At 35.3% G+C, this 64,098-nt stretch overlaps 1 long non-coding RNA gene and 1 other non-coding gene across 2 annotated transcripts; one reads left to right on the top strand and one right to left on the bottom strand.

The window, feature by feature from the left end:
• The first annotated feature begins 27,393 nt into the window (after positions 1 to 27,393).
• LOC145795419 (uncharacterized) lies at positions 27,394 to 44,026 on the top strand. The gene is made up of 3 exons (XR_014336353.1): positions 27,394 to 27,905; positions 42,769 to 42,827; positions 43,699 to 44,026. It is a non-coding gene; the product is annotated as an uncharacterized LOC145795419 (long non-coding RNA).
• LOC114315569 (small nucleolar RNA Z247) lies at positions 41,397 to 41,535 on the bottom strand. The gene has a single exon (XR_003647843.2). It is a non-coding gene; the product is annotated as a small nucleolar RNA Z247 (small nucleolar RNA).
• Positions 44,027 to 64,098: the final 20,072 nt, after the last annotated feature.

Below are 64,098 nucleotides of genomic sequence, written 5' to 3'. Positions count from 1 at the left end.
TACGAGAAATGACTCCTGCCACAAAGAATCCAACCGAGGGCAAACTAGCAGCCAAATGGGAGGGGCCCTACGTTGTGAAAGCCCGACCACGACCAGGCACTTACCGATTTCAAGACATAGAAGGCCGAGACCTGCCTCATCCTTGGAACGCGGAACATTTGAAGCGTTACTATCAATAAATTCGTACTTCTGTATTGTCCATATTGTATTCCCCTTTTATACATAATGCAAACCCCGACTGGTGACTTAGACTTTCATAATTCAACTGTCTCTATGTTGCTCCCATAACTTTTTCACTTACAGCATTCCAAAGCCTCGGCCAGACCGAGCACTTCAAAGCCTCGGCCAGACCGAGCACTTCAAAGCCTCGGCCAGACCGAGCACTTCAAAAGCCTCAGCCAGACTGAGCACTTCAAAGCCTCGGCCAGACCGAGCACTTCAAAAGCCTCAGCCAGACTGAGCACTTCGAAAGCCTCGGCCAGACCGAGCACTTCAAAAGCCGCGGCCAGACTGAGCACTTCAAAAGCCTCGGCCAGACCGAGCACTTCGAAAGCCTCGGCCAGACCGAGCACTTCAAAAGCCTCAGCCAGACAGAGCACTTCGGCCAGACTGAGCACTTCGAAAGCCTCGGCCAGACCGAGCACTTCGAAAGCCTCGGCCAGACCGAGCACTTCAAAAGCCTCCGCCAGACAGAGCACTTCGAAAGCCTCGGCCAGACCGAGCACTTCGAAAGCCTCGGCCAGACAGAGCACTTCAAAAGCCTCGGCCAGACCGAGCATTTCAAAGTCTCGGCCAGACCGAGCACTTCAGAAGCCTCGGCCAGACCGAGCACTTCAAAGCCTAGCAGAACCACATTTTCAACACTTAGTCACATTATGAAGTTTCTTCACAGCTCCAGGACCACGTTTTTTCCTAGTTAAATTCCTCACGTACTCTCACGTATTTCATTCACTAATCAGATTATTCGCCAACTATTTAGTTACAATTTGCAACCTGCCTCTTACTCCAATTTTTGAATTATCCTTTCAATTTTCATACAACTCCAATTGCACTCCGCAGGGAGGAACTTTTAACTTTCATTTTACACGATATTTTTATTGACCCAATCTTTACGACCAGTTTTTATCATAACACTTTGTAGACACCCCATTTTTGACCGACCTTAAGACTCAGATGTCACTGATTGAGCGCTTGGTGATGTTGCATAATGTGCTTGTTCAGAAGTTTCAGAGTCACGGCCGTGAGCCCTGCCTCCGGACTTCCGAACCTTCTTTTGTTCGCCTCGGTTTGCGAACCAGGCTCGGTTTTCTTTGTTTCTTTTCCTGAGGGAAGAGAGAGGTCCGGTAGACCATCTCTCAGTGGCCGTGGGCTGCATTTTGTGGCCGTAGGCCATTTTGCCCATTTCGGAGTCCGATTTCCGATTTTTCGGGACCGTTGGCCGTGTGCCTCGGTTCGGGACCGCCTAACCACCTCCGTTTGTTCTGATTTTTGGCATACATCTTATTTAATCCCTTTTGAGGGACACTGCGGTCTGAGAAACCCACTTCGTGGCCGAACGCCACTTTCGGTGCTTAACAGCCCATTTTCGGGACCTCGAACTGCGCGTTTTGGTCCCCGAGCATTCGTTTTGCAACGGTTTTCGTTCATTTTTGGCAGGTACCTCTGTTTTATCACTAGAGAGGTCACTGAAGGGTGGGAGGCCAGCAATTATTGCAGCAACCAGTTATACATCCTCCGACGCCCTCCGGCGCCCGTTTTTCGCACTTCCGGGCTAATGTTGAACCCCTTGGGCCCATTTTCTTGAACTTTGAATCACATACTTGTGATGTACACACATGAGAGGACCCTAAAAGTTCATGGCCGGCCATTAATTCAACTTGACCCTTTTGACCCCCTCCTTCCGGGCTAATGTTGAACCCCTTGGGCCCATTTTCTTGAACTTTGAACCACATATTTGTGATGTACACACATGGGAGGACTCTAAAAGTTGGTGGCCGGCCAGTAATTCCACCTGACCCTTTTGAACCCCTCTTTCCGAGCTAATGTTGAACCCCTTGGACCCACTTTCTTGGACTTTTAACCACAGGGTTGTGTTGTACACACATAGGAGGACACCATCAGTTGGTGGCCGGCCACTAAATTTGATTGACCCTTTTGACCCCTAGCCGGCCGGCCACCTGCAGCAAAAGTAATAGGCCGGCCGAGCTCCTTACACTGTGCACTTTACAGCTGTGGAGCTTTATCCCCCAGAAAAGATCTTTATCCGGGGGATATTTTGTGGGGGAAAGTTGCTCTCCTTTTCCCCCACCTTTACACCCCCTCTTTGGCCCTTATAACAAGCAAGCTATATCACATTCAAGGGTTAGAAAATTTGGTCTTCAAGCTTCCATACACAAAGCTATCTCTATACCTCTCATTTCCTTGAAAATTCCTAAGTCCCTAAGCACCATTTCTTCTACACCACCAAGCTCTACCATCACCACCTCATTTCCAGCAACAAGGAAGGTTTCTCAAAGGCTAAAGGAGCTGCAAATTGATCCAAGAAGCAACAAAAGTTTTGATCTTCAAGGGTGAGTAACATTTCTCCTCTTTGACCCTTTTTCTTGATCTATTTGTAAGCCCCACATGCTTTTTGTTTCAAGCTCCGGCCCTAACTGAAAGGGGCCCTCTTTTGAGCTCATCTTCACTTTTCATTAAGGGCTCAACCCTGTTTGAGCCCTCCATGATGCACTTGCTTCATTGATCCTCTTATGTGTCATAATCTTGCATGCTATTTTCGACCCATGAGTAATCTGTTTTTGAGCATGTTGTAAACTGATATTAGGCTTATTTTGAGCCCCTCTTCAACATTGAAGAAGGGCTCAACACCATTTGAGACTTCCATGTTATACTTACCTTTATACTCCTCTTTTCTTCCCCATTCTTGCATGCAATGGCAGCCTACCATGCTTTTGTTTTTGGCCATTTTACAGTTCTGAAAAAGTGCTTATTTTGGTCCATTATTAATATTTCATTTAGGTCCTTTCATGGTTTGGGACCTCCATATGCCACTTCATGTTATATCTCTCTTTTATTTCCCATTCTTGCATGTTTAGTTAGCCTACCATGCTTTTGTTTTTGGCCATTTTACAGTTCTTAAAAAGTGCTTATTTTGGCCCATTCTACATGTTTTATTAAGGGTCTTTGGCTGTTTGGTGAATATTTTGCATACCTCATGTTATAGCCACTTTTGAGCCTCATTTTGCATCACATTTCTATCATGTTTGTATACTGATTTTGGGGCTTCCATATACTGTAAATATTCATATTTTTGGTCCCTCTTCAATGTTGTAGAAGGGAATTTTTCAGTTTGGGTTTTGCTTATAGCACTTGCTTCATTACCCCTCTTTTGGCCCCTATTCTTGCATGCCATTTTTGCCATACCTATGCTTGCTGTTTGGCCATATTTATAACTGTGAAAGTGCCTTTTTTGGGACTGCCTAGCTTCTGTCTCTGCATTGCATGTCCATATTGTGCATGTTTGGCATAGCTATAGGCCATTTCGGGTGCCTAAATTCGCATTTCGGGACAATTCCATGCATTTGGTATCATTTCGCCTCATTTCGGGACTGCTTTCCCCCATATTTTAGTGCTGAAATTCCATTAGAATGATTGCATATCATTTCATGTCATTTCATCGCATTCCGTCATTGCCTCGGTTTGCGTGCCCGTGTGCACGCATTTCGAGGCACTTCATTTTTATCCGTCGGCATCCTATGTGAGTGTGGCTGAGGCTCACTCATGTTGGTATAAGCCCATATCATGTTTTCATGCCATTACATCGCATTCCGTCATTGCCTTGGTTTGCGTGCCCGTGTGTACGCATTTCGAGGCACTTCATTTTTATCCGTCGACATCCTATGTGAGTGTAGCTGAGGCTCACTCATGTTGGTATAAGCCCATATCATGTTTTCATGTCATTACATCGCATTCCGTCATTACCTCGGTTTGCGTGTCCGTGTGCACGCATTTCGAGGCACTTCATTTTCATCTATCGGCATCCTATGTGAGTGTGGCTGAGGCTCTCACATGTTGGTGTAACCCCATCTCATATTTCCATGTCATTTACATTGCGTATGTCATCGCCTCAGTTTGCGTGCCCGTGTGCACGCATTTCGAGGCATCTCATTTTCATAGCATAGTGCATACTAGGTTGTATCTTAGATTGCATTCTGTCATTTTCTCGGTTTGCGTGCCCGTGTGCACGCATTTCGAGGCATCTCACTTTCATAGCATGGTGTATGTTAGGATTGCATCTTAGTTGCATGTCATGCATATTGCATCGTGTTCGGGATAGGAGTTAGTCCGGGCACGGGAAACGAGGTGCATTTCGTACTCTGAGTGACGGAATGTGTCTCAATTTCCCAGTCACCGACACTCCGGATCATTCATGATGGAGTTAGGTTTTGTTGTGTTTTCATGTGCATTCATCCTACATTAAATTGTGCAATTCGACTCCTCGGCCATCATGCTTCAGTATGCGTGATTGGTGGCACGAGGATCGAGACATGCATATATTTGTGAAAATACATTGCTATGCCCCTTTCCTGCTCTCTGTTGCAGCAAAATCAAGAATCAGCAACTTTCCGGGACTTGGCACGCTTTCCAAGGTTAACTGCTAAACAGAGGCTAATTGGGGCATTCCGGTGGATTTCCGCGCAAGACAACCCGGACATGCATCATCCATCAGAAGCAAGGCAATCCCTGGCTTGCATGCCAGTTTTACCGCTTTCTTAGTTAATTTGTTAATTAATTAGGATTTTGTATATTATTCGGACTGTAATATTTTGGACTGTAATATTCGGACTGTATTATTTATTCGGACCCTCCGAGTGAGGGCATAACTGTAATAAGTGTGCGTGAGTGTGATGTATGTCTTCCAACCCCACGTCTTTCTCCCTTTTATTTATCCGCTTATGATGGTTAGATTAGGGCATATTTAAATTAGCATACAGTATGACAGCATGTTTGCATTCATTCATCTGTATTGCATGCACCGGGCTCGGCGCATCATACTAACTGCATTGTACTTTCAATTTCAAAGTTGAATACATGATAGTTGTAACATTTCATATGCCATCTTAGAATAGCCGAGCCTGCTATAATTGCATTTTGCATGTGTTGCATTAGGCATTTCTGTATAGTTAGGATCATGCATGATTTCTAATGAATTCCTATTTTGGCTTGGAGTACTCGGTAAGCTTTATGCTTTAGCATCCTTGCATGCGTGTGAGTGACTGCCATGAATAGCATGCTTACCATGAGGTTATGCGCTTATCTGATATAACTGCCTGAATGTCTGTGGGTGAAGGTTGGGTTACTTAAATTGGAATAAATCATTAAATGTTTTAAAGCCTACCTGCGGGTAGCAAACCACTTAGCATGAAATGTTTCGTTCCAATTCAGGCGACTCGGTCTATATTTGTATGCTGTGCGCATCACATAGTAACCTAGGCTAATAAACCGGAATAAGAACTCACAATGTTTTTCAAAAATTGATATCATGGTTAGTAGAGGCCGGTCTATGACCGGGCGAGCGGGGGTGCTCACGAAGTGACTTTCCCCAATCGTACCCAAGTTCCCGAGCCGAGGCAACTTTGGTGATGACGGACACGTGGCCTTTTGGCACCGAGTCAGGGTTTCCTAAATTTCCCAAAATAAAATATTTAGGTGGCGACTCTGTATCTGGCAAAGCAGTCCATGTTTGGCACTTCTTTCAAAAATCTGTTTTTCTTAAAACGATTTGCCGGATTTGGACTCTTTGGTTCAGACTTAGAACCGTGACTAACGAAAGTCGAGTCCGAGCTGTAGCGAGGTCCCCCGCGGGCTTGTTACACACTTCATTCATTCTGGCAACATAAGCAAAATAAATAAAAATTCAACTGGCAACATAAGCCAAATAATCTTTGTACACAAATTCATTACAAGTAAATTCTTCATACGTTCATTCATTCATTCACTCCTTTACAATGTGTTCACAAGTTCAAAAAAAAAAAAAAAAAAAAAAAAAACATAGAGCACGTCCAGCTTTCCTTCCCCTTGGCTATTCCTCCTCGCTAGATGCCAGATCCCCTTCTTCAATACCTTCGTCCAGGGGGGTCTGGGCCACATCATCTTCCCATATCGTCACACTACTAAGGTCCAAGTGTGGGAACAGCTCTTCAGCTCTGCGCTTGAACATTTTCCAACCACTGTCCCAGAACTCGGCCATTTCGTGCTTGTAGAAATCTGACTGCTGGAAGCTTTCAATCACCTCTGTCTCTGTCCTACCTCCAGCAGTCTTCCTTGATGGGCCCACCCCCCCGACTCTTGACCAGCTAGACTCCTGGCGACAACGGCGTCCACCACCATTTGAAATTCAGAGGACCCCTTATATTGCTCCACTGCTGCGACGCACAGATTAGGGTAGGCCGCCTTTTCAGACGCCGCCTTCACCCTCTCCTCGTCCAGCTCTCTTTGCAGGGCCCCCCTTTCAGCTGCCGCCGTCGCCTTCTCCTTCTCCACCCCCTTCTTCAGACTCTCCAGCTCCGCCATTGCCTTCGCCTTCTCTATCTCCCACGCCCTCAGAAGCCTCCCCTTCTCCTCCTCTGCTCTGGCGCGCTCCTCCCCCAACTCCTTCAACAAATCTCCAATTCTGGAATCCGCTTCGTCCTTTTGCCTGACCAGCTCTTCATTGCTGGTCATGGCCTCTTCATGCCGCTCGACTGCCACGGCGCAGGCCCTCTCAGACTCTTCCAACTTTTTCTGTTCACCAGCCAGTTGGAACTCAAGCGACACGACCTTACGGCGTGTGTCCTCGAGCTCCAACTTGACTGCTGGCAGATCGACATGGGCAGTCTTCCAGTCGGCACTGTCCTTCCTCAATTTGGCCAACTGGACCCTGGCCTCCTCAGCCTTCAACTTGGCAGCCCCCGCCTTCCTAAGGAGGGCCCCTGCCAAGGTAGTTACCTCCATTTGGGCGGAGCATAACCCCCTCAGCAGGTCGGCCTCGTTATACCCTGATGCCGCACGCAGAGCCGTCTCCTCCACAATCTTCACCAGGCGGTCTGCCCCCGCCCTGGCTGGGCCTTCTTCTCCCTCCAACCTTCCAACTACCGCCTGCGCATGATAGATCGCCGTAGCCAGACGAACCCCTCATTCCTGGGGGTCAGGTCTCTTCTGGACCTGTTCCATTCCGCTCGGCACTGCCTCAGTCGACCCAGCCTCTACTTGCACTGATGGAGCAATCTCCACAACCTCCACCGTTATACCTCTGGGGCGTCCTTGGCCACGGGGACCTCCACCTCAGTTGGGGCCACCTTAGCCCTCTTGGCCCCAGACGCATCTGCTGCTTCCTCTAGGGCACTCCTCTTCTTCTTCTTCTTTTTTAGAGCCTCTACCGCCTTTCTAGCCTTTTCCTTTACAGGGTCTACAGGCGGCGGCCGCGGCTCAAAACTGCTTAAGTCTTTTTCACCCAACGGCCTTGGGCGCGGTCGGATTCTCTCCCGCGCGATCGGTTGAGGCGGACGGTCCCTCTGCGCCTCCGTGAACTTCGCGGCCTTTGCCAGAATGGCCCGATCCTCTATCTCCTGAGCTTTTCTCCTCGCCTCCAATTCCGCCCGGCCGAGGTCTCCTCCTTTCGACTGCGGTCCCAGCCCCGCCTCAAACAGTGCAGACGGTTGGACAAGCTCGTCCCATCTGGCCTTCTCTCTCTCTTTTCACTCCTTCACCCTCTCTTCCGCCATCGCCCCCAGTCTCGACTCCATCGACCTGGTTGGCACCTTCCAGATGGTGCGCACCCCCATCCCCCCATTAACAGTCACGTAGAACCATCGTGGTCGCCACCCCTTGATCGACGTGGGCAGCCCCGCCACCAATCCCCTCCCCATCACCGCCTGTAAGGTGACCCAAGTTTCTTGCTGCCCCGACGCCTTGTAACACGAAAAGAACTCGTCTACCGTCATGGCCTCCCCCCCATTCGCCTTAGGCCACGCACTCGCACAGGCCAGCAGAATCTTCCAGGCATTGGGCATCAATTGCCCCCGCGCTACCTCCAGGCGATTCAGCACGTCAACCACCACTTGAGGCAGTGGCAACCTCAGCCCCCCTTTTAGCGCTTCCTTGTACAGGGAAAACTCCCCTGGCCTCGCAGTAGACGGCCTTTTCCCCTGATGTTGGCAGCAGTAACTCTACCTCCGCTGGAATCTGGTACCGCTCCCTAATCACCTCCAAATCCGCCACCGTGAGTGTGGATTTGTCCGCCTTAGTGTGCCATTGCTCTGGCTCCACCTGGCTTAGTGGCTTTGGGGCCAATATTAGGGCCGATGCCTGCGATTCTCCCACCGTCTCACCCACCCCCACCCCCACCATCTGTGCCTCCGTCCTGTATTGCGCTGCTAACTCCTCCCCATCATCATCCCCCAACGGGTCCACCCTCACATTAACTCCTTCTTCTTGTGCCATTTCTAGGGTTTGCTTGCAACTCACTTCTGACGCAGGAACGAGGACGTTCAGAAAATGCTACACAGGTATGTCGTATGCAGTGAAGGAATTAACACTTGGATATTTTGGGTTTTTGTACACAGGTAGTTGAAACGCATTATACCAACAACCCACGGTTTACCCGTATTCCATGCATCCGCATTAATTTTCGCCCGTTTCAAAACCTTTCAAATCAACCGCCAAAGCCGCCTTTTCAAAACCCCACTCGTGACCTATCGTTTCATTTATGCTCCAACGCTTCACTTCCCCCACGATATTACCACGTGTATGGCCACGATGCACTGTCCCCTCCCTTTCCCCTGTCCTTTCCATTTCAAATCATCACATGGCCCCACCCTACCCCCTCTCTTCTCGAGCCCCGCGCCGTCCTGGTCGGCAAGCCCCACGGCCGACCCCTCTCACTCGGCCACCCTCGCGGTCGACACGCCTCTCGGTCGACCCCTCTCACTCGGCCACCCTCGCGGTCGGCACGCCTCTCGGTCGACCCCTCTCACTCGGCCACCCTCGCGGTCGGCACGCCTCTCGGCCGATGCCTCCCGCTCGGCCACCCTCACGGTCAGCTTCTCCCGATTCAATCACCCTGGCGATCGGCACGGCTTCCCGTAGACCTCTCCACTCGGTTCGAACTTCTCTTCCTTATTACTATTCCCTTCGTTGGACTAAAGCTGCACTCGGAAATGGGAGACTACTGACATGGACAGGCCCACGAGGCATACAGCCCACGGCAAACCACCCCGAACCCATCGCTTTGGACCCATAGCATAACTTGGTTGGCAAAGCCCAGGACAGCTGGAGGCCACCTGGACGTGGAGGGCCAAGGGCATTCGGACACATGACAGATGAGACACAGGCCACATCAGCAGACAAAGATTTGCAGAGTTATTGCCACAACACATTACCATTAATGCAGCCCATCACAGCATTTATTACGACAACACCTCCCCGTCAGAACAGAGCCCCCTCACCCTGAACAAGGTAAGCTACGGCACAGGCTTTCGGCGGAAAGGGGGCACGTCACAAGGGACAGTGAAATGATTACCAAAGGATATAAGCAACAAGAGAAGCACAAGAAAAAGGTTAAGCTTTTTATCTCTCCATCTTCTTCCCTATATTTTCCTGTTTTTCTCTACTAATTCTCTCGCCGGAGGGTTCACTGGGGGACTGCCCGTTCCCCTTTGGACTTGCTTGCAGGTCATTTGACGGAATCACCACCCGAAGCCGGAACTTGAAGAACCTGGGCCAGTCTGACCCATCCACCCGGGACGGACTGTATCATTAGACTTCTCTCATAATTACTTCAGTACCTTTTCCAAAACAAATAATTTGTATATTAAAAAAAATTTAAAACAAATATAAATATCTATATCTATATCTATCTATTTATTTAGATCTATCTCTAACCCACAAGTTTTGTGAGAGTTCCAATATCTGAATCTTAATTTCTTAATTTTTTTGATTGTTTTTTTTTTAAAAAAAACTTAGCACTTATTAAGGCTTCGTTTGGGAAGTGGCTATTTTAGTAGGCTATTTGGCTTTTTGGCTATTTTAATAGGCTATTTTAGTTTTGTGTTTGGGAAGATGAGATGAATTTTTAGTTGAGTTGTTGTATTGGAAAGTGTGTTGAAATGATGTTTAAATTTAAAATGACAGATTTATCCCTAACTTTTTATTTTTAAAATTGATATAAAGGGACAAAATGGTAAATTTGCCCTTGATGTAACACTGCCCGGCTGTGACAGTGTAGGCTGTGCCTACACTGTCCGGGCAGCAGCCTAATTTTTTTTTTTTTTTTTTTTTTTTTTTGAAAATCAGAAAAAAGTTGCTACAGTAATGGCTTTTGGGATAATTTTTCAAAAGAGGCTATATTATCCTCAACCTCTGATTGCCAAACATCCCCTAAATTTTTCCAAATCTTTTTAACTTCTCCAATACACACACTCTTTTTAACTTTTTACATATCTATTGCAAATAGTGAGTATTCTTTTTGTTTTCTCATTCTTGATTTCTCACTTCTACACTTTCAACTTCAGTGACCACGTATGCAAACAGTAAGTCTTTTTTTTTTGTTTTCTCCTTCTTGACTTTTCCTTTTGTTTATTATTTTAATATTATAGTTGGATAGAGCATAAAAATATTTGTGATTTGTCTAGCGAATAAAAAATTATAACTTGATTTTTTAGTATGATTCAAGTTAGATAAATATAAACCCTCACAAAGAGAAAATGTGATTGTAATTAGTTGAATGATTTTTTTTTTATTGTGATTATAGTTAGTTTAATAGTTCTTTGTTTTCATTTATTTATTTTATTGTGGAAAAAATGTGATTTGATTGTAATTTGTTCAATGGATCTTTTTTTTAATATGATTGTTGTAGTTAGTTCAATGGTTTTTTTTTAATGTTATTTAATCTTTTTATTTACTATTTTAATTTTATTTTTAACATGATTGAAATTAAATAAACATAAACACTCACAAAGAAAAAAATGTGATTGTAATGTGATGTGATTGTAGTTTGTTCAATGACTCTTTTTTTTAATATGATTGTTGTAGTTAGTTCAATGATTTTTTTTAATGTTATTTAATCTTTTTATTTACTATTTTAATTTTATTTTTAATATGATTGAAGTTAGATAAACATAAACACTCACAAAGAAAAAAATGTGATTGTAGTTAGTTCAATGGTTCTTTTTTTTTTAATGTGATTGTAGTTAGTCAATGGTTCTTTTTTTCATTTATTTATTTTTTTTATTATGGGAAAAATGTGATGTGATGTGATTGTAGTTTGTTCAGTGGTCCTTTTTTTTAATGTGATTTAATCTTTTATTTACTGTTTTAATGATTTTTCTTTACAATTATTTATGAAAAAAATATGATTGTAGTTAGATAGTATAAAAATATTTGTGATTTCATTTGATTTTTTTCTGGTTTGATTTTTAAAGTACCAATTATTGATAATGATTAGATTGTATTTTGAAAAAAAATTATAATTGATTTTTTTAACTCACTGTGTTTTTTGAAAAAAAAAATATTATGTTTTTTTAACTATCAATTCACTTTATTTGTGATTTGATTTTTAACTCACTGTATTTTTTGAAAAAACAAAATGGATTGTACTCATTAGGGTCACATAATGTACCAATTATTGATGATGATTAGATTGTATTTTGACCAAAAAAAATTGTAATTGATCTTTTTAACTCACTATGTTTTTTAGAAAATAAATTATTGTGTTTTTTAATTATCAATTGACTTAATTTATGATTAATTTTTTTAATTATTGATGATAATTAGATAGCATTAAAAAAATTGTGATTTATATGATTGAAGTTATCTCCTTTTGTTTATAATTTTATTTTTTAATATGATTGAGGTTAGATAAACATAAACACTCACAAAAAGAAAAATGTGATTGTAGTTTGTTCAATGGTTCTAAATAATCTTTTTTATTTACTATTTTAATGGTTATTTTTTAAAATTATTATTTTATTATGAGAAAAATGTCATTGTAGTTAGATAGCATTAAAAAAATTGTGATTTGAATGATTGAAGTTATCTCATTTTGTTTATAATTTGATTTTTTTAATATGATTGAAATTAGATAAACATAAACACTCACAAAAATAAAAATGTGATTGTCGTTTGTTCAATGCTTCTAAATAATCTTTTTATTTACTATTTTAATGGTCATTTTTTTTAATTATTTTTTTTATTATGAAAAAAAAATGTGATTGTCGTTAGATAGCATTAAAAAAATGTGATTTGTATGATTGAAGTTATCTCCTTTTTGTTTATAATTTTATTTTTTTAATATGATTGAAGTTAGATAAATATAAACACTCAATGGCGTTTTTAAGGAAAATAGGGTTTTTAACCCCAAGGCCTGTGGGAGCTTCAATATCCCAATCTGAATTTTCTAAATTTTTTATTAAAAAAAAAGCAGCATTTATTGATTTGATCAAAACCCCCTAATCAGCATTTATTAATTTTTTTCAATCCACATGCCTGCATTTATTGATTTGGTCAAAATCTCCTGATCAATATTTAAAATTCCCTCATACAAATAATTATAAATACAATTTGTGTATAGTTACTGTAGTACATTTTTTAACTTTTTTCATACACTATATGGTTAGTGATAAGATTGTTAAATTATTTTTATAAAAAATCTTTAAAAACATAATTTATATATTAAAAAAAATCTATAACAAATATAAATATCTATAATTATCTCGTGCATAGCACGAGTGATAGGCTAGTTATTTATATATGTGAATTGTGATTTTTAAATGTCTTTTTTAAATGTCTTATTTTTTTCTTTTTTTATATTATATTGAAGTTTAATATTTTGATAATAATCATATGTGTTGGATTTTTCAATGAATTAAATGTGTTTTTTTTATTATATTATATTAAAGTTTAAAAAATTTAATATTTTGATAATAATCATAATTCACAGCTCCCAACTCCCAAAATATAATCATAATCATATTTTGATAATATGTTTCTTCCTTCCACATACATTGTCCAAACAGGCCTAGGATGAAAAAACGGCTTGTGCAAGTGTTCTTTATATGTTAGTATATTAACTTATGATCCTTCCATAAGTAAAACTCTCGAATGGAAAAGGGGTTTGTAAGAACAAATAGAATAGAACTAGCAGTTATATTTTGTAATGGTTTGTGGACGCTAGCATGGTTGTCTCTAGTATGAAGAACCACAAGATCGTCTTCAGCGAACTGGTCCAAATTTGCAGGCTGAAAGATTGACAGCATGACGACTGCCGAATAAGCGGCAGTGACAAATATACAGATGATTTGAGTGTGATTGCTAATGAGAGAGCTGGAATGAAATTCATTGTGTTGTTATGGAGTCCTTCCTTTTACATGTGCCAGTCCTATTTTATGTTGGGGAATATTCTATCAGTGGTCCATATAATTTGTCTCATGTGTCATTTTAATCTTGTAGCTCAAATTGTATTAATTTTGCCTTTTAATTTTTCTCATTGTATCAATTTAGTCCAACTGATGACATCTGTTAATAAATTGAGAAATCAATGGCAAAAGGGTATATTCAAAAGGAAATGGTCCTTTTCAAATTGGACATCAACCCTTCAATTATTTTGAGAAGAGTAAATGAATGATGTTGTCCCTTGATTTCAGTCAAATTTTTAAAAGGGCATTATCATTTGGGTTATATTGACACAATGTGAAAAATTAATAGGTAAAATTGATGCAATTAATACTACAATGATCAAATTGACACGAAACAAACTATAAGGATTACGAGTGTAATTTGGCCTTAATGTTATTGTAACACACGTGGTGGAGATTGTGTACTTTGTGTTTGGTAAGGCTTTCAAAACTCAATTACACTCTTTGGTTTGAGTGTTGTGTTTGGTTAGAGTTTCAAAAATTGATTCGACAATGACTTTTGAAAACACGTCTATCTGGTCATCCTCCCGAACATTCCTCTGGACGTCTGGTCGGTTGACCGGAACTTGTTCGTGTTTTTTTTTTTTTTTTTTTTGCACCTGTTATATTATATTTTAAATAAAAAATATTTTTGGAATCTTTTAACAAAAATTTATGAGATTTGAATAGAATTTTGGGTTGTGTGTTTGGTTATGAGTTATAAGTTTTTGAATCAAATATTATATGTCACATCAAAAATTTCAAACTCAATTCAAAACTCATAACCAAACAAATTTTTCACACTCTGTAAGAGGGGCTAATTTGAGCCCACTAAATTATTTAGGCCCAATAGCCCAAGATTAGTGAGCCCGAATTTATCGCAAGTCCAAGAATCGGTGGGCCCAGATTTATCGCCATCAAACGGGTTGAATCGCTCTAAGCCTCGAAAGGGTTCGGATCCACGAACCTAGAGACTTACTTGGACCCGGACTCGAAAGGGTATTGAGCAAGCCTAGAGATCCGAGGCACTCAGACTCGAAAGGGTTCGGATCCACGAACCTAGAGGTCCGAAATACTTGGCTTCGAACGGATTCAGACGCAATCTAGAAGTCGCTCCGTTAATGAGTCCCAGAACACTTGCGGGCTCGGAGCTTTCCGGGATCTACGCACCAGAACCATGGGCGTAATGGAGTTCGAACAAAGGACCCGATCCCGAGGACGGTGAGTGGAGATAAATTCACTCTTCGGTTAAACTAGCCTATACCCGGGTCGAGGTGGCACGACCCCGGGGGGTCCATGAGACTCGGCAATATTTTGCGGCAGGACGTCCTCTGGGACTACCCCTGACCCTTTGGGATGATTGGGGATCATTGGTTAGGTGTGGCTAAGAAGAAGGGTTCGCCGAGGGATTGATCTCCTCTTCGGGGTTTTCTCATCCTCGGAGAAGTCACCTCCTCGGAGAAGTCACCTCCTCGGAGAGGTCACCTCCTCGGACAAGGTGGTTAGAGAGAATATCCCCCATGTGCCTTGCACATGGGCTCCATCCTACATCATGAGGTGCCTATAAATAGCACCCACCCATAGCTTTACAAGGGATGGATTTTGGAGATTTTTAACTCTCGGGAAAGAACTAATTTCCCTTCTCCATTATCAACCTTGAGAGCGAAAGTGGGAGATCCCTGGGAGAGCTTTGCCATTATTCTATTCTCTAGCCATTTTGCCTTCTTCTTCACCCAATCTCTTATCTCCATCATCTCCTTTCTTTTGTGTTTCTTGAGTTGAGACCATTGAAGAATCTAAGCCTCTCATCATCTTCTAGAGAATTCGAAGTTGTTCTTCAAGGATCCTCGAAGATCTTCGAATTTTTCAACTCTTTTCTTGAACCCTCTCCTACACACTCAAATCATAATTTTAAAACTCACAAACTCAAAATATAACTCTATTATCAAATCATAATTCTAAAACTTTACCGAACGTTACCAAAGCTCTTTTATTTTATTTTATTTTTTATTTTTTTATCTTAGTTTGAAATGACAATATTGAGAATAGAAGTATTCGAACTTTAAAATCTCAATACCTAACAGGTGAGACAATAACTACTTACTGATATTTAAAATGTCAGTACAATAGAGCTTATGAATGCAATTTGAAGTGGCTTGAGATTTAATGTGCTGTTTAGACTGTTATTTTTACAGGTTTGTTTGACTAATGATTGATCCATGTTAGTCTTCTGTCTCTCTATTGTACTGCATCTCTTTCTTTTTTCTAATAAATTTATGTTTTTGTGCAAATCAAAAGAGAAAAAAAAGAAAAAAGAAAAAGAGAGAGGGTAAATTTTATTGACTATCCCTTGAATTATTTATTTATTTATTGTAATTTTAAGGATTTGCCTTGAGATCTTTGAAATAACACTGCTCATCCAACCAAATGCCGTTAACGGAGATTGTTATTTTACAAATTTACCCTTATAATTAAATAATTCATTTTTTATCAAGGAAATTCATTGTTTTTGTTTTGATTTCTAAAAGTTTCAATTTTGGCTTGATATAGGATTGATCAACCCAAAATCTTCAGTTTGTTGCTTTGCATGTGGGCCACATGATACTGGGTTTCAATTATTTCCATTTTTTTGGATTTTTAAATTTTTGTATGAAATTATTTGATTGTGGTTGTCTATATAAATTGTGTTTATCATACTTTTGCAATTAAGTTGTGCTCTTTTTTATTTCCTTTGTGACATGTAATCACTTGAAACGAAAGCAAATATATGGTGGATTAGGTGGTGATGGTGTGAAAGGGGATGTTGGACTTGCCTTTTGTTGATGTTGGTTTTAGTGTTTGCTCACTATATTAAATTTTTATTGATAAAGATCTCTTTTTACTGATCAAAAAAGAGAGTGAAGTTTGATATATACTTCAAATAACTTGAACCCTAAAAAAAAAAAATTTGAAAGTATTATGTTCATGATCCATTTAATCATCTAATGCACTAGCATAAAAAAATTAAAATAAAATGGCAATAATATTCACACTTTCCTTTTGAGAGATTATAAAATAAAGAAAAGTGATTTAAAATGAAGTCTAAATATCATTGTTTAAAAAAAATAAGACAAACATATTTTAAGCTAAAAGGATTTTTTGTGCATAATACGGTTATACTCTTAGTTAAAAAAATAAACTAGAAGGGATGTAAGTAGCATTTAAGAGATTTTAAATTTCATTTTTGCCAAGATTGTTTCAATTTGAACCATTTGTTCTCTACACTTGAGTCTAATTTTAATTTGATTATTCTTTCTAAATAACCATCAATTTCTTCTGTGTATGTTTTAGGAGAGTGACGTGTATACCAAAATCACTTTAACTTTTAAGTTAAGTGGAATAACTAAATTAAAACTAAACTAAAAGTATATTGATCAAATTGAAACTAGACAGAAAGTACGTTGATTAGATCCGTTGATGACCCGTATTCCCATTCTTCTTCTATTAGGCTCTGTTAAACGGATGATAGAAAATGAATATGATAGAAAGTGAAGTGAAAAAGGAAAAAGAAATGAAAATTTATTCTCTTACATGCATTTGAATAGATGAAAAATATTATAACAAAATGATAGGGAAAAAATATAATCATTGCAAAACAGGGAGTTGTGGAGAGAAATATAGGTAAAAAGGAAAAAAAAAATTTAATTTTGTCAAGATTTATGAATTTTTTTTTTTTTTGTAAGCAATTGTTAGCCTAACTAACAAGTTAGAATAAGTTATACAAAAAATTTTAATTTCTATTATTTTCTAGAACTCTCTATCTAAGTAAACACATACATTTTTTTTCTTTTTCTTTTATTTTTCTATATTATCTATCCAACCAAATTAAATTTTAGACTAAATTTTTTCTCTATCTCTGTGTTTTGTAGAATTGGAGCTACATTAGGCCTAGAAGGGCAATTGCTTCCACTGCAAATTTTTTTTCTCTCTTCCCTCACTTTTTTTTTTTTTTTTTTTAATTTTTGTCTATCTTCCTTAAGTATTGATTTAAATTTTATATTATATATAGTAAATTTTTAATTTAATTTTTTTTTCTTACTCAAATTTTATTAGCAAGATCTTCCACTGGCAATTTTTTCTCTTTCTTCCCTCACTTATTTTTTATTTTTTATTTTTGCCTATCTTCTGTAAGTATTGATTTAAATTTTATATTTTATATAGTAAATTCTTAATTTAATTTTTTTTTCTTACTCAAATTTTATTAGCAAGATCCTTTCTTTTAAGCACAGCAATATTCCTATTCCTCAAAAGGTTCAATTGCTCCTTTTTGGGGATTACTAAAATTAGGAAATAAATGAGAATTCAATCACACAAGTCAATCAAAAGCTTAAAATTAGTTTATATTTTCATATTATTAATCTATTTATAAACATTTTCAAGGATGCAAGGTTACTGCTGTGTGACTTCCATTGCTATTCGCTAGTGTAGCCCATACGGTACCATTTTATTTTTCTTTTATTTTTCCAAATCCTTCTCTTATGGTGCTGTTTGTTGGAGCAAGATATTTGAAATAATATAATATTTTTATTTATTAATCTATTAAAATAAACACAAAAGAATGTTTATATATATATGTGTACACATAAATAAATTAATTTAAATCAAAACTTATTACTTTAAGTTATATTTTTATAGTATGATATAACTAAAATTATTATTTTACATTATAAATGTCACAATCTATATTAAAATAATTTTAGGAACCATTTGTTATATGATTAAAAATTACAAATACAAAAGGGACCATTTGTTATATGATTAAAAATCGCAAAGCAAGAGATCTAATTTTTTTTCTTCACTCAAATAGAGTCACCCGCAAGAAAATGAACGGCTCTGATTTATTTCTTTAAACAAAACAAAAAAAAAAATACACACCCAATGACTAAGGCCATACTCATTGTTATGCTTGACATGAGTCACCGTTTGTGCACTTGGCATTTGATGCAAAATGCATGAAGGCATATTAATTCTCTCTTTCAAGATAAGTGGGTGAAAGGTGTATTAAATAGATTCATGTTGGATATTGAGGATGAAAATGAATGGAAAATGAAGAGGTGGGAAATGCTTGATACATATGATGCTCATGATAATGTTGACTTTTGGGGTGAAAGAAAAATAGGGCTAGCCATATGTTAGATCAACATGGGCTGCGGGAATGAGTACAACACAACTTAGTGAATCTTTTAATACGTTTTTGAAGGATTACATTCGTTCTGATTTTAATTTAAATGAATTCTTCATGCATTTTGAAAGGGTACTTTGTGAGAAGCGGTACAAGAAGTTAGAAGCTTGATATGCTTTATGCCAAAGGTTGCCAAGGGTGAGAGCACCATTCATAATGTTAAGTCAAATGGGTAATGTGTACACTAAAAATATTTTTGAGGAGTTTCAAGATGAGTATTTTCTTTCTGTTGAATCAAACGTACAAGTAATTGAATACGTTGATGGTTGTACCCTATACACAATTGTTGATGCTATTGGGAAAAATGCAAGGAAAATGAAAATGGAGATGGATGGCTCTTTGGCTTGTAGTTGTACAAAGTTTGAAAGGAAAAGGGATTTTGTGCAGTCATTGCTTGAAGGTTGTAAGAGAAATATTGAAGCCGAAAGAGATTCCTTTACAATACATTATAAAGAGATGGACCAAACAAGCAAGAGCAGAAGCTATGAAGGACAAATTGGGAAATGTGATTCAAGTAGATGTCAAATTCCAACAATTCTCACGATATAAGACATTGATGACCGCATTTAGAGCAATATAATGTAGAGCTGCTGAAACTGAGGAAACTTTTGATTTATCTTGTTCACAAGTCGTTGCATTAGGTGCAAATGTTGAAAGCAAGTTAAGTGACCATTTTTGTACCGAAAAAGAAGTAAGTATTGATGATTAACCTCAAAGCTTGGAAATCGCTTTTGAAGACAATAATCATGTTGTGCGAATTCCAACAGGATTGAAGAAAAAGTATCCAACTAGTAAGGGCAAAAAGAGGATAAAATGTTAATGTGAGCTGGCATTGGAAGCAAGCTTTGAAAAGAAATCATGTGCTAAATTTGTGAGTTCTTCAAAGCCTGTTGCTGCTCCAACAATAAGACCTTCTCTATTATTTGTTGGAGGAGATGTCTACATTCATGAAAATGTTACTCCTTTTCATCCTCCTCCTCCTCCTCCTCATCATCATCATTCCTTTGCCATGGGTGGTACTTCAATTCCTCCTCCATTCATATATCCCACATATAATGTCAGTGAGAATTTGTCAATTAGTTTTTCTTTTAGTGTTTTTTATTTTTATTTTATTTGGTGGGTATAATATGGTCATTTGCATCTTGTTATGAAGCCTAATATATTATGAATTCATTGTAGGCAAAGAATTTGGTGTATTGTACTCAACCAACATTTATGATGGTACTTCAAGGTAGGTATGACATTGGGTTTCAAGATTCTTAAGCTTCAAATACAGATTCTCGACCAACAAATAATTTGCTGCTGTGTAGTGAGGTATTTTTACTGCTGTTTTGGTATTGTTTTTGCTAAATTTGCTACTATTTGGGTGCTATATTGCTGTTGAAATTGTTGGTGTTTTGCTGCTGAAAGTGCTGTTGTGTTGGTGCTGTTTTTTGGTCATTTTTTGTGCTGAAATTAAGGCTATTTGTTGTTGCTGAAAATGCTGCTATTTTGGTGCTGTTTTACTGTTATTTTGTGCTGCAATTGCTGTTGTTTGTTGCCTCTGATGCTGCTGTTTTATTTAATTTAATTTTTTCAAGGTTTGGATGGCCACGAGGAGGTGGAATGCACTTCAAATTTCAAGCATAGGAGATGAATTATTTTTGAACTTTGCTGCTGCTGTTTGTGCCTCACAATTTGTTGAATGTTTTGTTTTTAGCTCATGTTCTAGTCCATTTGTAGTAAAACTTGAGGCTTTTGAAGTCAACATGTGAAGATGAGTGCATTTGGGTTGTTGTACAATTTGAGTAGCATTTGGAGATGAATGCACTTGGATTCTTGTAAAATTTAATGTGTTTGTTAAACAAATGAGGACAAATGAATAATATGTACTTCATTTTCTGTGTGCAATGCATGCCTATTAAGAGGCAATTCTTCTTATTTGAGGCAAAGTCAAATTTCTTCCATTTGAGTAATAACAAAGAATGCAGGTCACTATGCAGGTCAAATTTGTTCCATTTGAGGCAATTCTTCTTTTTTTAAACAAGGAATGCAGGTCACTATTTACAAAAGGGGATATTCCCTGACACAACCCACTATGGTTTGGTATAACACTCATATCAACTCCTTGTAACCTACACATTAGCAAACAATTAGAAACACCCATATATAATGATGTTGTTAGAGTTAGAAAAGCAACCCACAATATATGACAAGCCATTACATTCAACCTTTAAACAAATAAATCATTACCACTTCATTAAACAAAAAATGCCATTACATTCATTACCGCTTCAACAAAATGGTAGTGGTTCACCATACATTACATACACATTCAACTTACAATACAAGTCATACTCATTCTACCCTACATTACATAAACTATTTCAAATACACTAGAATGACAACTACCACCAACAACAGAATAATAAAAGCAAAGACGTAATTCAATTTATCACCAACTCTTTCAATCACTATTGCCAAGTCTTTATATTGTTTCCTACTTTTCATAGTCATGTGTTTGAGCTCCCTATTCAATATAATTACCTCTCTAAGAGTAGACAAGACATCCATGCGTTCTTTAAGAATATCAGTCTCGACCACCTTCAAATTATGCTACATATGTGGAGGGATCCATCACTCAAAGAACTTATAATCATTCGGTGAATGGGGGCATACAAAAATATAAGTAATTTGGGTTATCTGTTGACTGAGAAATCTTAACCATAGCTTTGCTGCTACATTGACAATCGCAGTTGTCAAATCTAACTTCATGAATGCTGCCCATACTTGCATTTGACGTTGACGTTGACACTGACCTTCAAAAAAATATCAAATAGCAAAACTCGTTTATCATATCAACCAACCTCCAAGATTCAACAAAGAGCATTAGCAAATTAACGGATTGACATTTCTACATAGTCATCAACTTTCTCCTAAATTGGATGAAGGAAAAACTACAAACTAGAATTTTAACAATAGTGAGCATTTTTTTCTTTTACTTTGAACAAGAAAAAGTACTAGACAGTCACTCATTTTAAAATCATCAATATTGACAATGTTTGGATGTTACGAGTCACAACTACTAAATGAACCAAATTAGAAAAAGCAACATAGACACAAGTTATTTTAGCAAGCAAATACGAAGAGATTGCTATTGCCCAAAAAACAGAAAGACCAGTAATCAGAATTAACTTATACTATCAGAATTAACCCACTACTAGTATATATATATTTCATGTTAATTTCACTTTTATTTCTCCTATTGACATTTTTTTATTTTATCAACAAAACTTACCAATTCATCTATCTAGTTTGCTTTGAAGTTATTTATTTATTTATTTATTTATTTATTATTAATGTATATGATTGTTAACTATATATAATTTAATGAATAAAAAAACCATTTCAGTCTACAAAGGGAGCAGATGAGGGAGGGAGATAAGTAGATGAATGTTTAAAGTGGTGTAGGACAAAGGAAACACAAAAAGGAAAGGAAGAAGTTGGAAGGAAGCTCTTGAAAATTTCATGGTTTTTGGTTTGCCTGATTTCAGTCTCTTCTCTGCATTTATTTTATTTATTTATTTGGGCCTATTAAACAATGAAAATGATAGATTATCAATCATCCTTTCCACTGCATAGGAAACACACATCATTGTTCAAGTTTTGAAAATGGCAGATTATTTGGGAGAAACAATTGAAAAAAACATATTGCCTTAATTTTGGTTCGTGGCTGAAATCTTCGGAGTAAGACAGAGGAAAAGACTGTCGATGTCCGCCGCCGACTTGGATTTGCCGCCGTCGGTGTCACGAGATAGAGTCGTCATTCACCAGAGCTCAAGAGGGAGGGAAAAAGTGAATGGGAAGATATGGGAGGAAAATTTTGCTGTGTTGAATGAAATGAAATTCAAAATTTTTTTTATTTGTTTTTTAGCTAATTTGCTTTGAACCGTAGATTTTGAGTCCAGATTCTCTCTAGCCTCTCTTTCCGGCTGTTCTTACGGGAGATGACTCATATAGAGCCACGTCACCCGCAAGGAAATGAATGGCTCAGATTTATTTCTTTAAACCAAAAAAAAAAAAAAATACACACTCACTGACACACACACTCACAGCACACACACTCTCTCTGTCCGTTTCTCACCGACACACACACTTACAGCGCACACACTCTCTCTATCAAATTTCTAATAAAAAATTAAAATCACACACTCACAACAAACACAAACACACACACACACATACTATCACATTTCTAATAAAACATTAAAAAAACTATATATATGATTTTTCGTTCCATTGTCATAATATATATATGATTTTTAATATAAAATTTTAATTTTTATAAAATTAATATCATTGAAAATATACTTTTAAAATAAGACTAATATTAAATATATTTAATAAAAATTTAAAACAAATAAAAAATAATTACTATGGTTTGTTATGCTTTCAAATTATTATTTTTAAAATATAAAAAATATTTTGATGGAAATAAACACACAAAAATCATATATTTTTGAAATTCTCAAAAGCAATTTTCATTCCAAAAAAAAAAAAAACTATGAATATAATGACTTTAAATTTAATTTTATTAACCAAACGAGTTTATAATTTTTTTTGAAACAAATTTAAAAAAACACATAAATCCAATCTGTGCATAGATGTAAATTTTTTATTTTCTTTAAAACACAAATTCAACTGTGCATATGTGTAAATTTTTTATTTTCTTTAAAATACAAATTCAACTGTGCATATGTGTAAATCAAATACATTTGGTTAATAAAATAAAATTAAAAGTCATTATTTTCATATGTTTTTTTTTTTTTTTAAATGAAGATTGTTTTTGAGTATTTCAAAAATATATGATTTTTTGTGTGTTTATTTTATCAAATTAATTTTTATATTTAAAAATAATAATTTGAAAATATAATCAAATATCGAATTACTTTTTATTTATTTTAAATTTTTATTAAATATATTTAATATTAGTCTCATTTTAAAAGTATATTTTCAATGATATTAATTTTATAAAATAAAATTTTATATTAAAAATTATATATATAAATCATGAAAATAAAATGACATTTTTATATATATATATATATTTCATGTTAATTTCACTTTTATTTCTCCTATTGACATTTTTTTATTTTATCAACAAAACTTACCCATTCATCTATCTAGTTTGCTTTGAAGTTATTTATTTATTTATCATTAATGTATATGATTGTTAACTATATATAATTTAATAAATAAAAAAAACCATTTCAGTCTACAAAGGGAGCAGATGAGGGAGGGGGATAAGTAGATGAATGTTTAAAGTGGTGTAGGACAAAGAAACACAAAAAGGAAAAGAAGAAGTTGGAAGGAAGCTCTTGAAAATTTCATAATTTTTAGTTTGCCTGGTTTCAGTCTCTTCTCTGCATTTATTTATTTATTTATTTGGGCCTATTAAACAATGAAAATGACAGATTATCAATCATTCTTTCCACTGTATAGGAAACACACATCATTGTTCAAGTTTTGAAAATGGCAGATTATTTGGGAGAAACAATTGAAAAAAACATATTACCTTAATTCTGGTTCGCGGCTGAAATCTTCGGAGTAAGACAGACGAAAAGACCATCGATGTTCGCCGCCGACTTGGATTTGCCGCCGTCGGTGTCACGAGATAGAGTTGTCGTTCACCAGAGCTCAAGAGGGAGGGAAAAAGTGAATGAGAAGAAATGGGAAGAAAACTCTATTTTGCTGTGTTGAATGAAATGAAATTCAAAATTTTTTTTATTTGTTTTTTAGCTAATTTCATTTGAACCGTAGATTTTGAGTCCAGATTCTCTCCAGCCTCTCTTTTCGGCTGTTCTTACGAGAGACGACTCAGATAGAGCCACGTCACCCGTAAGGAAATGAATGGCTCAGATTTATTTCTTTAAACCAAAAAAAAAAAAAAAAATACACACCCACTGACACACACACTCACAACGCACACTTTCTTTCTCCGTCCGTTTCTCACTGACACACACACTCACAACGCACACACTCTCTCTATCACATTTCTAATAAAAAATTAAAATCACACGCTCACAACAAACATACACACTCTATCACATTTCTAATAACACATTAAAAAAACTATATATATAATTTTTCATTCCATTTTCATAACATATATAATTTTTAATATAAAATTTTAATTTTTATAAAATTAATATCATTGAAAATATACTTTTAAAATAAGACTAATATTAAATATATTTAATAAAAATTTAAAACAAATAAAAAGTAATTACTATGGTTAGTTATGCTTTCAAATTATTATTTTTAAAATACAAAAAATATTTTGATGGAAATAAACACACAAAAATCATATATTTTTGAAATTCTCAGAAACAATTTTCATTCAAAAAAAAAAATATTATGAAAATAATGACTATTAATTTAATTTTATTAACTAAACAAGTTTATAATTTTTTTTGAAAGAAATAAAAAAAAAAACACATAAATCCAATCTGTGCATAGGTGTAAATTTTTTATTTTCTTTAAAACACAAATTCAACTGTGCATATGTGTAAATCAAATACATTTAGTTAATAAAATAAAATTAAAAGTCATTATTTTCATATGCTTTTATTTTTATTTTTAAATGAAGATTGTTTTTGAGTATTTCAAAAATATATGATTTTTGTGTGTTTATTTCATCAAATTAATTTTTATATTTAAAAAATAATAATTTGAAAATATAATCAAGTATTGAATTACTTTTTATTTATTTTAAATTTTTATTAAATATATTTAATATTAGTTTCATTTTAAAGGTATATTTTCAACGATATTAATTTTATAAAATAAAATTTTATATTAAAAATTATATATATAAATCATGAAAATAAAATGAAAAAGATTAAAATAATTTTTTAAATTTTTTATTAAAAGAGAGAGAGAGACCTCGTTTGCCAAGTGATTTTTTTAGTTAAAAGGGTCAAAAAGTTGCTAAAAAAATTAAAAAGTCAACAACTTATATAAAAAAGTTAAATATTTTTTTTTTCTCTTTATTTTTTATACATCTTTTTGTAAAAAATTAAAAATTTATCTTAAATATATTAATTTTTTCACATCATATTTTAATTAAAAAATCAAAAAATTATTAAAAAAATTGTTCCCAAACGAGATCTATGGGATACGAGACGTGTGCGTGTGTCAGTTGAATCAGGATCCTCTCCTTGAGGTTCCTACTTGACTTCCTATTTGCTGGGCCATTGGGCCTACTTTTAGGCCCAATTTTGATAATCCGAACCGTTCACATTTAAAGATTTGTTGAGTATAACATACCTGTAAAAAATCAAGTTGATCGAATATCAAAAAGTATGTGTTCGGAAAACTATTTATTAAATTTTTTAAAAAAACTAGTTTTTAGTTAGGTTGCATTTGGTAGAGTTTTGTAAATATAATTTGAGAGTATGAGTTGTATTTTGAATTTGTGAGTTGTAGAATTATGATTTGAGTGTAGAAAATTAGTTTGGTTATGATTTTTGAATAGAGTGTTGAATTGAGTGTGGAATTGAGTTTTGAATTGATTTGACATGTGAAGTAATAAAATTTGTTTGGTTATGAGTTTGGAAAGAGTTTTCAAAAATTAATTTAAATTGTTATAACTCATAACAAAATACACTATTTTCACGCTATTGAAAATTCTAATAAACACTCATAACCAAACTCTTTTTAAAATTCAATTAAAAAAAATTATTATTAACAGAAAATAACATTAATCAATTTTTTAATTGAAAATACTACAAAGGAAATAATTTTTTTTTCAAAACAAATATTCAAAAAATTTAAGTCATAAATATTTAAATAATTTAAATAATCTAAAAAAATTTAATAAGTAAAAAATTAAAATAAGTATTCAAAAAATTTAAATAATTTAAATATTCAAAAAAATTAAATAATTTAAAATGTTAATATTTTAAATTTAAAAACAACTCTACACTCAAATCGTAACCAAACACATAAAACAAAACTCAATTAAGAAATTATTTTTAAAATTCATAACCAAACACGTAACTCGAAACTTTATACTATTTTCACAACTCTACACTCAAATCGTAATCAAATACATAACAAAAAAATTAAAATATTTAAAAATATTTTTATAAAATAGAGTTTCAATTTATTTTTATAAAATATTTTAAAATTTAAAAAATTAAAATAGTAATATTTTGAAATTAAAATATTTAAAAATATTCAAAAAATTAAAAAATTTAAAAAATCGTAACATATTTAAATATTAAAATATTTAAAATCTTACCAAAATTAAAATATTTTTAAAATATTTAAATATTTAAAAAATTAAAATATTGATTTGAATTGACTTTTGAATTATGTGTTTGATTATGAGTTTTGAAAAGTAATGATTATGTTTTGAATTGAATTTTGAGAAATAGGTATAGAATTATGATTTGAAAGCTCAAAATAAACAACACACTCAAATCAATGGGTGAGATTATAATTTGAGAAGCTTATCAAACGGAGTCTTAGTTTTTCAAACACACACTTGTTAATATCTGATCAATTTAATTTTTTACAAATATAATATACTCAACAAATCTTAAAATATAAATAATTTAAATTATCAAAATTAAACTTAAAAATAGATCCAATAACTCAACAAATAGGAAGTCAAGTAGAATCCTTGATACTGATTCCTGTTAGTGAGACAGAGATTCTGAACGCGTACATTTTGCCCAAATGACGTGGCCGTTGGCTGGACTTTTGGACTCAAGCAGCATTAAGTACCTGAAATAGAAGATTCTGAAAGAGGAGTGATGGACCAATCACCATCTCACCGCTCCAGATACAGCTGGCAGGGGGTGATCGGAGGATAAGAGAAAAAAAAAAAAAAAAAATCGAACTAATGAGAAAGAAAGAGAGAGAGGGGAGTAAAGGGGTGGAAAAAAAAAAGAGGTCTTATACATTTTTGATTCTGAAAATTCTGAAATTAATTATAGTTCTGTTCTGTGAAGTTAGGGAAGCCCTTGCAAGATGTCCCTAGAAATGGTTGAGGTTGCTATGGCCGTGATTGGTTCGATCGCTATCATCTTGCTACAACATTCCTCCCCACGTGTGGCGCCCTATGTTGAGTACGCCTTTTTCCTATCTCTGGCGATCGGCTTCTTCGCAATCACAAGTATGTTTCTACCTTTCTCCTGGATGATCTGTCCTGCCGTTGCTGCTGTTCTCCTTTCGCACGCGTTTGTCCGGGCGTTCTTGAAACTCCGGTAATCCTCACAAACTTTCGTTAGGGTTTTCTTTTCAAATGCCAAAATTCAAATATTACACACTCATTATTTTTATGAAAAAAGTACATATAGAACCCATACCTACAAGGAACAATTTGTATTTTAAGCAAATGTATTCGCCGGAAATCGCCTGGTTTGTTCGCCGGAAATCGCCTCTCTGTCTCTGAGTGAGAGAGAGAGAGAGAGAGAGAGAGAAGAGATAGTGGTTCGTGAGAGAGAGCTCTGGTTTGTTCACCGGCAATTGCCTTAACACGCCAGAAATCGCCTCTCTCTCTTTCTCCAGTGTGCAAACGATCAGTGTTTTGAGAAAGGGAGTATATATACTTGGTTTTTTCGTAATAGTTGAAATTGATGAGGGGCATTTAAGTAATTTTGTTCCTCAATTTTCAGCTTTCCGTTTAAGCTAAATGGAAAAGCAGCCCCCCCATACTCAAAGAAAAAGCTGAAAATCAACTTATAAAAAGCTATAATCTATACTATTGGCCCCGTTTGATAGAGCTGTGGGAAAGTGATTATGGATTATAGCTTAACAGCTTATAGCTGTGAACATAAACTGATTTTTGACTTATAAATTAAGTTTCTCGTCTCTCACTCAAAGAATAAGTTGATTTTTGACTTACAAAAAACTATAATCTGTATTGTTAAGCTAAATCAAACACATTAAAATAGCTTAAATTAAGCTAAAAGCTGAAATAAGTTAGAAATAAGCTCTACCAAACATGGCCACTAAACCACACTAAACAGACAAAAATAACTTATTTTAAGCTATAAGTTGACTTAAGTTGAAAATAAACTGTGCCAAACGGGGCCTTAGTAACTAATAAGCTACAAGAGCTTACATAGTATTCACAACAAACCATTCTTAGACATCACTGAAAACTTTGATAGTTAACAAAACCAGTGAAACAAAAACTGTTGTAATAGAAATACCAAATTAGTTACAACTGGAGTTGGTTAAGATAAATAGTTAAGAGTTAGATTAATCCTAGTTAGTGAGTTCTATAACTTACTTTGGTGTTTATACAAGATAGTCTCATCCCTATAATCTGTATTAATATTGAATCAATTGAAATGAATCCTTTTTAGAACATTGATTGTAGATGCTTTCTGTTAAAGGTTATAGGTGTTTAGACCTTGCCACTAGCAAGGTTTATATGTCTAACGATTATTTTGGGTATGGCTTATAAATTCATTTTTATATTTATTATGAAAAATCGTGTAGAGAAGTAGAGAGATGATGTAACCCAAATAAACTAATAAAGGTATTGCCAAAAGAGCCCTAAGCATGTAATTTTTTATGAACTTCATTTTCCCTTTGCCAGTTCTTGCTCTTCTTTTCCTTTTGTGAAGTAGCGGCAGACCTTTTGGTCTTCCTCTCCCACGTTCCCCTCTCTACCCTTATCATCTTCTTATTTTTTTCTACAATTCTTTCTTCCATTTTTTTTTTCAATTTCATATTGCTTAGGCTTCATCTCCTCTAGTTTCCAGGTCCAGTTTTCTTCCAGGCAGAAGTGTTTCTAAGCAACCTACTATCCGATTCTTTTTGTTTGGCTCTTTACTTTCAGTGGAAAATTAAGCAACTGAACATCTCCAATGCCTCTTCATGGTATTTTGGAAGAGGACGTCTACATGTCTCAGTCAGGGCTTGGTTGATTAAGCTCATCCTCATCTTATTTACAAGCAAACCAAAGCCATTTATGGACTTAAACAGGCCCCTAGAGATTGGTTTTCAATCCTTTCTTCTCTCCTTCTTTCAATGGTTTAAAAAGCAGCAACCATGATTCTTCTTTTTTTATGCGAAAAGACTTCCACTACAATTATTATCATGCTCATTTACGTTGATGATATACTCATCATTGACAATGATTCAGTCTATATTGCTTCTTTCACTCACATGCACTCTTTGTTTCCTATAAAAGAGTTGGAAAATATCAATGACTTCTTGCCAAGATTGGCATGGTTGAGTGCAAGCCTTATTCCTCACTCATATCTGTCGTGCCCTTTTCTCATATTGGTGCTTCAATGCTATATTCTCAACTATCCTTCATGGAAGGTGAGAGGTCTAAGGAAATTAATTAGGAAGCTTGTGATGTCTAGGAAATTAGTTGTAGTGTTCTCCCAAAAGATTGTTCTGGGAAAAGGTGATTTTTTATGGAAATTTAGTAAAAGGTTGATCTATTTGGTAGTCTACATTCAATTTAGGCCGAAGGCTCTTTTATTTTGCAAAGGAATTTATTTCTTAGAAACTTCATCTTGCACGAAGGTTCCTTTGTGTTTTGGTGAACTTCGATGGGTCAATTGGTGAAACTTAGTGCTTTCAATTGGTCTCAACTTAGTGCTCTTTATCAAATGTTCTTTGCCCCTTGGACTTTGGAAGGGATTTATTTGAAGTCTTCACAGTTGGCGATAGGAATGGTTGTTTAAGATGTAGCAAAGGCATAATTGGTTTTAAGATAATTCATTGATGAAATGGTCATTTTTGTTCTACCCAAGATTGGAAGAATATTCACAAGCAATATGTGGAGTAATGGAGTAGGCTCCACCGGTTGTTATATTCAATTTCTGCCTTGATAGTATTATGTTCATCGTTTGGAGCCTTCCTAGATGTCTTTCTTATCAGTGCCCGGTTCTCCTTGTTGATGAATCTGCTGATAGTGGTTTTGCTTCAATTCAATTTTATGATGTTGAGATTTTGTGAGCGAAGAGGTTTTTTTTTTGGATGAGTGTCATGCCTTTATTAATTAGAAAGCAATAGAGTTAGGCATGGAAGCTTCAAACTTAAGAGATTATTTTGGAAGGACTTGTCCATATTAGAAGACTTTGCTGGACAACTGCTCTGTCGCTATTGCCTCTTTTTTCAGTGGATTGCTCCATTAAGGCCTTTTGGTGCTCATCTTGAGTTTAGTCTGTTGGTGTTCTATTACTTTGGTTAGCTGCAAAAGTCTTGAGTTTAGGGGTGTAGTTGTGTTTTTGGGTGTATTCATTTTAATGTTTTGGTAGTGTTGTCTTGCCAACTTCGTTTAGCTTGGTTTGGGATTCTTACTTGATTTGCTTGGGGCATATTCTAACTTAGAATGTGCTTATTAAGCAATTATATTTTTTCTTGAATTTCTCGATGTAATTTGTTGTACTTCTTGTACTACATAATTCATCAGTAAACTTTTATTTTGCCGATAAAAAAAAAAGAAGGAAGTGTGCTTAGTGCTTTGTAGTACTTAACAATTACAAGGTCAAATTTGGCTTTTGCAGTTAATCATACTTGTCAATTTATGCAGAATCCAACAAATGGACATTTTGGTACTTATATGCTTTCCATTTGGACCTGTTTTAATTCTTGGATGCCTTTGTGGTATTCCCAATGAAGAGATCGAGAAAGATCACCTTTTTGATGGCTAAAAAAAGATGATTTCAATTGAAAAAGGCTTGAACACCCTTTCCCAACCCTTTTTTTTTATTTTTTATCTCTCAAAGACTTAAAATTTCATTTTTGACCCTTAGAAGCTCAAAATACATAACAAAACCCTAAAGTCACAAGTTTTTCTCAGAATGATGCCCGTATACTGAGTTTTGACCAACATGGTGCAAACTAGACTAAGCATGGCACATAACCCCCCCCCCCCAAAAAAAAAAAAAAAAAAAAAAAAGAAAAAAGTGTTTAGGTTAAGGAGATATCATTAATGAGTTCTTTGGTCAATAGTCTAGTAAGATTCCAGGAAAGATCAGAGTAGTCAATATAGCCTCCCTTCGATGTTCAATCTCCTTAGATAATAAACCTATCTTTTTCATAAATCTCACAAGGTCTCAACCAGTAGATGGAAAGGTTGAAGTTTAGAAGTACAAATATATATGAATATATATAAGTAGGTGAATAATTACGAAGTCATACTTAGCCATAGACCAGAAGTTCCATTATATTTCCAAAAGAATAATACAATTTGGAATGGACTTTAAACAAAAGGACACTCTGCTAATGTCTACAATAGCCAATAATCTTCGAAAGTTTCTGGCTCTCCTTCATCTTGGTAGGTCTTCGTGATATCTGGCATGAAACGCCATGAGTTTGGAATGCTCAGTAAACACATACACACCCCATCCCATTTTATAATCCAATACACAATAATAATATGATCATAATATATAGTGGAAGTAATAATCAAGCAAAGCTTAAATTAAATTTCAGTTCTCAAGAATCACAGTCAATCAAGTTAATTTTAGGCAATTCCCTGCGAAATGTTGTTCCTACCCAACCACTCACATTGGCCACTGGCAATTCTGACTCTCCATTGATTAAACAAATACCAATGCGCCGCATATCGCACAATTACCAATGTGTCGCATATCGCACTATTACCAATGATGCCCATGCACCTAGGTTACATATCCGAGTAGTGACATTATGGTCTACCACAAGGGAACGGGCTTCCAGGGATACTCTCCCTGTGTGAGACTTTCACTGCCACTCTTATACCTCCCAATTCCGTTAAGCAGCTAGAATACCTCTCGTGCCACGTTAGGGTTTGAACATACACTTGTGTAATACTTAACTCCCGAATAGGGAACACATCCCACCAATCAATAATTGAAATCAACAAGTTATTATCTTATAAGATTTATCTTAGTGATCGAAAATCTGATACCATCCTTATTAATTCCCATTGAATTAGATAAATTTGGTTAAGGCTAGCGCATGCCATGAGACAATAATTCATGAACAATATCATAGCATCATTATTATGAAAAATAATTGCAACACATGTAGATAATCATACTAATGCATGAACAAATGGCTACAAGCATATTCATGAAACTAGAACTATGAGCTCACTAATAAAGTAAATTTCCAAATTTGGTACTTTCTGAAGAGACATATGCATATTTTTCCTGAACTTGGCCTCCTTATGGTGTGTAGAGAATTTTGTCTAGTTTTCGGAACATATTTTAGAATTTGAATACCTTTCCTAGATTTTTATTTATTTGAGAAATACACCAGAGCTGTCTTGGTTTTTCCGCTGTTACGAAAAACGGATTTTCTCTCAAATCACTCACTCTTTTTCAATAAAACCTTTTTTCCATGGAAACTAACACTCAAAGGAAGATTTGGACATAAAAATGAGGTCAAGGAGATTTTTCTGTATTTTTCTAGAATTTTTGAAAGTAGGCTGTAAAAATCTATCTTCTTGCACAATATTAAATATAAGAAGGTTTGAGTGAAAAGAAGGCGACTTAGGGAAATTTCTCACTTCCTATGAGATTAAAACATGTTAAATAATGTACTTAGATTTTTAGAGTGATGGTTTGCCTTTGAACTAGTGTGAGATATGGAGAGAACAACATAGCTTTCATCCCTTGAGTGAGAATACCAGTAGGAGAAGACTCAAGGCTCAACCCATCCATTTCACACACAGGAACAACAGAATATCAGAACTGGAATGATAGTAACGGTCCTCTAGAACTATGTATTTGAATAAGAAAATAGAAGAGGAGATTGTGTTGTGGCTTACATGAATTTTTATGAAATGGTGGCACAAGATTTTCCTTCTATCTTCCCTTCCTTCACCACCAAAGCTTTTTCCATTACTCTCTTTTCCTTTCAGCTGTGGGTGAATGTGGTGTATGAGTGTTTTCTTTTTTTCCAAAATGTGGAGGGAGAGTGACGTATTTATAGGTTTCACAAGCTTACTCTACGATTTTCCCAAGCTTCCTTCAAAATCTATGTTTAAAGCTTCCTCAAAAATCTATGTTCAAAGCTTCTCTGAGAATCCATGTCGAAGGCATCCCTAAGAATCCATGTTCAAAGCTTTCCTAAGAATCCATGACCAAAGTTTACAAGTTTAAACATATATATATATATATATATATATTATGGTACTACTTGGGGTCCAAGTATAATTTCACTAAATTATGAGGGCTAGGGCTTAATTTTATTATTTGAAACATTTACTTAAGTGTAGTATTTAATTGGATTAGGATTTGAAAGTGTAATTCGGTTAAAGTTTCTCTGTTTCGAATTAAACGACGAATGTAATGAGAACCAGAAATCTAGGATTTCAGTTGACCAATCCTTAATCAAAAAGTTAATTAATTATCATTAAGGTATTAGAAATGATCCCTAAGTTATCGGAATTGATTAGGGTTTGCACGTTTTTGATCGGTGGTCACTTCCAATTTTAGGGTTAAAATTGCAAGAGAACAAGAATTCGAGAGCTTTCATTGAAATAATTCTAAAATAAGGGTTTAGAAGAAATTACAAAAGTCAAGGGCCTCACACATACCGCACTAAGTTCTGTATGCTACACTGAGTTTTGGGCATGCTTTATGACATGGCGCGTGTCGTATTGTCGCGATATGGCATGTGCCATAATGTGATATGGCATGCTCCATATCGTGTCGACACAAAATGGCGGGTGTCATATCATGATATGATAGGCACCATATCGTGACTAGTGTGTGCCATTCTGCAACTGCACTTGCATGTCCTTGCACATCGGTCCAAGATTTATCTAGTTGACTTTCCCCACCATCTCTGACCTTTGACTCTATAAATAGAGGCCTCTTTTTAGTTGGGAGGAGAGAGGAATCATAGAGAGAGCTTTGAGAAACACTGGAGCTAAGAATTGGTAAGGGAAGGAGATCTCAATTCTTTTCATCTTGCTAAAGTCTTGTGTAAATATCTGCTCAAACCTCTGAAATCATCTATATCTCAGCCCCTAAATCAGTATTTAAACACTCTACAACTCCCAAACATTGAAAATCTTGTTCAAATCTTCAAATCAAGCTAGTCATCTTCAAGTAAAAATTCATAACCGAAGGAATATTGAAAGGGACAAGGCTGGTGGCTTTGTTGCTATTTCAATCACGCTTCTATAGGTATAACTTACTGTTTTCCTAGTTTTTATTAACTTTGGTGTTCATTTCTTTAACCAAATGCATAGATAGTTGCTTGAAAATGCATGTTTTGACTCTTAATTATGTAGTGATAGATTTTAATACAAATGTACTGGTTTTTCATGCTTAGCTAGCCATAATATAGTCATTGCATAATTATGAATGCTTAGAATAATCATTTCTCACATGTTATTCAAGAAAATCACATTTATCGCCTTTTAGGTGTATTATTAGAAGAGTTTTATTTGTGTATGTAAGATTTGTATCTTTGAGGAGTACGCATTTTCCATGTTAAAGTTCATTAGATTGTCATAAAATTACGTATTTTGCTTTTCCTTTCAGCATTTCTTTAGTTTGTAAGTAGTGAAGTTTTGAATTGCATGCCACAACATTTTCTTTGATTTTTAGCATTGGAATACCTACTGTTCGAGCATGAAATAGTTGCGGGAAATTATAGTTTTAAACTCCTAATTGTATCATATGCCCATGAAACATGCCATGCGTTTCTTTAGATAGGTCCATCCATATTTTCCTATAATTCGTGTTTTATAGCCATGATTTGCTCGCTGTTTTGATCCTTATGTTGTTATTTTTTATTTAATTTCCAGCATATTAGTGTAGTTTGAACACTTAGAAACATGATAGGAGCTTCCTTTAAAATTAAGATTTCATGCTACCTTTATTCTGCACATGTATTGTGTTATTTAGGAAGTTTACTTCATTATCTTTCTTTTTATTACATTATTGAACTAAAAGATTTGTCATGATTTTTTTTCCCTCTTCCTTTCTTGTTATCAAATAATAATTATTTTTATTGCTTTGATTATTTATCTTTTTGCTCATATCTGTAAATATGCATGTAAGTTTATTTTTAGTTTATAAAGAAAAATTCAAGCTAACTAGAGACTAACCATATGGTTAAGTTAAATGGGTACTTAATACCTTCATAATTAGTAACTTGGCTTCCGAACTCATTTTCACTTGGTAATGATGGAACTAATGCTTATCCTTGGATTCATATATAAAGTTTCATGAGACATGTAACCGGGTGGCAACTCTTTAAATCAATTAAACCCTTTTTTGGACCTCCAGCTTCCTCTAGGACATCATTTACTAGACCGTTCTACAAGTGCTGGTCCCAAAAGCCCCGCAAGTTTTATTAGGAGGGAAGACCGAATGTGGTCCACCACACACGCACCCTGCCGTTAGGGGTGGGCAGCAGCTCGTTGGCCCATCCAACCTACTTGGCCTAACCCTATTTTTTAAGGATTTGAGAAGGTTGTTTTAATCCATGAGGCCGGGTTGGGCCAACATTTTCAGCCCATATATTAATGGGCTGCATTTGGGATTTATATTTTCAACCCAGCCCGACCTGCTATTAAATTAATTAATTAATTATAATATATTAAAAGATATATTTTTTATTGAGATGTATACTTTATCTTTATTGATTTTATTAAAATTTACATTTGTAGTGATGTGTGTTTGAATTTATTTAAGAAATATCATGTGTGATTGAATTTAATTATGGAATGTTTTAATTTTTTTTTGACATATAACCCCGATGGGTGGGTTTAGGATTTATAATTATTTTTTGGGTTGAGTTTGGACAGATGTAGAGGCCCGATGTTAGGGCTGGGACAGGCTTGGATAGACAAAAAATCCCTTATTATGTAGATGAATGTCCGCCCTTACCTACCGCTACCCCAAGTTGAACTGGGCCAGGATGTGGGTCAATCATTTATAGTATATTAATCAGGATGTGGGTCAATCATTTATAGTATATTAATTTTTGACAAAGTTTATTTAAATTAAAATAAATTTATTATTTAAATAAATCCGTGATTGTTTATTTATTTGGTCAAAACCGAATTGGGTGTGATGCATAATTCGAACGCACTACTCTAAGAACAGACATGATTGTTCTATTGCACCTCTTCCATTGAACAGGCCTTTTCAATCTCAATAGTCATTGTGGCCTTTCGAAAAAGCATGAGTTTGCCTATATAACAACACTGTTGCATTCATTCTGCTTCAAAATCAACTCGTCTTCTCTCCATTCTACTCTCTACTTTCTGTCAAAGAGAGTACACCACTTTGTTCGTTCACCAAACTCGACGATTGAAGTGTTACTTCTACTAGGTTCTTGATCGTTGTATCTTAAAATATGGACGTCTATTCAACTCATGAGCACAGGAGCGAGGGGCGAATTAAGTCTTTAGAACACTGTGGCAAACACAAGCCTCGATCATTTACTATTCTTTGCGGATTTTCAGAATTTTTACATTTCGTAAGTTATTATTTTCAGTATAATTTTTGAATTATTTTTGGTGTATCATTGGTTTCACACACAAGTACACAAGATTGTCCAACAATTTGTTTGTTAGCTTTTCTATATTTCATATTTAGCATAACACATACTACCTGAGAGCAAGGATGGATCCAGAAGGCAGTGACCTCACTCCCAAAAATTTAGAAGAAAAAAAACCCCTCATATTATACCAGTAATTAATAAGAAAATTTTAAAATCCTAACATTTCACATTACCAAAATTATAGGGGTTCGCACCCCAAAACGTTAGGGCTTGCATCCCCCAAATTAAATATAATGACTAAATTTTAAACTAATTTTTTAAACAAGTTTTATCAAATATTAGTCTCCCCGTCCTTATTTATGTTTACTTTGGGGTATACTCTAAAGAACCTGTGAGATTCATTCCATTCAATACCAGTTACAGAGGGTTCTAGTACATTATATACATGTGATACAATTGCTTAACCATAACTACTAACTACCTAACCTAACCATAACTACATGCATCTAACTATAGTTCTAACAAACTAACTAGTTCTGAGGAGAGTCGACTAAGGCTTCATACTGCAGGTCATACTGCAGCCTTGTCATGTGTGGCTTGAGCTGCAGCTGCTGTGTCTTTGGCTATGGCTGAGGTTGCAGCCTTGGCTACTACAGGCTGCGGCCGCAGCCTTGACTGCTGCTGAAGCTGCCCTGTGTCTATGCTCAGCTCAGATATCTTATCATTCCCCCTCAAACTTTGGGGACATGGAAAGACCTGAAATTTTCCTTGAAGATACTGAAACCTAGAGATTGAAAGAGGTTTAGTGAGAATATCTGCAATTTGATCAGTAGAAGCAATATGAAAAATGACAATCTTTTTGGCGGCCATTCTTTCTTTGACATAATGATAGTCAACCTCAATGGGCTTGGTCCTAGCATGAAAAACTGGATTGTGAGCCAAAGCTATGACAGACAAATTAACACACTAGAGAGTGGGAACAGATGTATGGAGTTCAGCAAGAAGCATGCCAAGCTTCACTTAGCAGAAACTTGAGCTAAACTCTATATTCTGCTTCTGAGGATGATCTTGAAATTGTGGGCTGCTTTTTAGCACACCAAGAAACAAGATTGGGAGCAAGAAATACACAATGCCCTGTAGTAGATCTTCTATCAATAACAATTTTAGCCCAATCCGAATCTGAGAAAGCATTAAGAGAAAGAGGACCATTGGTAAAATGAAGGCCACGACTCAACGTTACATTGAGATATCTGAGAAGTCTCTTAACTGTTGTAAAATGACTTTGCAAAGGATTTTACAAAAATTGACAAAGATGATTAACAGTAAAACTAAGATCTGGCATAGTGATGGTTAGATATTGACGAGCTCCCACTAAACTTCTGTAAAGACTAGGCTGAGAGAAAGGAGGATCGTCAACAACAGAGTTAGCAACCTTAGTAGCCATGGGAGAAGCATAGGACTTACAATTACTCATACCAGCCTTAGCTAAGATTTCTAAGGCATACTTTTGCTGAGACAAAACATAGCCTGAAGAAGAAGAAGAGTGGAGATATAATTGAGAAATCCGAACTCTTTCATAGAGAAAGAAAAATGCATTTGTTGAATAAGAGTGGAGATATAAAGAGGATCACTACCGGTGAGAAGAATATCATCAACATAGGCCAGAAGAATGGTAATGGAAGTAGGAGTTTTCTTGACTAATAAAGAAGAATCACAATGACTAGGAATAGAGTCATGAGATAGAAAAAAAGAGGAGAATGTAGAGAACCAAGCTCTTGGAGCTTGCTTCAAGCCATAGAGAGTTTTGTGAAGTTTACAAACAAGAGATGGATTAGAAGTATCAATGAAACCTTGGGGTTGCTGCATATAGACTTCTTATTCAAGCATTCCATGAAGAAAGGCATTTGAAATGTCAAGTTGCTTAATAGACCAATGATGATGTAGAGCAAGACATAGAAGCACCCTAATTGTAGGTTGTTTAGCTACAGGACTAAAGGTTTCATGATAGTCCACCCTTTTAGTTTGAAGAAAACCCTGAGCAACTAATCTTGCTTTATGCCTAGCTACAGAACCATCTGAGTTTCTCTTAAGTCTAAACACCCATTTGCAGCCAATGTCTTGCTTGGTGGGTGGAGGTGGAACTAAAGACCAAGTACCTTGTCTTTGCAAGGCTTGATATTCATCAACCATAGCAGCTTGCCAAGCAGGAGAAGTAGATACTTCCTGATAAGACTGAGGTTCAACATGATCAGTAGAAGCCAACAAACAAGTAGAGGAAGACACAAGAGGAAGTTTGGCCTTGTATATGGTTACCATGGAACGAGAATTTGAAGAGGAAATATGAGGAAGATCTATAAAAAGAGAAGAAATTGGAATTTGAGGTGAAGAAGAAGAAATAGGGGCATGTGAAGGAACAGGAGGTAAGCCAGGAGAGATAGCAGATGCAGGTGCTGCAAGTGCAGAAGCTGCAGACGCAAGTGGAGCAGGTGTAGGGGAGATGGGTGTTACTGGAGCAGAAAAAGGAGAAGGCACAGGAGATGTAGACCAGAAAAAATTGTGTAAGGTAGTGAGATGAGATAAAGTAGAGAAAGATGGAAGCTGATGCGGAAGAAGAGAACGATGAAGACTAAAAAGGTCTCACAAAAAACAACATGGCGAGATACATAGACTTTGTTGGTACTTGGGTCAAGACATCTATAGCTTTTAACAGAGGGTTGATACCCTATAAACACACATGGAACAGATCTAAGCTGAAGTTTAAGGGAGTTGTAAGGTTTAAGCCAAGGATAACACCTGCAGCCAAAAGTTCTCAAGAACTGATAATCAGGTTTTTGATGAAACAAAACCTCAAAGGGAGTACTGTTTTGAAGTTTGAGTGTATGCAATCTATTGATTAAAAACACAGAGGTGGCAAGAGCATTGAACTAATAAACCAAAGGCAATGAAGATTGATGCATAAGAGTAATAGTAGTCTCAATGTGATGCCTACAAGTTAATTAATGGTCAATGCCTTTTAGTTTGAGAAATTCCTGGAATTGAGTACTAAGATATTCACCCCCATTGTCACTTCTTAGAACTTGTAACTTGGTAGTGAATTGTGTTTCAACAAAAGATTTAAATTCCAGAAAGTTAGTGAATACTTCACTCTCATAATGAAGAGGAAAAAGCCATGTGAATTTACTGAAATCATCTGTGAACAAAACATAGTATTTATAGCTTGAACAAGAAGCTGAAAAAGGACCCCATAGATCTGTGTGAATGAGAGCCAGTGGTTTATTAATAGTTGAATTGGAAAAGTTAAAAGGTAGTCTATGACTTTTGGAAACACAACAATGCTCACATAGACTAGAAGTTTTATTAGTAGACAAATGACTATAAGCAAGAACATGACGAAGCTTCCTGGAAGAAGGATGGCCAAGTCTAAAATGCCAATTAGTAGCAGCATTGAGTGAACCAGGAGAAGAAGGCCTTGTGGAACAAGACAAGCAGACTGGAGATGAAGTTGCAACAAAAGTAGAAGAAGATGCAAGAGGATAGAGGCCATGAGAGTAAGAACCTCTATATAGCTCCTTCTGAATAGTCTTGTCCTGAGCAACAAAAGAATGTTCATCAAAAGTAATGGTACAATGATTATCTACTGCTAATTGATGAACTGAAAGCAAGTTTGGGGAAATGAAAGGAACACAAAGCATGTTGGTGAGATGAAAGGGAAACTTAGGAGTTGGAAGTTAATCATTACCAGCGTGTGAAATAGGCAAGGTGGAACCATCACCAATAGCCACCTGATTATATCCTTGATAAGGTTGATAAGTGGACAAGTTACTCAGGTCATTTGTCATATGACTTGTGGCTGCAGAGTCCAAGAACCAATTTGAAGCAGATGAGGAAGTAGATGATGGTGAAGTCATAGCTGGAGTTGCAGCCACATAGGCTTTGGCTTATTGTGATGGAGTGTGTTGACCTGTCTGATAAGATGTGTCCCAACTGAACCAGCATTCTAGGGCAGTGTGATTTGCTTTTCCACAGATCTGACAGATCACAGAATTAGTATTGTGACCTGTCCTACCACCTCTTTGATAGTGATGACCTCCTCTTGTTTGAAAGGGATTAACCTGAGTAGTCTGAGAACCTTGACAAGAGCCTCTATAGCCTCCCCCACCTCTTGTGGAATAGCGTCTGCCTCGAGAAGAGGAGCCTCTTTAGCCTCGAGTAGCAGAATAAGCAAATGGAATTTCTGCAGCATGAGTGTGTTTGAGTGAAGACTCAACATGAATGGATTCAGAACAGAGGAGCAGACAAATCTTCCAGAGAAATAGGAGCATATCGGGCCCTAATTGTGGTTTTGAAAGCATTATATTCATCTGGTAAACCATTGAGAATTAACAAGATCAAATCCTCTTCATCCACATGTGATGAAGTTAAAGAAAGCTGACCTGAAATGTATTTGAATTGACTCAAGTAATCTTCCATTGTTCAACCTTTTTTAGTAATTCGACTGAGTTCGTTCTTTAACTAATGAATATGAGATCTGGAAAGAGATGTGAATCTCTTTGCAAGAACATTCCAGACCTCAGAACTAGATTGACACTGAATCACAGATGTGTAAACAGATGGTGATAATGTTGCTGTTATACAGCTCAAAAAATGGGCATCAATTGTGATCCACGGTGTATGTTCAGGATTCTGAACTTCATTATTGTTGGAACCAACTACACTGAGGGTGGACATACCTCTGATCCATCAATATATCCAAGAAGCTTCGTAGCTTTTAGGATATTATGCAATTGACTCTTTCAAACAATGTAATTTGTTGAATCAAGCATGGTTGTAACAAGAGCATTGAGATTAGAGATTAGTGTTGTCAGATTTGCAGGTAAAGAAGATGAGGAACTTGAAGCCATGGAGATTGCTGTTGCTGTTGTGAGGTTAGGGAGGTTAGGGTTTGGAATAGCCATTAAAGGACCTTTGCTTGTAGGAGCTTTAGAGCTTTGATACCATAAAGAAACTGGGATTCAGTTACAGAGGGTTCTAGTACATTATATACATGTGATACAATTGCTTAACCATAATTACTAACTACCTAACCTAACCATAACTACTTGCATCCAACTATAGTTCTAACAAACTGACAACTTGCTCTGAGGAGAGTCAACGGAGGCTTCATCATACTGCAGCCTTGTCATGTGTGGCTTGAGCTGCAGCTGCTGTGTCTTTGGTTATGGCTAAGGCTGCAGCCTTGGCTACTGCAGGCTGCGGCTGCAGCTTTGACTGCTGCTGAGGCTGCCCTGTGTCTATGCTCTGCCCTGTGTTTATGGCTCAGATATCTTATCATACTCTTTCATTTAATATGTGAGTTGTGTCATTTATATTTTTTTCATTTATTGCAATAGTTATTTATTATTTATTATTGTAGTTAATACAATCAATAGAATATGATCATAATTTTGTAGTCAAACTATGTTGATAAACGATGTTTAGTTGATGATAATATTTTTGATTTTTTTATATTAGTATTGCATTTTAAATTTTTCAACAAATTTTTCGATTAGGAGTCATATACTTTGACCCAGTGTTATAATTGTGCATCCGTCTCTATGTGAGAGGGCGTGTTGGATTTTGATAATATATTTTTTCTCTATGCAGAGATGCAGGGAAATGGGAAGAAGGCATTACCGTCAACTAAACAGTAAATAGACTCTTTGGTGAGGCTTTTAAAACTCAATTCTACCACTTGGTTTGAGTGTGGTGTTTGGTTAGAGTTTTCAAAAATTGATTCTATAGCCACTTTTGAAAACACGTCTACCCGGTCATCCTCCCCGGGCATCCCCCAGACGTTTGGCCGATTGACCAGAACAGTGTTCGTGTTTTTTTTTTTTTTTTTTTTTTTTGCACCTGTTATTCTTATATTTGAAAAAAAAAATATTTTCGGAATTTTTTTTAAAATTTTTTATGAGCTTTGAATAGAATTTTGGATTGTGTGTTTGGTTATGAGTTATAAATTTTTGAATCAAATATCACATGTCACATCAAAAATTTCAAACTCAATTTAAAACTTTTTTCAAAACTCATAATCAAACAAAATTTTCACACTCAAATTATAATTCCAAAACTCACTAACTCAAAATATAATTATATTCTCAAATCATAATTCTAAAACTCTACCAACCACTGCCTTAGTTTTTTCAGCAATGGTTGGTGGCCCGAAAATACATGGCTCGAAACATCCAAAGCAAAACGACTTTGTTTTGGGTGCAAAACGACGTCGTTTTGACATATTCGAGCCATTTGAGCCACAGAATTCCGACCACCAAACATTTTTCTAGTTTTTTTATATTCTTCACCCCCTTACTTTTAGTTGAAATCTTAGTTTAACTCTTTTTATATTTCTTGTCTTTGTGTCATTTTGGTGATATTTTTATTTTGTCCTTTTTATTGATCTTAGTTTAACTCTTTTTATATTTCTTGGCTTTTTACTCGGTAAAATTACTTTGTTGCTGACCAAAAAAATAAAATAAAATATTCTTTACCCCCCTAACTCAGCTATGACTCAGTGATGCTGCTTATTATGTGCAGGCTGTTATTGCTACCGTTGCTGTCATCTTTGGCGCTGCAAGCAATGACATTCTGAACAGCTTCTTTTCCTGCCCATCTAAAGATAATAAAAACATAATACGATCTTAATTTTTATAAATTTAAATTTTTTTGTTTTATTATGGTATCTTAATTTATTTTGTTCAATATATAATGTGTTTCACGTGTATCTATTCGATATACACGTGTGTCTTTCAAGTGTCATGGTCTTAAAAAACAAATTTAATACATTTTGATTAGTGTTATACATGTATCAAGAAGTATCTAACGAATATTGGTGTCTGACACAGACACATCACTTTCTTAGAAATGTTTATACTTTTGAGATATTATATAATTAGTTGTGATGCGTTAAACAGTACGATGCTTGATTGCAAATTGAATAGGTAATTAAAACCTTGCTTGACATACTGATTAAGATTGGTAATTAACTTTCTAATCTTGTTTTGCTTGTTCTTGATACATTATAAATTAGTTTATTAATTGGATAAAATGATTTAGATCTTTTTGAAGGACAATTCGCTTAATTTATCATCCCTTATTCATTTATTGGGGGCGTCTCATAAAAATTGAATAACTACATAGTTAAAATATTATGGATGTTATATAATTGGTTGTAATGTGTTGAGGGTACAATGCTACATTGGTAAATATAAGCCTCATCGGGTTTAGTTTGGTTAAAGAGTGGGCGATCTCTTATGAAATTGATATAGATTAACAAAAATGTTTACAACTTGAGACTGAGAAGCTATTAATTGAAATTACAAATTTTATTCTTAAAATAATTCAAAGAAGGATGGAGAGGTGAAGGGCTGAAGAAATTTCACATGATGACAAATTCTTTAAGCACACAAGAAAATAACATGCACGTGTGCACGCAAGCAAACAGCATGCACATGTCTACATCGTTACACCAGCTCACATAATGTGGAATTATTTTTTTCCGATTACGAAATTGAGAAGAAAATTAATATTTATTTACTATTGTAAAAAAAATTCATTTTTGCCTTTGGTACAAATAGAAAGGACAGTAATGCTATGGTGATCAATTTGATCAATTTTGAATAATCCATTATGCTATTTTATTTTATCTCACTTAGGAAAATTTAAATTCTAAATAAATAAATAAAAAAGGGGCAAATTTCATTTTATTTCCTGTAGTTTGGGCCAGGTGCGGTTTACTTACCTAACATTTGAAAATGACAATAGAACCTCTTTGTGGATTGTGGATTGTGGATTGAAGTGCGCCATTAACATTCTGTCCAACTTAATAGCAAGTGTGAAACATATTACATATAAGTATAACGGGTTGTATGCTCATTTTCAAATTTCTTTCAAGGGAAGTAAATCGCATATGAAATAAAGTACAGAGGGTTAAAGTGAGCTTTATCTTTCAAACAAATGATGAAAATATAGGAATATTTTAGTCTTTTTCATTAAATCGTTAACGGGGTTAACGATATATTTCAGTCCACAATCCTCAAGGAGGTTATATAGTTATTTCCAAACGTTAGTAAGAAAAATTGCACATGGGCCAAATCACTGGAGATAAATTAAAAGATGCCCTAAAAAAAAACCTAGACTTAAAAAGAAAATGTTGTAGATGTTAGATGGAAAGTGGCTTTTGCATTTTTATTGTAACTAACAAAATTACCTTATGAATATTGAAATTTGAAATTATTTAATATAAAAACTATTGATATGACATTAAGTCTTCGTTTGGCAATAACTTTTTTAGTTGGCTTTTTGACTTTTTCAGTCGGGGATTTTTTTGTTTGTTTTGTTTTCTAGTTTGACTTTTTGGACTTTTTGACACTGAAATGATGTTCCCAAAAGTCAAATGACAAAATTGCCCTCCACTTGCTAACTCCAAAAACACCTCCAATTAATTACTGATTTTGCAATGGAATTACACTATTTTTATTTTTTGTGTCATTTCTCTTTTTTGACATTATTTGTATTGTGCTTCATGAAATTTGTTTTACATGGCTGCTGATTTGCAACAGGAAAAATATAAAACAAATGAAACAAACTACGACAATATTACGGAATTAACGGAAAAGTTATTTTCCATATTACAAGGCTTTGCTGTTTGTTAATGAAAAATTTGTTACACTTCTAGTATGGCATTTCCATACGTCAACGAACATGGTCCACCAAGCCACTGTTGCATATCCCAAACTAAAAAGAAACGTCGCAAATACATTAATGAAATTAATTTTCCAAACCGCGGCAAAGGTTTGTACGAACAATTTTCCCCTCAATTAATACATAGGACAACAATTTCATGGTAATTATCTGTCCGACAATAACCAATGCATGAACCTACCATAATGGGAATGTACATACCTAATTACATAACGTATATATGCACAAGACCATAAATACCGTGGTGCTACAATTCCATACACATTCAAATGACAACAAAAATTCCCTTGGGTTCAATGTCGTTTACCGAATTCCCCCTATATATTTCCCAACATGTTGTGGTTGCGTATGTGGACCTAACGATCTCTTACGAGAAGGTGCACGCTTGCCATATGTGGCTCATCATCCCTAACCATTAGTCCATCCTCCCGATGTGCTACCAAAGGTATTGCATATTGATTATGGTTGTCGCGTCATCCTTAGTTATTATGGAGTGCACAGTGGTTGGATTACCCGTATTTCTACGTATGTAGTTATGTAATGCCATCGACGCACCAACTAAATGCACCTGCACAGCCACAAAATCATAACGAGGCATATTCTCGATAAACCCCCATCAATTTTTCCACGCTCCGAATGTTCGTTCAACGACACTGCGTAACGAGTGTGCCTTCTTAAATAATTCTCTTGGGTTCACTGCGTTCCTTGCACCTAGCCGAAAATCTTGTTGGTGGTAATGGTAGCCTTTGTACGGTGTGAGATAACTCGTTCAGTTAGGATAGCCCGAATCAACAAGATAATATTTCCTTACCGGATGTAAACAAATAATGCTACAAGCTTTCCCTCCATACTTCTACATACTTAATTTTTTTTAAACAATTGTCTATACCTTCCTCCAGGTGCGAAAACGGCACATTTTCATTGTTGATTATTTCAGCAAAAATTCGAATGTCATGCATACTGCCTTCCCATCTAATTGATAAGAATGTAAAACACATGTTGAAATCAACCACGACCATGATATTTTGGGTGTGACAGTATTTGCGTCCAAAATATGTCACTACATCAGGTCCCGTCACTTTCGCAACAACATGCGTGCCATTGATTGCGCCGATGCAATCCTAATTTCTAAATTAAACAGCAAAACAAAATTCAATATATGCCAAAACTTTGAGGTAAAGAAACCATATGTTATGAAAATATGAAGGCTATACCTTGAATGGTAGGTATTTCATTTTTGACTGCAAGTGAGGATGCTGAACATTTTGATTTGTTGTTGGCCTACAATGCACAACCGTAAACTTCTTCATCGCTTCCAAAGCGTTATGAGTGTGGCATGATATGGTTTCACCCGAATGTTGAAACCATTCTTGGATGGCTCTATTCTTAAACCCTCTCAATGCTTTCTTCCACGGCTAATCCATGGCTACGTTGGTTAACACATAAACTGAATTTTACAACTAACATGTCACAAGAAAGAGAATACTTCCTTTTCGAATACATACGTTTTCTTCAAAACGACCAATGTGTTCATCGTATAATTCACATATTCATGCACGTTTAGTCAATATTGATGTTCGACATAGAGTTTTTAACATATATTTTTCGTAATACTCTTGTACATACCGACATGCTTGCACGTACGTCCAATTATTTTGTCATTGCATCTATATAGCCATTTGATTTATTTGCTCGACGAAGTCATCGTTGCTGCTACCTTCTCCATTGGACATGGCCATGACTTCGGCGAGGCCTACAAGACATATGTCCAATGTTAAAATCATTACTGTAACTGTTAACTTGTTCAACCATTTCGCCAACATGAAAGATATACATCAAACCTAATGACACATAGCCATTACAAAAAAAAGAGCAAGCTATCAAAGGGAAAAAAAAAAGCCATAAACCATCCATTCCATACTGCATTAAGAACTTAATGAAAAAAAAAAAAAAAACTGGTGATGTTGTTTCATGCCAACCATCCAACATTTGTGATATGCAAGTATGTTGTTCAGGACCAACCAAATACGGCAAATGAAACACACCAAAAAAAAAAAAAAAAAACCTTAAACACGTCCTACTGATCCAACACACCAAACAAGTTCCCATAAAAACATCATAACACATCGAACCCGAACAACCATCACTAAACAGCAGCCCCCCAAAACATTGCCTCATCCTAGTAGCCATCAAACCCGTCGTGCACCAAAGAGGTTCGCAAATGGAGCTCCAGCGAAGCTTTATAGTTGCTTCTACATACGCCATCTGATAATATGGTCATCATCGGGCTGGGACATCATAACCTCGCGATAACCACCGTTGTCCATAAGCGAGGATGCAAAGTGGAACAACGGTGTACCAGCAAGAGTAAGAATGGATTTCAGCCTCTCCATGCACTCTGAAATGGTATATAATGACTCATTACCAATTAAGTGCCTAACAGTAACTTGCTGGTTTTGACTTCGGATGACATTAGTCAGATTGTTCATGTTGTCAACTATAGCAGATGCTCCACTAGTCGACTTCTGTGACTTTCCAAACCTTGCGGGTGTATTCCTTTTCCTTTTACCCCTAGTTTCAACACCTTCCATTGATGATTCAGCATCCACGTCAATACCAACTAAAGGGATTGGATCTAGGAATAGCCGCATGCTAAGGCTCTGAACTGAATCAGAAGAGCCCTCGTTATCTTCAACAGTTTTCTCCCCCGGTGTCCAATGATGGTTGTCGATTGCAGCAACCCCTGTAAAGAAAATCTCCATCAAATCCCAGTGCTCCAAAGTTTTATTCCTGAACTTTGCACAAGTCTTGTTTATTTGCAGAACAGGAAACACAACACAATTAGTAAAATATGTTACTAACTGAAATTAAAAGCAATGCATAAAAAAAAAGTGTAAATACTATACCAGTTCCATCCGATCCCACCATTCATCGAAAGCCTGAAACATGCCTATTTTGTTGTCAAATCCAAGTCCTGTAATTCCTTTGGTACGATCCATCAACTTCATTCAAGCAGTCCAATCTCTTTTCATGCTCGCGTACTTGTTCTTCAACTACTTCACATCATGTTTTCTACTGATTTTTTTTCAAACTTTTTCGCCAATGATTTGTACCTAGCGCTACTCAATACCATGAATGGCCAGTTCCCCCCAAGAATCTCATTGGCAATAAGCTCTAAGAAAAGTCTTGTGGATTCAATATCCTACACAACTTTGTGAACATGATACGTGTCCTCAATAATGATTGGTCCACCCATTACAATCCCTTTATTTTTTGGAAGGGGTACGTGGTGAAGTTCGTGTTGAAGCCATAACGACAATGCAACTAATAAGCGTAAGTACCTTATATATGTATGCGTATTACTCACCCAACCCAATTTGCGCAACAAAATAGATTAGGCATTATGACATAAAAAAATAAAAATAAAAGATTACCACAAAGTTTAGACAAACAATTATGTAGATCCAAACCATCCAACATTACATGTCATGCACAAAGTTATTGCTATCAAGTCCACAACAACATAAGTCATTACAATACTAGCTTTGCAACTGCCTACTAACACTTGGAACATTTTCACATACGCAATAACAAAATTACGACGACAATGCACAACACGGAAACAATGGTTTTCAAAATTTAAAGCTACAAAAACATATACATAACAAGGATTAAACAAAAAAACAAGAACCAAATTAAGTCCAACAAAATTTCATAAGATTAGGCAAACAAACCTGACACTTTCAATCCCAATTGGACTAAAATAGAACAAAAAAAATATTTTCTTGAAATTCAAAAAAAGCACTAAAAGGTTTGGCTTTATTTGGTCTCGAGAGACAACAAACTAGTTTGGCTTCACTTTTGTCAAAGAAAATGGATAGTTAGACATCTCCAACCCTTCTCCAAAACTTGACTCAAACTTGAACTTAAGTATGTAAAACCATTGAATTCCCTCCAGTCCTTTACTCAAACCTATACCAAATTAAATTTTGAGTTAAATTTTACTCAAATCAAAAACCCATTTTATTGACTCAAATTTCTATCCAAACAAAATTTCACATAGGTGCTTCTATCCGAACTTTTCTAATTCTCCTTTACTCCCAACTTCTAAGCATCTCCAACCCTCATTCACAAAATTTTAATCGAATTTGAATCCAAATTTGAGTAAAATTGATTTGGTATGAACTCCAATACTTTCATCAATTTTCTATCAAAATCTTTTTAAAAATTCCCCTATCATCCTAAATTTCCGTTTTGATTAAATTTGATGAAAACAAAAATCATCTCCAATGCTTCAGCTTTTAAATCAAATTTAAATTGATGAAGAATTATCCTTCACCTTTTCTTAAGTGCTAAAAATTGATCACCAATCCTTTCATCAAATTGAGAACCCATCAAAGTTGATGAAAAGAAAAAAATATTTTGATTATATAATCAAGCTTTTTATTTAGACATTAGGTCTAGTGAAGCAAAAATTAGTAACAGATTTATTTATCCAACTTATTTGTTGCTGGTATACTGCTGTTCTTCATTGAATTCATCAACAAGAAAAACAAAAAAGAATTACAGAAAAAAAAATTAAAAAACCATAATCAGAGTTAAGACAATCTTTATAGAGACAAACTGATTAAAATAGAGGGAAACAAAAGGTTTGTGTGGGGAAATTGGTTCTTCATTTTTGAACATCATGTTCGACAATGCAGTTGCTGGTAATACATACAAAGGAGTTCAAACTGTGACAATATTTCGGATTTAAACCTCCATTGACACCAACAAAAGCATATTACAACTGATCCAACACGACAACGACAGATTTTGAATATATACACAACAAACAAGTATGATCTAGTGCAAGGAGAGGAAAACCCCAAAATAAATCGAGTTATGCGCACCAGAGATGCAAACACGAAACAATATTACGAGTAGAGGATGGTCGAGGCGTTAAGGAAGCGATGTTGGCTTGGATCGGTGGTCTATGAAAAAAAATGGAATCCTAGTTTGTGTATACAGCTGTGTATTGGTGTACACGGGGCAGTTTAGTAATTTTGCATTCCAATTCATGTGGCTCAAAACTCGCATGATAGTGTTTTAGCAATTTGTGATTTTGTAGCCTCTTTTGTCCATATATGTCTACCGTAGCCCCAAAACAATTGCCAAACAAGGGCTAAAATTTTTAGTATGCTTTTAATGATCAAATCCTGATTACAGTAGTGTTAGTGTATTAGAGAACTGGTATACAAATTTTTTTGGGTAAATTACGCTCACCTCCCTTGAAATTTGGAAAAACATACTAATTAAGTTTCAAAAAAAATACAATTAGTCTCACACTTTGATATAATTATACTAGTTTCCCTTAAAGTTTTAATTTGCACAACAGTTAAGCCATTTTTCATTAGTAATTCATTAGTCATATAAAATAAAATAGAAAAGATGTTGTCATCTATTTTCTACGAAAATGTTTATTTATTTTTGTTTTTTTAGTGTTTACCGACCATCTTTAATAGTTTCAGTCGTTTTAGATTTACCAAAATTAAGTAATGCTAGGGGTCATGAAAAAAATATCATGAAGATGATCATGAAAGATTCTCCACCTTTGGATTACACATATAATAAAACACCAAACACTAATCAAATGATAAAAAATCTTCATGATGCATTTCATGATATTTTTTTTATGATTCTTAATATTATTAGGGATGATGAAAAAAAGTCATCGTAATTATGTCAAAAGTTTGGGGCTAAATGTAATTTCATGGGAAATCCAAAATTGGAAGTGCTAATCATTTTCCAATACCCAAAACAATGTTTAACTTACCAATTAAGATTAGTAATTTGCTTTCAGATCTTGTTGCGTGTGTTCTTGATTTATATGCTAGTTTAGTAAATAGATTAGATGATTTAGATATTGTCGAAACTTTGTATTTATATGATTGTTGTTATATTTGAACATATGTTATGTGAAATTTGATGGGAACCCAAAATTTGAAATCCTAATCATTTTGTGGTACTCAAAATTGTGCTTTACTTACCGATTAAGATTAGTATTTTACTTTTAAATCTCGTTGCACTTAGTCTTGATTCATTATGAGCTAGTTTAGTTATTGGATTAAATGATTTAGATCTTGTCGAAGGATAAATCAATTAAGCTATCTTTGGATTCATTTATTGAGGGTGCTTTGTGGAAATTGAATATCTATATAGTTAACAAATTGTTATGAGTGCTATACTAAGAAGCATGGATATGAACATGACACGTAACACGTCAATTTAAAAAAAAAATCAAGACATAACATGTAGGGGACATGCATGAAATATATAATTTTATATATTTGTCATACGTCATATACATGTATGTACAATTCTCGTTCCCGCCTTGCCTGAGATAACGTACACGTAGACTTGACGATAACTTGTTAGACGAGTTCCGCATATATATACATATATGAATACATCATCCAAAGATAATAAAAAAACACAATATGACATTAATTCTTATGAATTTATTTTTCTTTTATTATCATATCTAAATTTATTTTGTTTAAACTTATAATTAGTTTCACCTGTATCTAATGATAGAGGCTTCTTTGGAAGTTGGGCCACGTAATGGGACACATTTTGATAAGTGTCGGACATATGTCCAGAAGTATCTTACGAGTATCGTGTTCAACATGGGCATGTCACTTTCTTAGAAGTGTCCATACTTTTGAGGTGTTATATAATTAGTTATGATACATTGAACAATAAGATGCTTGATTGGAAATTGAATAGGTAATCAAAACCTTGCTTAACACACTAATTAATATTCATGATTAAGTTTCTAATCTTGTCTCGTTTATTCTTGATTCTTTCTAAGTTAGTTTAGTTATTGGATCAGATGATTCAGATCTTATCTAAGGACAATTCACTTAAGCTATCTTCTCTTATTCATTTATTGGGAGTGTCTCATGGAAAGTGAATAGCTACATAGTTAACAAATTATTATGGATGTTATATAATTGGTTGTGATGCTTTGAATGGTACAATGGGGGTGTTTGGTGGGGCTTTTTTGAGCCAACTTATGGCTGCTGACTTTTAAAAAGTTATTTTGGACTGTTTGGTTAAACTTATTTGAAGCAGTTTCTAATTCTAACAACTTATTTGAAGTCAAAAAAGCTGATTCTGAGAAGCTGCTCACCCCTTGCTTCTGATTATCAGCTTCTGTTGTGGACATATTAATTCACGGTTATACTCTTAGATTTTTTTATTTTTTATTTTTTTAAAAATAAAAAAAGTCCCAAATGGATTATAGAATATTATTATTATTTTTTATGAGAAATGTAGACAAATAGAGAATAATAAAAAATAAAAGTTAATTGAAAAAGCTGCTTCACAGCTTATTTAACAAACACTACTCAGCAACTTAAATCTATAATCCAACAGCTACACCAAACAGATTAACAGCTTCTGATTAAAGTCATAAGCTATAATTTGTAATCTGTTAAGCTATAATCTATAATCTGTTTTAACAGCTACACCAAACAGGACCAATGCTAGATTGGTAAGCCTTGCAGAGTTTGGTTTGGTTAAAGAACACGATTTCTTATGAAATTGGTAGAGATTAACAAAAACGCTTACATCTTGAGACTAAGAAGCTATTAACTGAAATCACAAGTTTTATTTTTAGGATAATTCAAAGAAGCACTACAACATAAACACTTTTAGCAACCAATTGATTTCGTCCCTAAAACTAGTATTTTTTGTCGCCAATTACATTTTCGTATGGAATAAAAATTGTTGGGAAAGCCCTGTTCGAAAAAGTCAAAATAGCCTTTTTGGTGACGAACTTTTTATAACGTCGCTAAAACCAATAATTAGTGATGATTTTTCTTTTGTGCCGAAATGTCTGAATTTTCGAAACTAAATATTTTGTCTCTAATAGTTCATCACAAAACATCTAATTTCGTTGCTAAGAACTAAATAGTGGCATTTTTAGGAACAATTATATTTGGTCGCTAAAAATATAAATACTTTCTACATCATACATTTTCATCTCTAAAAGTTAGCTCATAATTTTCAATCAAAAAAAGAATGAGGAAACATGTAAATATCAAGACGTTGGCTTGCGATAAAACGTAAAAGGGGATATTCACACAATACTATGCAATTGTCCCTATTCATTTTAAAATCTTTGCACATATTCTTCTCATAAGTTCATAAGGGACTCTTGGGGGTTGAATCCAAAGAACTCGTATATGCGTTGAAACCTTAAAAATGAGATCGACCTTCTAATTGATACTGAAGATCTCAAATCTCCATTGGCGTACTAGACAAAGAAAACAAAGTTGTAGAATAGAGAGCATGCATTTGACATGTTAGGGCAAGAGGAGGAGATTTTATTTGCCTATTATTAAGAGGATCAAAATATTTGGTTCCCATAAGGCTTCATACATTTAGCAACCAAATTAATTGGTCTCAAGCTCTTACGCTCCTAATTGCATGGGGTCAAGTGGGCAAATAAAAATAATCTTCAACATATTGGATCCCTAAAAAGGTCTCCAAATAATTTTTTTTTTCTTCCTATAACAATTATCATGAAGGAATATGGTGTTTTGGTCCCTAAATATTGGTATCTAAACCACTAATTCCTTGTAGTGAGGGTGGAAGGGTAAAAATTTGAAGAAATTTTATGTAATGACAAATTTCTTAGCACATTGGAAAAACAAATTCACATGTGCATGCGTGCAAACAACATGCACATGTCTACGTGCTTACATGTGCACAAAAAGTGAAATTATTTATTTTTGGTTTTTGTTAATAAGTGCTCTTAGGACATTTGTTAAGGATGCATTAAATTATCTCAACTACCTCTACTATTACAGAAGATCGAAAAATTATAAATGTGTCTTTCTAGAGACTAAAATATCCATGTCTCTAATTTTGTCTATTTCAACATTATATACTTTTCAAATTTGGTTTATTTATTTTTTAAATATTTTTTTATCATAAAACTAAATACATTTATTTTTAAAATGAAATTTCATTTTTTTTTTATAAATTTTAAATATCCTTTATTTTCAATCATAATTATATTATTTGGTGTAAAGAAAATGAACCTAAAAATAAAAAATAAATAAAAGTGAATTTAAAAATAAAAAAGGAAAATGAATCTAAAAATTAAAGGAAAATGAATCTTAGAAAAATAAAGGGCATATAATTTTTTATATTTATAATAAAAATAAAGGTGTAGCTCGACTTTCCGCACCCCCTTTCGAAAGGCGAATAGCCCTACAGTTCAGACTCCACTTGTGGTTCTGAATCTGATTTTATAAGTGCAATGTGAAATAGTGAAAACACAAAAATAGTCCAAATCCAGCAATTCTATTTTGGAAAATCAATGTTTTGAATGAAATGCCAAAAATGGACTGCTTTGTCAGATTTCAAAGTCGCCACCTAGATATTTTGTTTTGGGAAATTTAGGAAACCCTAGACTCGTGCCAAAGGCCACTTATCCGTCATCACCAAAGTCTCTCGGCTCGAGAACTTAGGTACGAGAGGGGAAGATCATGAATTAAGCACCCCATTCGCCCGATCAAAGATCGGCCTTTACTAATCATGATGTAATTTTTTATTTAAATTATATGCTCTTGTTCCGATTATTAGGTTAACTTTACTATGTGATGCATACAAGTATAGACTAATTTTGCAAACATTGGAACACTTGATTCATGTTTGTTTTGAAAAAGTGTTTTCAATATGTACCACTTGAAAAAGTGATCGCATATGAACATTACTCAAATTATTCTAATTCAAGCAAATAGCCTTCACCCACAAGCATTCAAGTAATTTATCAATTAAGCAGTTAGCCTCCTGGTAAGCATGCTAGACATAGCAATAATCACACTCATGTAACATGCTAAAGCAAACAAAAGCTTACCTCATACTCCAAGCCAAAACAAAGCAAATAATTAGAAATATGCATGCTCCTAATTAATGCAACATGACTAAAAACAACACACATTATGTATTTCATAGGCTTGACTATGAACATGGCATATGATTCCATTCAAGACATGCGATAAAGCACGTATTCGAGCAATGAATTGAAACATTTGATATCGAGTTAGTATGATGAGCCGAGCTTGGAATGCATGTAAGACAAGTGGATGCAAATATGAAGTATGCTAAACGAAACGTGATGTCCCTAAACTAACCATCATAAGTAGTTAAATAAAAGGGAGAAAGACGTGGGGTTGGAAGACATACACAAATTATTACATATTTATCCTCACGCAGGAGGGTTCTGATGTCCAAGTGTCCGAATTGACTACTTATTACAAATCCAAATGAATAAGTGAATAAATACTAAGCTATTATTAACTAACTAGCTAATTATCAATCCAAGGATGCATAATGCTCGCATGTGCAGCGTCCAAAAACTACTCTGTTTGGCTAGATTATTATGTTTCACCTTCAGCCACTGCCCTCTGCTTCTGTACAACACACTGTCTTACTAAACATGGATGCTCGGCCGGCCCTTACTGATACCCGGTCGGGCCTAAGAAAGGTTAGCCGTGCCTCAGTTTCATGTAACTCCATTTTGTGCTCTAAAGTGAAAACAGTGTAGGCAGAATGTTTTGGACTCTATTTGTCCATCTTACACTTCTCTATCATGGAAAACCCTCAAGAGAAGGGTAGAATTGTTTACAAATCCATCAATGAGCAAATTGATTGCTTGATGGTTTCAATGTACAATTTGGACAAAAATGAATAAATGAAAATGGCTATACCACCCCTCCCTCCTATCATAGAGTGAATTCAAAGAGGGAGGTAGAGACGCTTCAAGGTTCATCAAAACATCTAGAATTGATTTAAAACAAACCTTGACATAACGGACTCGGCATAATGTCCGGCCGAACCAAAGCAAGATAACTCATTTTCTTTTTATGGGTTGGTTAATTTTAAGCCAAATTCATTAGTCCTTACCATCCTTTAATCCATTAAGTCCAAGGTGATGATTATGTCCACTAAAAGGAGAGAAGCATCAAATGGGAAGTAATTCTCAACATGAAAGAGAGATTACGCTGTTGACGATGAATCTCCGTGGAGATTAAGCCATTAAGCGCAAAACTGTAGTTCATGTGTTGAATAACCATCTACCATTTGAAATAACTCTCAAATGAAATAAACTAGTGACAACTTGATTATTAAAGTAAGGTTATTAAATATGGAAATGAGTTGAAGAAAAGCTAGAACAACATGCAATAAGCTATGCAAGTGAACTTATGAGACAACAAATGAACTAATCAAAGCATCAATTAATTAAATAAATTAAAACAGCCTTAAAATAGCCTCTAGAGTGTAAAAAGCAGTAGCTAAAATCATGTTAAAAGAGCACAAAAAGATAGGCAAAACGAAGAGATACAAAGCTAGTAAGCAAGGCTAAGGAGGGGCGGCTAACCCCTCCACTTTTGAGACTTCTAAATCATATTTTGGCCTCTAAAAATAGTCCAAAAAAAAATAGTCCAAAAAATGCCCCAAAATAGTGGCTAAAATCAGAAAAACAAGTGGGAAACACAAGGATATAAGCTTGGAATAAGGTTCAAGAAAGGGTAGTTAACCCCTCTACGTTTGGTAGCTCTTAAATCACAAGTTTCAGCCTTTGAAAATAGTCCAAGAACAGTAAAAGATGGACAAAGACTGAAATGAAAGTAAAGGAAAAGATAGAAGTTAATACCTCTTGTAGAAAATGTATTCTTGTTGTAAACCAAACTTGATTCTAAAGCACTCTCAAATTTGAGCTATGATTTCCAAATCTCAATCAAAAGTCCCAAGTCCAAGCTCTTGATATGGATGATATGAGAGCTCAAAGGTTATGTGAGTGTGAAGATGAATTACAAAGAGGAAGTCCAACTCTTTGATGATTTCTACCACCTTTATATTTGATATTTCCTATCTTTGATATTTTTTAACGCCTAAAACAGAGGTCTGAGCCTCCTATTTATAGAATTTGAGCTGCAAAACACAAATATCTTCAACATTAGACAGCTGGCAGATTGCTGTACAATCTGCCTAGAAAAGTCAAGAAGCCCAGCCGGGCATCACTGAGGCACGACCGGGCCTCAGTGTAATTCCATTGTTTCTCACTTTTAGGTTGAATGTAGGTTGGTACTATGTTCAAAATTGAGTTTATTGGGCAAAAATACAGTGGCTATGGCAGGTTGGGATTGTTTAGAGCTTGAAATTAGATTTCTTTGTTGAGAATTCAAACCATTTACACAATGTAACCTTCATCATCAAGTGCTCGGAACAAAGCGCTTAAGTCTTACGAGCGATCAAAATTAGGGTGTCTACAAAAGGGCATTAATTTTTATTTTTTTTATTTAAAAACCTTGAAATTTCATTTTAAAATAAATGCATTTAGTTTTACGATAAACATATTTAAAAAATGAATAAATTATATTTGAAAAGTTTATAATGTTGAAATAGAGAGAATTGGAGAAAAGAATACATTAGTCTTTAGTGAGACACATTTATAGATTTTCCTATCTTCTATAATAGTAGAGGTGATTGAGATGATTTAATGCATTCTTAACAAATGTCAAAACCCTTTAATTTTACAGTTAGATTAGGAAAATGAGGAGAAAATTAATATTTATTTATTGTTATAAAAAAAATGTCATTTATGTGTTCTCAAATAGAAATGACAGTAATGTTATCATGATCAATTTGATTAATTTTGAATAACCCATTATGCTATTTTTTATTTTTTCACACTTACAAAAATTTAAATTCTAGGTTAACAAAACTCTGACTTACAGAATAAATGTTGTAAATGTTTGATGGAATTTGACATTGAATTTTTATTGTAACTAACAAAATTAACTTTTGAATTTTGAAATTATTTAATATAAAAAAGCTATTGATGCAACATTAAAATTTTATTACGTTTTTAATGATCAAATCCAGATTATAGTAGTATTACTATATTATTTGAAAACTGGTATACAACTTTTTGGTTAAATTACACTCACCTCCCTTTAAGTTGAGAAAAAATACAACTACTTTTACATTTTTTATATCATTACACTATGTTGTCTTATGGTTTTAATTCATATAACGGTTTGACCTATTTTCATCAATAATACATTAGTCGTATAAAAAAAAATGTGATATTTTTTACAAAAATATAGATATATTTATCTTTATTTATTTCAATGTTTACCTGTCATCTCTATTAATTTCGATTTCTTTAACCCTATTAAAAATTTAAAGTTTGGGCTAAACCTTAGGGCAAGTGAATGTAATTTACCCAAACTTTTTAAAGCATTTTCTTACATTGAAATTTAAAGGATAAATTACACCATTTGAACAATTTTAACCCTACACTTTTAATTTTATGGCAATATGGCCCCTCCATCAAGCGTCGTTAACATTTGGAACCAAAAAAAAAAAAAAAAAAGGTACAAAACTAAAAGGACTAAAGTATAATTCAAAATAAACTATATGCACATTTGAACAAAATTGAAAGTGTAAAGTTTAAATTAAAATTATGGGAACTAAAGTGATATTACACTTAAACTATTAGGACTAGTGGTGTAATTTACCAAATTTAAACACACACACACAAACACGTTCATCTGGCATCTTCATATACCAAAATAGCACTTTAGCCATTGCCTGATAATGCAAGTTGACATAGAGATATCGGCATGTATTCATGTTTCCTCTTCAAGTTCATGCACAAAAGTGAATGTTAACATAGCATTTCACAAGAAAGTATTGAACTCCACAGATATTCTTTCGTAAGGGCCTTGAGTTGGATATTTGAAAGTGTTTTTCTAGAAAATGAAAAAAGAAAACAAAAAAACAACCAGACAAATGTTCTGCTTCCATAATTCACCTAATAGCGAAAGGATGCTTTTATATTCTATTGATTCAGCAATGCCAAAGAAGTGTTCACTTGCAAATTGAAACATCCACCATTGCAATAGTAGAGAGAGAGAGAGGATGCAATATGTGTTGTATTCAATCAATCTGCCCTATACAATAGAAGGCCTGTATATATATAGGCTGAGAAAGATTATCCTATAGGATACCTAACTATGAGAAAAGGGAATTCTACAAGAAACCTAACTATAGCAATACAAATATATCTAGGAAATTAATACCTAATATATGTAGGAATATATACCATATATACATTAACATCCCCCCTCAAACTCAAAGAGGAAAACATCTTGAGTTTGGAGAGAGAAACTAAAACATAAAATAAAACTAAATAAAACAAAAAAAAAATAAATTGCAAAGTCTGAACGGGAGCACAAGGGCTCTTGAGATATATCAGAGGCCAGAGCTAATGTTGGGAGACAGTTTATGGTCATGTCGGACTGTTGTAGGAACTGGCCGAAACTAATGTCAGAACAGTTTAAGGTCATGCCGGACCATTGTAGGAACTGACCAGAATCAATGTCAGAACAGTTTACGGGGTCATGTTGGACCATTGTAGAGACTAGATGTTAAACCAACAAGCGTGGCACACGCATAACTTATGACATGGTGCTGAACGATGATGGCAATAGATGACTTTGTGCGCTAGGGGACGACTTAGGTGGTGCTCCAAAGGGTAGCTTAGATAATATGCCACATGGGGCAACTTGGGTTGTGCGCCACAAGAGGCGACTTAGGTAATGCGCCAATGGGATGGCTTAGAGAGTGCGCCATAGAAGGCGGCTAACGTTGTTAGGTCCCTTTATTGTCAAATCCGGGTACAAAACTTTGTGTTGAAAAAGTTATAATTTTTTCTATGTTTTTGTCTTTCCCGCTCGAGCGGGACCATTGGCGCTCGAGCAGAGATTGGGGTCTCTTAGTATTTTTTCAGGTCTGTAAAAATACTGGAAGGTGTGATTTCCCGCTAGAGCGGGTTATCAAGCGCTCGAGCGGAACTCTGTTTTGTCACACGCATATTTTGCTGAAGCCGCTCGAGCGGGATGTTGGGCGCTCGAGCGAGATGTTGGGCCCTCGAGCAGAGATCGCGGACTCAGGTTGCCTATTTATACCTGTTTAGGTTGTTTTTAGGTTTTACTTTTCCTAGATCTTATTCAAGAGTCCTAGGGTTTTGTTTGAAGTTTTCTTCTGAGGTTTTTGTGAGTTTTCCTTGATGTTTTTGAGAGAGTTCTAAACTTATGATTTGAGATTCATACATCAAGGAGTTTGTTACTTTATATTCAAGAGAGTTCTCTTCGGTGGATTCCGAAGATTCAAGCGTAGAGTTTCAAAAGGCGTTTGATTCTGTACGTAGTTGTTAATTCGACAAGTGAAGTTGTGGATTCAACTTCAAGATTGATCAGTTCCGAGTTGAAGGCGTGGTGAAAGAGTTACAAAAGATTCGAAGACAAATTGACTGAGTTGAGTAATTTGTGTGTTATCTTTGTAATCTTTCTTTCTTTAGTAGTGGATTGATTAGTGGCGTTTCGCCCATGGTTTTTGATTACAATTGAAGGTTCTTCAATTGTGGTTTTTTTCACATAAAAATCGTTTGTGTCGATTTATTGTTTATTCAGAAAAACAACAATCTAAATCACTTTCGTAAGTGCTTGACGATTTAGATTGCGTGTTTTGAATTATTGGGATTTGGAATATTTTAATCTTGATCTAATCACGAATCACTTAGGATTTTCAATTGGTATCAGAGCAGGTCACTCTTTGTTTTTATCTAAACTATAGGAGTGTGATTTTGTGTGACTAGTGATATGGATTCTATTCGTGAAGGTAACTCGACCCATAGACCTCTTTTACTCGATGGTACAAACTATTCTTATTGGAAAGCTCGTATGAGAGCGTTTTTAAAATCCATCGATGAGAAAGTCTGGCACTGCGTGATCTATGGGTGGAGTGAACCTACTATCACCATTGATGGTGTTGATATTCCTAAACCCCTTGATAAATGGGAAAAAACTGATTACCAAAACTTGAGTTGGAACAGTAAGACTCTCAATTCCTTGTTTTGCTCCGTCATACCCGAAGAGTTTTGTCGTATTTGCACGTGTGAGGTAGCAAAAAAGGCTTGGGACATTCTTGAAACGATTCACGAAGGTACTACTTCTGTCAAAAGGTCAAAACTTCAACGTCTCACCTCTGCCTTTGAAACCCTTTTTATGTGCGATGATGAGACGTTTGATGATTTCTATGCAAAACTTAGTGATATCGTGAATTCCTGTTTCACACTCAGGGAAAAAATCCCGGAAGCTAAAGTTGTTGGAAAAATTTTGAGGTCCTTACCCGAGAGGTTCCAATCAAAAGTGACAACCATTGAGGAGGCTCAGAATGTTGATACCCTCAAGCTTGATCAGTTGGTTGGAAACTTGCAGATTATGAAGCCCACCAGATTTCAAAGAAAAAACAAAAAGATAGTGTGGCTTTCACTAGTGCTCATGAGACTACAAAAACTCCGGAGACTGAATTTGATTTAGAGTCTGAGATGATGGCTATGTTTACTAAACAGTTTAAAAAAATTTTGAAGAAAAAGAAGCCTAATTTTAGAGACCCTATTTCAAAAGACAAGAGTAATGAAAAACCCAAAACTTTTCCACCAAAACTTGCTCCAAAAACTGAAAAGAAGATTGTAAAGGGGCAAGGGGTCAAGTGCTATGAATGTCAAGGGTATGGTCATATTGCCCTTGAATGCCCTTCGAAAAAGAATCGAAAGAAAGTCTACACTGTGACCTGGGATGATGAAAGCGGGTCGGAGCAAGAACCCGAAGAACCTGAATCCAGTGAAGACGGGGATAGTGCTTTCATGGCATTTTGGTCCACTTTCACTCAACCTCTTCCAAAGCCAGCAGAATTAGCTCGTGGTCAGAACCTGTATCATGCTCCCACCTTTGATGGGAGTAATTACCTGTATTGGAAGATCAGAATGAGGGCGTTTCTGAGAGCCTTTGACCCAGAAGGCTGGCCAGCCATTGAAGAAGATACAGAAAGTACTGACAATCCGAGCAATCAGAGAGCCCTGATCACTATTCGTGGAGCAATTTTTGCTGAAGAACAGCAATGGGTTGTTCATTGCACAAAGGCTAAAGAGGCATAGGAAATTTTGAGCCAATTCCATGAAAGAGGAAATTCACCTTCACCATCATCCAACAACTTTTCTGTCTTAGTTGCTAGATTGGATGAGGTCAAGGAGAATGAAGAGCAAAAAGAGGATGATGAAACATCTGAAGACAATGATGAGATCAATGGCGATGAACTACAACAAGCTTATGAAAAGCTGTACGAGGAATCTCTGAATTTGTCCAAAATCAACGACAAACTCTCTCTCAAGCTCAAAACATGTGAGAGTGAGAATGTCAGGCTGAAAGGAGAACTTGTAGCAGCAAAGCAGAATATCATCAAGATCTCGAGTGACAGGCAAGACTTATGTGGAAAACTTCTATCCTGTGAAACTGAAAGGAATGAACTTCTAAAGGTGTATTCCACATATGAAGAAAAGCTTGAAAGTCTTGAGATGTCACAAGCTACATTGGAAGACATAGCCTGTCAAAAAGATGAAGAACTCCGTGTTGCTAGAGCCACTATTGCTATGTGGAACAAAGGTTCCAAATCTTTAGAAGACATCCTCGAGTCTCAACAAATGGGTTGTGACAAAAGTGGGCTAGGCTATGGTACGACAGCTCACAAGGGACAGGCCTCTACTTCACATGACATGAAGACTCAAGCAAAGGGAAAGTTGAAGGTAGACCAGGCTGATCTCTCTCTTCATCTACCTAAAGTTAGTAAGATCAACAAAAATGAGGTAAAACCTGCTTTTATTTGTCATCACTGTGGTAGGTATGGCCACATTCGTCCTTATTGCTTTGAATTGTTTGGTAAGGTGTCTCAAAAGGGTAGAAATTCGAATACTTTTTGGGCTAGGAGACAACCTTATATGTCTAGGAGGAATACCAAGACTAAAAAGATTTGGGTGAGAAAAGATGATTTGACTTGTTTAATTGTTCACACTGCTCTAAAAGCACGTGATTCACACATGTGGTATCTTGACAGTGGGTGCTCTCGTCATGTGTCCGGTAACAAATCCTACTTCACCTCCCTTGAAAAATATGAAGGAGGAATTGTTACCTTTGGAGATGGCGGCACTTCTAGAGTCATTGGTAAGGGTTCTATAAGTGTTGCTGGTCTCCCTAAGCTCAAAAATGCTCTTCTTGTTGATGGTCTTCAAGCAAATCTTTTGAGCATTAGTCAAATGTGTGATTCCCACCA

This window comes from Camellia sinensis, chromosome 7 (assembly GCF_055761805.1).
Source record: "Camellia sinensis isolate YWXY chromosome 7, ASM5576180v1, whole genome shotgun sequence".
Lineage (NCBI taxonomy): Eukaryota > Viridiplantae > Streptophyta > Magnoliopsida > Ericales > Theaceae > Camellia > Camellia sinensis.
Note: the sequence above shows the minus strand (reverse complement) of the source record. Positions and strands in the feature narration are given on the sequence as shown.